Genomic DNA, 72089 nt, shown 5'->3' on the forward strand with positions numbered 1-72089 from the left:
ATTGTTCAACGTTTGGCTTAAATCGCTAAAAAAGTGAAACGCTTGCATTTGTTTTGTAACATTTGTAAACGTTTGGCTTAAATCGCTAAAAATGTAAAACGTTTGGATTTGTTTCATAACGTGTGTAAACGTTTGGCTTAAATCGCTAAAAAGGTGAAACGTTTAGATTTGTTGCGTAACGTCTGTAAACGTTTGGCTTGAATTGCTAAAAAGGTTAAACGTTTGGTTTTTTTTCATAACGTTTGTAAACGTTTGGCTTAAATCGCTAAAAAGGTGAAATGTTTTGATTTTCTTCGTTTAGTTTGTAAACGTTTATTTTAATTGCTAAAAAGGTGAAACGTTTAGTTTGTTTTGTAACGTTTGTAAACGTTCAGCTTAAATCGCTAAAAAGGCAAAACGTTTGGATTTGTTTCGTAACATTTGTAAACGTTTTGCTCAAATTGCTAAAAAGGTGAAATGCTTGGATTTGTTTCGTAAGGTTTGTAAACGTTTGGCTTGTATTGCTAAAAAGGTGAAACACTTGGATTTGTTTCATATCGTTTTGAAACGTTTTGTTTTGTTTCGTAACGTTTGGATTTGTTTCATTACGTTTGTAAACGTTTGGCTTAAATCGCTAAAAAAGTGAAACGTTTGGATTTGCTTCGCAACGTTTGGAAACGTTTGTATTAAATCTCTAAAAAGGTGAAACATTTGGAATTGTTTCATAACTTTTGTAAACATTTGGCTTAAATTGCTAAAACGTGTTTCGTAACTTTTAAACATTTGGATTGGTTTCGTAACGTTTGGAAACGTTTGGCTTAAATCGCTAAAAAAGTGAACTTCGTAACGTTTGTAAAAGTTTGGCTTAAATCGCTAAAAAGGTGAATCGTTTGGATTCGATTCGTAACGCTTGTAAACGTTTGGCTTAAATCGCTAAAAAGGTAAAACGTTTGGATTTGTTTCGTAACGTTTGTAAACGTTTGGCTTCAATCGCTAAAAAGGTGAAATGTTTGGATTCGTTTCGTTGCGTTTCTAAACGTTTGGCATAAATCGCTAAAAAAGCGAAACGTTCGGATTGGTTTCGTAACATTTTTAAACGTTTGGCTTAAATCGCTAAAATGAGGAAACATTTGGATTTGTTTCGTAACGTTTGTAAATGTTTGGCTTAAATCGCTAAAAAGGTGAAACATTTGGCTTAAATCGCTAAAAAGGGGAAACATTTGGATTTGTTTCGTAACATTAGTAAACGTTTGGCTTAAATCGCTAAAATGGTGAAACGTTTGAATTTGTTTCGTAACGCTTGTAAACGTTTGGCTTAAATCGCTAAAAAAGGGAAACATTTGCATTTGTTTTGTAATGTTTGTAAACGTTTGGCTTAAATCGCTAAAAAGGTGAAACACTTGGATTTGTTTCGTAACGTTTGTAAACCTTTGGCTTAAATTGCTAAAAAGGTGAAACGTTTGGATTTGTTTTGTAAAGTTTGTAAAAGTTTGACTTAAATTGCTAAAAAGGTGGAACACTTGGATTTGTTTCGTAACGTTTGTAAACGTTTGGCTTAAATTATTAAAAAGGTGAAACGCTTGAATTTATCTCTAAACGTTTGTAAACATTTGGTTTAAATTGCTAATAAAGGCGAAATGCTTGGATTTCTTTCGTAACGTTTATAAACGTTTGGCTTAAATTGCTAAAAAGGTGAAACGCTTGATTTTGTTTCATAGCGTTTGTAAAGGTTTGCCTTAAATCGCTAAAAATGTGAAACGTTTGGATTTGTTTCGTAACATTTTGAACATTTGGTTTTGTTTCGTAACGTTTGTAAACTTTTGGCTTAAATTGCTAAAAAGATGAAACGTTTGGATTTGTTTCGTAACGTTTGTAAACATTTGGCTTAAATTGCTAATAAGGCAAAACGTTTAGATTTGTTTCGAAATGTTTGTAAACGTTTGGCTTTAATCTCTAAAAAGGTGGAATGTTTGGATTTGTTTCGTAACATTTGTCAACGTTTGGCTTTAATCGCTAAAAAGGCGAAACATTTTCATTTGTTTCGTAACGTTTGTAAACGTTTGGCTTAAATTGCTAAAAAGGTGAAACATTTGGATTTGCTTCGTAACGTTTATCAACGTTTGGCCAAAATCTCTAAAAAGTTGAAACGTTTGCATTTGTTTCGTAACGTTTTTAAACGTTTGGCTTACATTGCTAAAAAGGTGAAACGCTTGGATTTGTTTCGTAACATTTGTAAATGTTTGGCTTAAATTGCTAAAAAGGGGAAACGTTTGGATTTGTTTCGTAACGTTTGTCAATGTTTGGCTTAAATCGCTAAAAAGGGTAAACGTTTAGATTTGTTCCATAACGTTTATAAACGTTTGGCTTAAATTGGGAAAAAGGTGAAACGCTTGGTTTTGTTTCGTAACGTTTGTAGACGTTTGGCTTAAATCGCTAAAAACGTGAAATGTTTGGAGTTATTTCGTAAGGTTTTAAACGTTTGGTTTTGTTTCGTAATGTTTGTAAACGTTTGGCTTAAATTTCCAGAAAGGTGAAATGTTTGGATTAGCTTTGGTAACATTTTCAAACGTTTAGCTTAAGTCGCTAAAAATCTGAAACTTTTGGATTTGCTTCGTAACGCTTGTAAATGTTTGGCCTAAATCGCTAAAAAGGGGAAACGTTTGGATTTGTTTCATAACGTTTGTAAACGTTTGGCTTAAATCGCGAAAAAGTGAAACGTTTGAATTTGTTTCGTAACGTTTGTAAACGTTTGGCTTAAATTGCTAAAAAGGCAAAACGTTTGTAAACGTTTGGCTTAAATCGCTGAAAAGGTGAAACGATAGTATTTGTTTCGTAACATTTGTAAAAGTTTGGCTTAAATCGCTAAAAAGGTGACACATTTGGATTTGCTTCGTAACGTTTGTCAAAGTTTGGCTTCAACCGCTAAAAATGTGAAACGTTTGCATTTGTTTCGTAACGTTTGTAAACGTTTGGCTTAAATTGCTAAAAAGGTCAAACACTTGGATTTGTTTCGTAACGTTTGTAAACGTGTGGCTTAAATTGCTAAAAAGGTGAAACGTTTGTATTTGTTTTGTAACTTTTGTAAATATTTTGCTTAAATTGCTAAAAAGCTGAAACTCTTGGATTTGTTTCGTAACGTTTGTAAACGTCTGGCTTAAATTGCTAAAAAGGTGAAACGCTTGCATTTGTTTCGTACATTTTTATACGTTTGGTTTTGTTTCGTAACTTTTGGATTTGTTTTGTAACGTTTGTAAACGTTTTGCTTAAATTGCTAAAAAGGTAAAACGTTTGGATTTGTTTCGTAACTTTGGCTTAAATCGGGAAAAAGGTGAAACGTTTGGATTTGTTTCATAACGTCTGTAAACATTTGCGTTAAATCGCTAAATAGATAAAAGGTTTTGTTTAAATTGCTAAAAATGTGAAACACTTGGATTTGTTTTGTAGCATTTTAAACGTGTGGTTTTGTTTCGTAATGTTTGTAAACGTTTGGCCTACATCGCAAAAAAGGTGAAACTTCCCGTTTTCTTTCGAACGTTTGTAAACGTTTGGCTTAAATCGCTAAAAAGGTGAAATGTTTGGACTTGTTTCGTAACATTTGTAAACGTTTGCCTTAAATCGATAAAAAGTTGAAATGTTTGGATTTGTTACATAACGTTTGTAAACGTTTGGCTTTATTCGCCAAAAAGATAAAAAATTTCGATTTGTTTCGCAACGTTTATAAACCGTTTGGCTTAAATTGCTAAAAAGGTGAAACACTTGGATCTGTTTCGTAACGTTTTAAACGTTTGGTATGGTTTCATAATGTTTGTAAATGTTTAGCTTAAATCGCGAAAAAGGGTAAACGTCCTGTTTTGTTTCGCAACGTTTGTAAACGTTTGGCTTAAATCGCTAAAAAGGCGAAACGTTTGGATTTGTTTCGTAACATTTTTCAACGTTTGGCTTAAATCGCTAAAAAAGTGAAACGCTTGCATTTGTTTTGTAACATTTTTAAACGTTTGGCTTCAATCGCTAAAAATGTAAAACGTTTGGATTTGTTTCGTAACGTGTGTAAACGTTTGGCTTAAATCGCTAAAATGGTGAAACATTTGGATTTGTTTCGTAACGTCTATAAACGTTTGGCTTGAATTGCTAAAAAGGTTAAACGTTTGATTTTGTTTCATAACGTTTGTAAACGTTTGGCTTAAATCTCTAAAAAGGTGAAACGTTTTGATTTTCTTCGTTTAGTTTGTAAACATTTATTTTAATTGCTAAAAAGGTGAAACATTTAGTTTGTTTTGTAACTTTTGTAAACGTTCAGCTTAAATCGCTAAAAAGGCAAAACGTTTGGATTTGTTTCGTAACATTTGTAAACGTTTTGCTTAAATTGCTAAAAAGGTGAAATGTTTGGATTTGTTTCGTAACGTTTGTAAACGTTTGGCTTGTATTGCTAAAAAGGTGAAACACTTGGATTTGTTTCATATCGTTTTGAAACGTTTTGTTTTGTTTCGTAACGTTTGGATTTGTTTCATTACGTTTGTAAACGTTTGGCTTAAATCGCTAAAAAAGTGAAACGTTTGGATTTGCTTCGTAACGTTTGGAAACGTTTGTTTTAAATCTCTAAAAAGGTGAAACATTTGGATTTGTTTCATAACGTTTGTAAACGTTTGGCTTAAATTGCTAAAACGTGTTTCGTAACTTTTAAACGTTTGGATTAGTTTCGTAACGTTTGGAAACGTTTGGCTTAAATCGCTAAAAAAGTGAACTTCGTAACGTTTGTAAAAGTTTGGCTTAAATCGCTAAAAAGGTGAATCGTTTGGATTCGATTCGTAACGTTTGTAAACGTTTGGCTTAAATCGCTAAAAAGGTAAAACGTTTGGATTTGTTTCTTAACGTTTGTAAACGTTTGGTTCAATCGCTAAAAAGATGAAATGTTTGGATTCGTTTCGTTGCGTTTCTAAACGTTTGGCATAAATCGCTAAAAAGGCGAAATGTTCGGATTGGTTTCGTAACATTTTAAACGTTTGGCTTAAATCGCTAAAATGAGGAAACATTTGGATTTGTTTCGTAACGTTTGTAAATGTTTGGCTTAAATCGCTAAAAAGCTGAAACGTTTGGCTTAAATCGCTAAAAAGGGGAAACCTTTGGATTTGTTTCGTAACATTTGTAAACGTTTGGCTTAAATCGCTAAAAGGGTGAAACTTTGAATTTGTTTCGTAACGCTTGTAAACGTTTGGCTTAAATCGCTAAAAAAGGGAAACATTTGCATTTGTTTTGTAATGTTTGTAAACGTTTGGCTTAAATCGCTAAAAAGGTGAAACGCTTGGATTTGTTTCGTAACGTTTGTAAACCTTTGGCTTAAATTGCTAAAAAGGTGAAACGTTTGGATTTGTTTTGTAAAGTTTGTAAACGTTTGGCTTAAATTTCTAAAATGGTGAAACACTTGGATTTGTTTCGTAACGTTTGTTAACGTTTGGCTTAAATTATTAAAAAGGTGATACGCTTGAATTTATTTCTAAACGTTTGTAAACATTTTGTTTAAATTGCTAAAAAAGGCGAAATGCTTGGATTTCTTTCGTAACGTTTGTAAACGTTTGGCTTAAATTGCTAAAAAGGTGAAACGCTTGATTTTATTTCATAACGTTTGTAAAGGTTTGCCTTAAATCGCTAAAAATGTGAAATGTTTGGATTTGTTTCGTAACATTTTAAACATTTGGTTTTGTTTCGTAACGTTTGTAAACTTTTGGCTTATATTGCTAAAAAGGTGAAACGTTTGGATTTGTTTCGTAACGTTTGTAAACATTTGGCTTAAATTGCTAAAAAGGCAAAACGTTTAGATTTGTTTCGAAATGTTTGTAAACGTTTGGCTTTAATCTCTAAAAAGGTGGAATGTTTGGATTTGTTTCGTAACGTTTGTCACTGTAATCGCTAAAAAGGCGAAACATTTTCATTTGTTTCGTAACGTTTGTACACGTTTGGCTTAAATTGCTTAAAAGGTGAAACACTTGGATTTGCTTCGTAACGTTTGTCAACGTTTGGCCAAAATCTCTAAAAAGGTGAAACATTTGCATTTGTTTCGTAACGTTTTTAAACGTTTGGCTTACATTGCTAAAAAGGTGAAACGCTTGGATTAGTTTCGTAACATTTGTAAATGTTTGGCTTAAATTGCTAAAAAGGGGAAACATTTGGATTTGTTTCGTAACGTTTGTCAATGTTTGGCTTAAATCGCTAAAAAGGGTAAACGTTTAGATTTGTTCCATAATGTTTATAAACGTTTGGCTTAAATTGCGAAAAAGGTGAAACACTTGGTTTTGTTTCGTAACGTTTGTAGACGTTTGGCTTAAATCGCTAAAAACGTGAAATGTTTAGATTTATTTCGTAAGGTTTTAAACGTTTGGTTTTGTTTCGTAATGTTTGTAAACGTTTGGCTTAAATTTCCATAAAGGTGAAATGTTTGGATTAGTTTTGGTAACATTTTCAAACGTTTAGCTTAAGTCGCTAAAAAGCTGAAACTTTTGGATTTGCTTCGTAACGCTTGTAAACGTTTGGCCTAAATCGCTAAAAAGGTGAAACGCTTGGATTTGTTTCATAACGTTTGTAAACGTTTGGCTTAAATCGCGAAAAAGTGAAACGTTTGAATTTGTTTCGTAACGTTTGTAAACGTTTGGCTTAAATTGCTAAAAAGGCAAAATGTTTGTAAATGTTTGGCTTAAATCGCTGAAAAGGTGAAACGATAGTATTTGTTTCGTAACATTTGTAAAAGTTTGGCTTAAATCGCTAAAAAGGTGACACATTTGGATTTGCTTCGTAACGTTTGTCAAAGTTTGGCTTCAACCGCTAAAAATGTGAAATGTTTGAATTTGTTTCGTAACGTTTGTAAACGTTTGGCTTAAATTGCTAAAAAGGTCAAACACTTTGTTTTGTTTCGTAACGTTTGTAAAAGTTTGGCTTAAATTGCTAAAAAGGTGAAACGTTTGTATTTGTTTTGTAACTTTTGTAAATATTTTGCTTAAATTACTAAAAAGCTGAAACTCTTGGATTTGTTTCGTAACGTTTGTAAACGTCTGGCTTAAATTGCTAAAAAGGTGAAACGCTTGCATTTGTTTCGTACATTTGTATACGTTTGGTTTTGTTTCGTAACTTTTGGATTTGTTTTGTAACGTTTGTAAACGTTTTGCTTAAATTGCTAAAAATGTAAAACGTTTCGATTTGTTTCGTAACTTTGGCTTAAATCGGGAAAAATGTGAAACGTTAGGATTTGTTTCATAACGTCTGTAAACATTTGGGTTAAATCGCTTAATAGATAAAAGGTTTTGTTTAAATTGCTAAAAATGTGAAACACTTGGATTTGTTTTGTGGCATTTGAAACGTGTGGTTTTGTTTCGTAATGTTTGTAAACGTTTGGCCTACATCGCAAAAAAGGTGAAACTTCCCGTTTTCTTTCGAACGTTTGTAAACGTTTGGCTTAAATCGCTAAAAAGGTGAAATGTTTGGACTTGTTTCGTAACATTTGTAAACGTTTGCCTTAAATCGATAAACAGTTGAAACGTTTGCATTTGTTACATTAACGTTTGTAAACGTTTGGCTTTATTCGCCAAAAAGATAAAACATTTCAATTTGTTTCGCAACGTTTATAAACCGTTTGGCTTAAATTGCTAAAAAGGTGAAACACTTGGATTTGTTTCGTAACGTTTTAAACGTTTGGTATGGTTTCATAATGTTTGTAAATGTTTAGCTTAAATCGCGAAAAAGGGTAAACGTCCTGTTTTGTTTCGCAACGTTTGTAAACGTTTGGCTTAAATCGCTAAAAAGGTGAAACGTTTGGATTTGTTTCGTAACATTTTTCAACGTTTGGCTTAAATCGCTAAAAAAGTGAAACGCTTGCATTTGTTTTGTAACATTTGTAAACGTTTGGCTTAAATCGCTAAAAATGTAAAACGTTTGGATTTGTTTCGTAACGTGTGTAAACGTTTGGCTTAAATTGCTAAAATGGTGAAACATTTGGATTTGTTGCGTAACGTCTGTAAACGTTTGGGTTGAATTGCTAAAAAGGTTAAACGTTTGGTTTTGTTTCATAACGTTTGTAAACGTTTGGCTTAAATCGCTAAAAAGGTGAAACGTTTTGATTTTCTTCGTTTAGTTTGTAAACGTTTATTTTAATTGCTAAAAAGGTGAAACATTTAGTTTGTTTTGTAACGTTTGTAAACGTTCAGCTTAAATCGCTAAAAAGGCAAAACGTTTGGATTTGTTTCGTAACATTTGTAAACGTTTTGCTTAAATTGCTAAAAAGGTGAAATGCTTGGATTTGTTTCGTAACGTTTGTAAACGTTTGGCTTGTATTGCTAAAAAGGTGAAACACTTGGATTTGTTTCATATCGTTTTGAAACGTTTTGTTTTGTTTCGTAACGTTTGGATTTGTTTCATTACGTTTGTAAACGTTTGGCTTAAATCTCTAAAAAAGTGAAACGTTTGGATTTGCTTCGTAACGTTTGGAAACGTTTGTTTTAAATCTCTAAAAAGGTGAAACATTTGGATTTGTTTCTTAACGTTTGTAAACGTTTGGCTTAAATTGCTAAAATGTGTTTCGTAATTTTTAAACGTTTGGATTAGTTTCGTAACGTTTGGAAACGTTTGGCTTAAATCGCTAAAAAAGTGAACTTCGTAACGTTTGTAAAAGTTTGGCTTAAATCGCTAAAAAGGTGAATCGTTTGGATTTGATTCGTAACGTTTGTAAACGTTTGGCTTAAATCGCTAAAAAGGTAAAACGTTTGGATTTGTTTCGTAACGTTTGTAAACGTTTGGTTCAATCGCTAAAAAGCTGAAATGTTTGGATTCGTTTCGTTGCATTTCTAAACGTTTGGCATAAATCGCTAAAAAGGCGAAACGTTCGGATTGGTTTCGTAACATTTTAAACGTTTGGCTTAAATCGCTAAAATGAGAAAACATTTGGATTTGTTTCGTAATGTTTGTAAATGTTTGGTTTAAATCGCTAAAAAGGTGAAACGTTTGGCTTAAATCGCTAAAAAGGGGAAACATTTGGATTTGTTTCGTAACATTTGTAAACGTTTGGCTTAAATCGCTAAATGGGTGAAACGTTTGAATTTGTTTCGTAACGCTTGTAAACGTTTGGCTTAAATCACTAAAAAAGGGAAATATTTGCATTTGTTTTGTAATGTTTGTAAACATTTGGCTTAAATCGCTAAAAAGGTGAAACGCTTGGATTTGTTTCGTAACATTTGTAAACCTTTGGCTTAAATTGCTAAAAAGGTGAAATGTTTGGATTTGTTTTGTAAAGTTTGTAAACGTTTGACTTAAATTGCTAAAAAAGTGAAACACTTGGATTTGTTTCGTAACGTTTGTAAACGTTTGGCTTAAATTATTAAAAAGGTGAAACGCTTGAATTTATTTCTAAACGTTTGTAAACAGTTGGCTTAAATTGTCAAAAAAGGCGAAATGCTTGGATTTCTTTCGTAACGTTTGTAAACGTTTGGCTTAAATTGCTAAAAAGGTGAAACGCTTGATTTTGTTTCATAACGTTTGCAGAGGTTTGCCTTAAATCGCTAAAAATGTGAAACGTTTGGATTTGTTTCGTAACAATTTGATCATTTGGTTTTGTTTCGTAACGTTTGTAAACTTTTGGCTTAAATTGCTAAAAAGGTGAAACGTTTGGATTTGTTTCGTAACGTTTGTAAACATTTGGCTTAAATTGCTAAAAAGGCAAAACGTTTAGATTTGTTTCGAAATGTTTGTAAACGTTTGGCTTTAATCTCTAAAAAGGTGGAATGTTTGGATTTGTTTCGTAATGTTTGTCAAGGTTTGGCTTTAATCGCTAAAAAGGCGAAACATTTTCATTTGTTTCGTAACGTTTGTAAACGTTTGGCTTAAATTGCTTAAAAGGTGAAACACTTGGATTTGCTTCGTAACGTTTGTCAACGTTTGGCCAAAATCTCTAAAAAGGGGAAACGTTTGCATTTGTTTCGTAACGTTTTTAAAAGTTTGGCTTACATTGCTAAAAAGGTGAAACGCTTGGATTTGTTTCGTAACATTTGTAAATGTTTGGCTTAAATTACTAAAAAGGGGAAACGTTTGGATTTGTTTCGTAACGTTTGTCAATGTTTGGCTTAAATCGCTAAAAAGGGTAAACGTTTAGATTTGTTCCATAACGTTTATAAACGTTTGGGTTAAATTGTGAAAAAGGTGAAACGCTTGGTTTTGTTTTGTAATGTTTGTAGACGTTTGGCTTAAATCGCTAAAAACGTGAAATGTTTGGATTTATTTCGTAAGGTTTTAAACGTTGGGTTTTGTTTCGTAGTGTTTGTAAACGTTTGGCTTAAATTTCCATAAAGGTGAAATGTTTGGATTAGTTTTGGTAACATTTTCAAACGTTTAGCTTAAGTCGCTAAAAAGCTGAAACTTTTGGATTTTCTTCGTAACGCTTGTAAACGTTTGGCCTAAATTGCTAAAAAGGCGAAACGTTTGGATTTGTTTCATAATGTTTGTAAACGTTTGGCTTAAATCGCGAAAAAGTGAAACGTTTGAATTTGTTTCGTAACGTTTGTAAACGTTTGGCTTAAATTGCTAAAAAGGCAAAACGTTTGTAAATGTTTGGCTTAAATCGCTGAAAAGGTGAAACGATAGTATTTGTTTCGTAACATTTGTAAAAGTTTGGCTTAAATCGCTAAAAAGGTGACACATTTGGATTTGCTTCGTAACGTTTGTCAAAGTTTGGCTTCAACCGCTAAAAATGTGAAACGTTTGCATTTGTTTCGTAACGTTTGTAAACGTTTGGCTTAAATTGCTAAAAAGGTCAAACACTTGGATTTGTTTCGTAACGTTTGTAAATGTTTGGCTTAAATTGCTAAAAAGGTGAAACGTTTGTATTTGTTTTGTAACTTTTGTAAATATTTTGCTTAAATTGCTAAAAAGCTGAAACTCTTGGATTTGTTTCGTACATTTGTTTGTAAATGTTTAGCTTAAATCGCAAAAAAGGGTAAACGTCCTGTTTTGTTTCGCAACGTTTGTAAACGTTTGGCTTAAATCGCTAAAAAGGTGAAACGTTTGGATTTGTTTCGTAACATTTTTCAACGTTTGGCTTAAATCGCTAAAAAAGTGAAACGCTTGCATTTGTTTTGTAACATTTGTAAACGTTTGGCTTAAATCGCTAAAAATGTAAAACGTTTGGATTTGTTTCATAACGTGTGTAAACGTTTGGCTTAAATCGCTAAAAAGGTGAAACGTTTAGATTTGTTGCGTAACGTCTGTAAACGTTTGGCTTGAATTGCTAAAAAGGTTAAACGTTTGGTTTTTTTTCATAATGTTTGTAAACGTTTGGCTTAAATCGCTAAAAAGGTGAAATGTTTTGATTTTCTTCGTTTAGTTTGTAAACGTTTATTTTAATTGCTAAAAAGGTGAAACGTTTAGTTTGTTTTGTAACGTTTGTAAACGTTCAGCTTAAATCGCTAAAAAGGCAAAACGTTTGGATTTGTTTCGTAACATTTGTAAACGTTTTGCTCAAATTGCTAAAAAGGTGAAATGCTTGGATTTGTTTCGTAAGGTTTGTAAACGTTTGGCTTGTATTGCTAAAAAGGTGAAACACTTGGATTTGTTTCATATCGTTTTGAAACGTTTTGTTTTGTTTCGTAACGTTTGGATTTGTTTCATTACGTTTGTAAACGTTTGGCTTAAATCGCTAAAAAAGTGAAACGTTTGGATTTGCTTCGCAACGTTTGGAAACGTTTGTATTAAATCTCTAAAAAGGTGAAACATTTGGAATTGTTTCATAACTTTTGTAAACATTTGGCTTAAATTGCTAAAACGTGTTTCGTAACTTTTAAACATTTGGATTGGTTTCGTAACGTTTGGAAACGTTTGGCTTAAATCGCTAAAAAAGTGAACTTCGTAACGTTTGTAAAAGTTTGGCTTAAATCGCTAAAAAGGTGAATCGTTTGGATTCGATTCGTAACGCTTGTAAACGTTTGGCTTAAATCGCTAAAAAGGTAAAACGTTTGGATTTGTTTCGTAACGTTTGAAAACGTTTGTCTTCAATCGCTAAAAAGGTGAAATGTTTGGATTCGTTTCGTTGCGTTTCTAAACGTTTGGCATAAATCGCTAAAAAAGCGAAACGTTCGGATTGGTTTCGTAACATTTTTAAACGTTTGGCTTAAATCGCTAAAATGAGGAAACATTTGGATTTGTTTCGTAATGTTTGTAAATGTTTGGCTTAAATCGCTAAAAAGGTGAAACATTTGGCTTAAATCGCTAAAAAGGGGAAACATTTGGATTTGTTTCGTAACATTAGTAAACGTTTGGCTTAAATCGCTAAAAGGGTGAAACGTTTGAATTTGTTTCGTAACGCTTGTAAACGTTTGGCTTAAATCGCTAAAAAAGGGAAACATTTGCATTTGTTTTGTAATGTTTGTAAACGTTTGGCTTAAATCGCTAAAAAGGTGAAACACTTGGATTTGTTTCGTAACGTTTGTAAACCTTTGGCTTAAATTGCTAAAAAGGTGAAACGTTTGGATTTGTTTTGTAAAGTTTGTAAAAGTTTGACTTAAATTGCTAAAAAGGTGGAACACTTGGATTTGTTTCGTAACGTTTGTAAACGTTTGGCTTAAATTATTAAAAAGGTGAAACGCTTGAATTTATTTCTAAACGTTTGTAAACATTTGGTTTAAATTGCTAATAAAGGCGAAATGCTTGGATTTCTTTCGTAACGTTTATAAACGTTTGACTTAAATTGCTAAAAAGGTGAAACGCTTGATTTTGTTTCATAACGTTTGTAAAGGTTTGCCTTAAATCGCTAAAAATGTGAAACGTTTGGATTTGTTTCGTAACATTTTGAACATTTGGTTTTGTTTCGTAACGTTTGTAAACTTTTGGCTTAAATTGCTAAAAAGATGAAACGTTTGGATTTGTTTCGTAACGTTTGTAAACATTTGGCTTAAATTGCTAATAAGGCAAAACGTTTAGATTTGTTTCGAAATGTTTGTAAACGTTTGGCTTTAATCTCGAAAAAGGTGGAATGTTTGGATTTGTTTCGTAACATTTGTCAACATTTGGCTTTAATCGCTAAAAAGGCGAAACATTTTCATTTGTTTCGTAACGTTTGTAAACGTTTGGCTTAAATTGCTAAAAAGGTGAAACACTTGGATTTGCTTCGTAACGTTTGTCAACGTTTGGCCAAAATCTCTAAAAAGGTGAAACGTTTGCATTTGTTTCGTAACGTTTTTAAACGTTTGGCTTACATTGTTAAAAAGGTGAAACGCTTGGATTTGTTTCGTAACATTTGTAAATGTTTGGCTTAAATTGCTAAAAAGGGGAAACGTTTGGATTTGTTTCGTAACGTTTGTCAATGTTTGGCTTAAATCGCTGAAAAGGGTAAACGTTTAGATTTGTTCCATAACGTTTATAAACGTTTGGCTTAAATTGCGAAAAAGGTGAAACGCTTGGTTTTGTTTCGTAACGTTTGTAGACGTTTGGCTTAAATCGCTAAAAACGTGAAATGTTTGGATTTATTTCGTAAGGTTTTAAACGTTTGGTTTTGTTTCGTAATGTTTGTAAACGTTTGGCTTAAATTTCCAGAAAGGTGAAATGTTTGGATTAGTTTTGGTAACATTTTCAAACGTTTAGCTTAAGTCGCTAAAAAGCTGAAACTTTTGGATTTGCTTTGTAACGCTTGTAAACGTTTGGCCTAAATCGCTAAAAAGGTGAAACATTTGGATTTGTTTCATAACGTTTGTAAACGTTTGGCTTAAATCGCGAAAAAGTGAAACGTTTGAATTTGTTTCGTAACGTTTGTAAACGTTTGGCTTAAATTGCTAAAAAGGCAAAACGTTTGTAAACGTTTGGCTTAAATCGCTGAAAAGGTGAAACGATAGTATTTGTTTCGTAACATTTGTAAAAGTTTGGCTTAAATCGCTAAAAAGGTGACACATTTGGATTTGCTTCGTAACGTTTGTCAAAGTTTGGCTTCAACCGCTAAAAATGTGAAACGTTTGCATTTGTTTCGTAACGTTTGTAAACGTTTGGCTTAAATTTCTAAAAAGGTCAAACACTTGGATTTGTTTCGTAACGTTTGTAAACGTTTGGTTATAATTGCTAAAAAGGTGAAACGTTTGTATTTGTTTTGTAACTTTTGTAAATATTTTGCTTAAATTGCTAAAAAGCTGAAACTCTTGGATTTGTTTCGTAACGTTTGTAAACGTCAGGCTTAAATTGCTAAAAAGGTGAAACGCTTGCATTTGTTTCGTACATTTGTATACGTTTGGTTTTGTTTCGTAACTTTTGGATTTGTTTTGTAACGTTTGTAAACGTTTTGCTTAAATTGCTAAAAAGGTAAAACGTTTGGATTTGTTTCGTAACTTTGGCTTAAATCGGGAAAAAGGTGAAACGTTTGGATTTGTTTCATAACGTCTGTAAACATTTGGGTTAAATCGCTAAATAGATAAAAGGTTTTGTTTAAATTGATAAAAATGTGAAACACTTGGATTTGTTTTGTAGCATTTTAAACGTGTGGTTTTGTTTCGTAATGTTTGTAAACGTTTGGCCTACATCGCAAAAAAGGTGAAACTTCCCGTTTTCTTTCGAACGTTTGTAAACGTTTGGCTTAAATCGCTAAAAAGGTGAAATGTTTGGACTTGTTTCGTAACATTTGTAAACGTTTGCCTTAAATCGATAAAAAGTTGAAACGTTTGGATTTGTTACATAACGTTTGTAAACGTTTGGCTTTATTCGCCAAAAAGATAAAACATTTCGATTTGTTTCGCAACGTTTATAAACCGTTTGGCTTAAATTGCTAAAAAGGTGAAACACTTGGATTTGTTTCGTAACGTTTTAAACGTTTGGTATGGTTTCATAATGTTTGTAAATGTTTAGCTTAAATCGCGAAAAAGGGTAAACGTCCTGTTTTGTTTCGCAACGTTTGTAAACGTTTGGCTTAAATCGCTAAAAAGGTGAAACGTTTGGATTTGTTTCGTAACATTTTTCAACGTTTGGCTTAAATCGCTAAAAAAGTGAAACGCTTGCATTTGTTTTGTAACATTTGTAAACGTTTGGCTTAAATCGCTAAAAATGTAAAACGTTTGGATTTGTTTCGTAACGTGTGTAAACGTTTGGCTTAAATCGCTAAAATGGTGAAACGTTTGGATTTGTTGCGTAACGTCTGTAAACGTTTGGCTTGAATTGCTAAAAAGGTTAAACGTTTGGTTTTGTTTCATAACGTTTGTAAACGTTTGGCTTAAATCGCTAAAAAGGTGAAACGTTTTGATTTTCTTCGTTTAGTTTGTAAACGTTTATTTTAATTGCTAAAAAGGTGAAACATTTAGTTTGTTTTGTAACGTTTGTAAACGTTCAACTTAAATCGCTAAAAGGCAAAACGTTTGGATTTGTTTCATAACATTTGTAAACGTTTTGCTTAAATTGCTAAAAAGGTGAAATGCTTGGATTTGTTTCTTAACGTTTGTAAACGTTTGGCTTGTATTGCTAAAGAGGCGAAACACTTGGATTTGTTTCATATCGTTTTGAAACGTTTTGTTTTGTTTCGTAACGTTTGGATTTGTTTCATTACGTTTGTAAATGTTTGGCTTAAATCGCTAAAAAAGTGAAACGTTTGGATTTGCTTCTAACGTTTGGAAACGTTTGTTTTAAATCTCTAAAAAGGTGAAACATTTGGATTTGTTTCATAACGTTTGTAAACGTTTGGCTTAAATTGCTAAAACGTGTTTCGTAACTTGTAAACGTTTGGATTAGTTTCGTAACGTTTGGAAACGTTTGGTTTAAATCGCTAAAAAAGTGAACTTCGTAACGTTTGTAAAAGTTTGGCTTAAATCGCTAAAAAGGTGAATCGTTTGGATTCGATTCGTAACGTTTGTAAACGTTTTGCTTAAATCGCTAAAAAGGTAAAACGTTTGGATTTGTTTAGTAACGTTTGTAAACGTTTGGTTCAATCGCTAAAAAGGTGAAATGTTTGGATTCGTTTCGTTGCGTTTCTAAACGTTTGGCATAAATCGCTAAAAAGGCGAAATGTTCGGATTGGTTTCGTAACATTTTAAACGTTTGGCTTAAATCGCTAAAATGAGGAAACATTTGGATTTAAATCGCTAAAAAGCTGAAACGTGTGGCTTAAATCGCTAAAAAGGGGAAACCTTTGGATTTGTTTCGTAACATTTGTAAACGTTTGGCTTAAATCGCTAAAAGGGTGAAACGTTTGAATTTGTTTCGTAACGCTTGTAAACGTTTGGCTTAAATCGCTAAAAAAGGGATACATTTGCATTTGTTTTGTAATGTTTGTAAACGTTTGGCTTAAATCGCTAAAAAGGTGAAAAGCTTGGATTTGTTTCGTAACGTTTGTAAACCTTTGGTTTAAATTGCTAAAAAGGGGAAACGTTTGGATTTGTTTTGTAAAGTTTGTAAACGTTTGGCTTAAATATCTAAAAAGGTGAAACACTTGGATTTGTTTCGTAACGTTTGTAAACGTTTGGCTTAAATTATTAAAAAGGTGAAACGCTTGAATTTATTTCTAAACGTTTGTAAACATTTGGCTTAAATTGCTAAAAAAGGCGAATGCTTGGATTTCTTTCGTAACGTTTGTAAACGTTTGGCTTAAATTGCTAAAAAGGTGAAACGGTTGATTTTATTTCATAACGTTTGTAAAGGTTTGCCTTAAATCGCTAAAAATGTGAAACGTTTGGATTTGTTTCGTAACATTTTGAACATTTGGTTTTGTTTCGTAACGTTTGTAAACTTTTGGCTTATATTGCTAAAAAGATGAAACGTTTGGATTTGTTTCGTAACGTTTGTAAACATTTGGCTTAAATTGCTAAAAAGGCAAAACGTTTAGATTTGTTTCGAAATGTTTGTAAACGTTTGGCTTTAATCTCTAAAAAGATGGAATGTTTGGATTTGTTTCGTAACGTTTGTCAACGTTTGGCTTTAATCGCTAAAAAGGCGAAACATTTTCATTTGTTTCGTAACGTTTGTACACGTTTGGCTTAAATTGCTAAAAAGGTGAAACACTTGGATTTGCTTCATAACGTTTGTCAACGTTTGGCCAAAATCTCTAAAAAGGTGAAACATTTGCATTTGTTTCGTAATGTTTTTAAACGTTTGGCTTACATTGCTAAAAAGGTGAAACGCTTGGATTTGTTTCGTAACATTTGTAAATGTTTGGCTTAAATTGCTAAAAAGGGGAAACGTTTGGATTTGTTTCGTAACGTTTGTCAATGTTTGGCTTAAATCGCTAAAAAGGGTAAACGTTTAGATTTGTTCCATAACGTTTATAAACGTTTGGCTTAAATTGGGAAAAAGGTGAAACGCTTGGTTTTGTTTCGTAACGTTTGTAGACGTTTGGCTTAAATCGCTAAAAACGTGAAATGTTTGGAGTTATTTCGTAAGGTTTTAAACGTTTGGTTTTGTTTCGTAATGTTTGTAAACGTTTGGCTTAAATTTCCAGAAAGGTGAAATGTTTGGATTAGTTTTGGTAACATTTTCAAACGTTTAGCTTAAGTCGCTAAAAAGCTGAAACTTTTGGATTTGCTTTGTAACGCTTGTAAACGTTTGGCCTAAATCGCTAAAAAGGTGAAACGTTTGGATTTGTTTCATAACGTTTGTAAACGTTTGGCTTAAATCGCGAAAAATTGAAACGTTTGAATTTGTTTCGTAACGTTTGTAAACGTTTGGCTTAAATTGCTAAAAAGGCAAAACGTTTGTAAACGTTTGGCTTAAATCGCTGAAAAGGTGAAACGATACTATTTGTTTCGTAACATTTGTAAAAGTTTGGCTTAAATCTCTAAAGAGGTGACACATTTGGATTTGCTTCGTATCGTTTGTCAAAGTTTGGCTTCAACCGCTAAAAATGGGAAACGTTTGCATTTGTTTCGTAACGTTTGTAAACGTTTGGCTTAAATTGCTGAAAAGGTCAAACACTTGGATTTGTTTCGTAACGTTTGTAAACGTTTGGCTTAAATTGCTAAAAAGGTGAAACGTTTGTATTTGTTTTGTAACTTTTGTAAATATTTTGCTTAAATTGCTAAAAAGCTGAAACTCTTGGATTTGTTTCGTAACGTTTGTAAACGTCTGACTTAAATTGCTAAAAAGGTGAAACGCTTTTATTTGTTTCGTACATTTGTAAACGTTTGGTTTTGTTTCGTAACTTTTGGATTTGTTTTGTAACGTTTGTAAACGTTTTGCTTAAATTGCTAAAAAGGTAAAACGTTTGGATTTGTTTCGTAACGTTTGGCTTAAATCGGAAAAAAGGTGAAACGTTTGGATTTGTTGCATAACGTCTGTAAACATTTGGGTTAAATTGCTAAATAGATAAAAGGTTTTGTTTAAATTGCTAAAAATGTGAAACACTTGGATTTGTTTTGTAGCATTTTAAACGTGTGGTTTTGTTTCGTAATGTTTGTAAACATTTGGCCTACATCGCAAAAAAGGTGAAACTTCCCGTTTTCTTTCGAACGTTTGTAAACGTTTGGCTTAAATCGCCAAAAAGGTGAAATGTTTGAATTTGTTTCGTAACATTTGTAAACGTTTGCCATAAATCGATAAAAAGTTGAAACGTTTGGATTTGTTACATAACGTTTGTAAACGTTTGGCTTTATTCGGCAAAAAGATAAAACATTTCGATTTGTTTCGCAACGTTTATAAACCGTTTGGCTTAAATTGCTAAAAAGGTGAAACGCTTGGATTTGTTTCGTATCATTTTAAACGTTTTGTATGGTTTCATAATGTTTGTAAATGTTTAGCTTAAATAGCAAAAAAGGGTAAACGTCCTGTTTTGTTTCGCAACGTTTGGCTTAAATCGCTAAAAAGGTGAAACGTTTGGATTTGTTTCGTAACATTTTTCAACGTTTGGCTTAAATCGCTAAAAAAGTGAAACGCTTGCATTTGTATTGTAACATTTTTAAACGATTGGCTTAAATCGCTAAAAATGTAAAATGTTTGGATTTGTTTCGTAACGTGTGTAAACGTTTGGCTTAAATCGCTAAAAAGGTAAAACGTTTGGATTTGTTGCGTAACGTCTGTAAACGTTTGGCTTAAATTGCTAAAAAGGTTAAACGTTGGGTTTTGTTTCATAACGTTTGTAAACGTTTGGCTTAAATCGCTAAAAAGGTGAAACGTTTTGATTTTCTTCGTTTAGTTTGTAAACGTTTATTTTAATTGCTAAAAAGGTGAAACGTTTAGTTTGTTTTGTAACGTTGGTAAACGTTCAGCTTAAATCGCTAAAAAGGCAAAACGTTTGGATTTATTTCGTAACATTTGTAAACGTTTTGCTTAAATTACTAAAAAGGTGAAATGCTTGGATTTGTTTCGTAACGTTTGTAAACGTTTGGCTTGAATTGCTAAAAAGGTGAAACACTTGGATTTGTTTCATTACGTTTGTAAACGTTTGGCTTAAATCGCTAAAAAAGTGAAACGTTTGGATTTCCTTCATAACGTTTGGAAACGTTTGTTTTAAATCTCTAAAAAGGTGAAACATTTGGATTTGTTTCATAACGTTTGTAAACGTTTGGCTTAAATTGCTAAAACGTGTTTCGTAACTTTTAAACGTTTGGATTAGTTTCGTAACGTTTGGAAACGTTTGGCTTAAATCGCTAAAAAAGTGAACTTCGTAACGTTTGTAAAAGTTTGGCTTAAATCGCTAAAAAGGTGAATGGTTTGGATTCGATTCGTAGTGTTTGTAAACGTTTGGCTTAAATCGCTAAAAAGGTTAAACGTTTGGATTTGTTTCGTAACGTTTGTAAACGTTTGGCTTCAATCGCTAAAAAGGTGAAATGTTTGGATTCGTTTCGTTGCGTTTCTAAACGTTTGGCATAAATCGCTAAAAAGGCGAAACGTTCGGATTGGTTTCGTAACATTTTAAACGTTTGGCTTAAATCGCTAAAATGAGGAAACATTTGGATTTGTTTCGTAACGTTTGTAAATGTTTGGCTTAAATCTCTAAAAAGGTGAAACATTTGGCTTAAATCGCTAAAAGGGGAAACATTTGGATTTGTTTCGTAACATTTGTAAACGTTTGGCATAAATCGCTAAAAGGGTGAAACGTTTGAATTTTTTTCGTAATGCTTGTAAACGTTTGGCTTAAATCGCTAAAAAAGGGAAACATTTGCATTTATTTTGTAATGTTTGTAAACGTTTGGCTTAAATCGCTAAAAAGGTGAAACGCTTGGATTTGTTTCGTAACGTTTGTAAACCTTTGGCTCAAATTGCTAAAAAGGTGAAACGTTTGGATTTGTTTTGTAAAGTTTATAAACGTTTGGCTTAAATTGCTAAAAAGGTGAAACACTTGGATTTGTTTCGTAACGTTTGTAAACGTTTGGCTTAAATTATTAAAAAGGTGAAACGCTTGAATTTATTTCTAAACGTTTGTAAACATTTGGCTTAAATTGCTAAAAACGGCGAATGCTTGGATTTCTTTCATAACGTTTGTAAACGTTTGGCTTAAATTGCTAAAAAGGTGAAACGCTTGATTTTGTTTCGTAACGTTTGTAAAGGTTTGCCTTAAATCGCTAAAAATGTGAAACGATTGGATTTGTTTCGTAACATTTTGAACATTTGGTTTTGTTTCGTAACGTTTGTAAATTTTTGGCTTAAATTGCTAAAAAAGTGAAATGTTTGGATTTGTTTCGTAACGTTTGTAAACGTTTGGCCTAAATTGCTAAAAAGGCAAAACGTTTAGATTTTTTTCGAAATGTTTGTAAACGTTTGGCTTTAATCTTTAAAAAGGTGAAATGTTTGGATTTGTTTCGTGACGTTTGTCAACGTTTGGCTTTAATCGCTAAAAAGGCAAAACATTTTCATTTGTTTCGTAACGCTTGTAAACGTTTGGCTTAAATTGCTAAAAAGGTGAAACACTTGGATTTGCTTCGTAACGTTTGTCAACGTTTGGCCAAAATCTCTAAAAAGGTGAAACGTTTGCATTTGTTTCGTAACGTTTTTAAACGTTTGGCTTACATTGCTAAAAAAGTGAAACGCTTGGATTTGTTTCGTAACATTTGTAAATGTTTGGCCTAAATTGCTAAAAAGGGGAAACGTTTGGATTTGTTTCGTAACGTTTGTCAACATTTGGCTTAAATCGCTAAAAAGGGGAAACGTTTAGATTTGTTCCATAACGTTTATAAATGTTTGGCTTAAATTGCGAAAAAGGTGAAACGCTTGGTTTTGTTTCGTAACGTTTGTAGACGTTTGGCTTAAATCGCTAAAAACGTGAAATGTTTGGATTTATTTCGTATGGTTTTAAATGTTTGGTTTTGTTTCGTAATGTTTGTAAACGTTTGGCTTAAATTTCCAGAAAGGTGAAATGTTTGGATTAGTTTTGGTAACATTTTCAAACGTTTAGCTTAAGTCGCTAAAAAGCTGAAACTTTTGGATTTGCTTCGTAACGCTTGTAAATGTTTGGATTTGTTTCATAACGTTTGTAAACGTTTGGCTTAAATCGCGAAAAAAGTGAAACGTTTGAATTTGTTTCGTAACGTTTGTAAACGTTTGGCTTAAATTGCTAAAAAGGCAAAACGTTTGTAAAGGTTTGGCTTAAATCGCTGAAAAGGTGAAACGATAGTATTTGTTTCGTAGCATTTGTAAAAGTTTTGCTTAAATCGCTAAAAAGGTGAAACGTTTGGATTTGTTTTGTAAAGTTTGTAAACGTTTGGCTTAAATTGCTAAAAAGGTGAAACACTTGGATTTGTTTCGTAACGTTTGTAAACGTTTGTCTTAAATTTCTAAAAAGGTGAAACACTTGAATTTGTTTCTAAACGTTTGTAAACATTTGGCTTAAATTGCTAAAAAGGTGAAACGCTTGGATTTTTTCGTTGCGTTTGTAAACGTTTGGTTTAAATTGCTAAAAAGGTGAAACGCTTGGTTTTGTTTCGTAACGTTTGTAAACGTTTGGCTTAAATTGGTAAATAGGTGAAACGTGTGGATTTGTTTCGTAACGTTTGTAAACATTTGGCTTAAATCGCTAAAAATGTGAAACGTTTGGATTTGTTTCGTAACGTTTGTAAACGTTTGGCTTAAATCGCTAACAATGTAAAAGGTTTGGATTTGTTTCGTAATGTTTGTAAACGTTTGGCTTAAATCGCAAAAATGGTGAAACGTTTGGATTTGTTTTGTAATGTTTGTAAATGTTTTGCTTATATTGCTAAAAAGGTGAAACGTTTGAATTTGTTTCGTAACGTTTATAAACGTTTTGCTTAAATTAATAAAAAGGTCAAACTCTTGAATTTATTTTGTAACGTTGTAAACGGTTGGCTTAAATTGCTAAAAAGGTGAAACGCTTACATTTGTTTCGTAACGTTTGTAAACGTTTTGTTTTGTTTCATAACTTTTGAATTTGTTTCAAAATGTTTGTAAACGTTTGGCTTAAATCGATAAAAAGGTGAAACGTTTGGATTTTTTTCGCAACGTTTATAAATGTTTGGCTTAAATACCTAAAAAGGTGAAACACTTGGATTTGTTTCGTAATGTTTTAAAGGTTTGGTTTTGTTTCGTAATGTTTGTAAACGTGTTTGGCTTAAATCGCAAAAAAAAAAAGTGAAATGTCATGTTTTGTTTCGTAACGTTTGTGTACATTTATCTTAAATCGCTAAAAAAGTGAAACGATTAGATTTGTTTCGTAACATTTGTAAACGTTTGGCTTAAATCGCTAAAAAGGCAAAACATTGTGGATTTGTTTCGAAACGTTTGTAAACGTATCGGTTAAATCGCTAAAAAGTTGAAACATTTGGATTTGTTTCGTAACATTTGTAAACGTTTGGCTTAAATCGCTAAAAAGGTTAAACGCTTGGATTTGTTTCTTTACACTCGTAAACGTTTGGCTTAAATCGCTAAAAAGGTGAAAGATTGGATTTGTTTCGTAACGTTGGTAAACGTTTGGCTTAAATCACTAAAAAGGAGAAACGTTTGGATTTGTTTCGTAATGTTTGTCAACGTTTGGCTTAAATCGCTAAAAAGGTGAAACGCTTGGATTTGTTTTTTATCATACGTAGACGTTTGGCTTAAATTGCTAAAAAGGTGAAACACTTGTATTTGTTTCGTAGCGTTTGTAAAGGTTTGGCTTAAATAGCTAAAAAGGTGAAACATTTGAATTTGTTTCTTAACCTTTGTAAACGTTTGGCCTAAATCGCTAAAAAGGTGAAACGTTTGGATTTGGTTTTTATCATTAGTAAACGTTTGGCTTAAATTGCTAAAAAGGTGAAACGTTTGGATTTGTTTCGTTACATTTGTAAACGTTTGGTTTAAATTGCCATAAAGGTGAAACGCTTGGTCTTGTTTCTTAACGTTTGTAAACGTTTGGCTTAAATTGCTAAATATGTGAAACATTTGGATTTGTTTCGTAACGTTTGTAAACGTTTGGCTTCAATCGCTAAAAATGTGAAACGTTTGGATTTGTTCGTAAAGTTTGTAAAAGTTTGGCTGAAATTGCTACAAAGGTGAAACGTTTGGATTTGTTTCGTAAAGTTTTAAACATTTGGCTTAAATCGCTAAAATGAGGAAACGTTTGGATTTGTTTCATAACGTTTGTAAACGTTTGTCTTAAATCGCTAAAAAGGTGAAACATTTTGTTTTGTTTCGTAATGTTTGAATTTAATTCGTAACGTTTGTAAACGTTTTGCTTAAATTGCTAAAAAGGTGAAACACTTGAAATTTATTTCGTAACGTTTGTAAACGTTGCTGAAATTGTTAAAAAGGTGAAACGTTTTGATTTGTTTCGTAACGTTTGTAAACATTTGGATTTGTTTCGTAACGTTTTGATTTGTTTTGTAATGTTTGTAAACGTTTGGCTTAAATCGCTAAAAAGGGGAAACGTTTAGATTTGTTTCGCGACGTTTATAAACGTTTGGCTTAAATCGCTTAAAAGGTGAAACGCGTGGATTTGTTTCGTAATGTTTTATACATTTGGTTTTGTTTCGTAATTTTTGTAAACGTTTGTCTTAAATTGCAAAAAAGGTGAAACGTCCTGTTTTGTTCAGTAATGTTTGTAAACGTTTGGCTTAAATCCCTAAAAAGGTGAAACGTTTGGATTTGTTTCGTAACGTTTGTAAACGTTTGGCTTAAATCGCTAAAAAGGTGAAACGTTTGGTTTTGTTTCGTAACATTTTTAAACATTTGGCTTAAATCGCTAAAAAGATGAAACGCTTGGATTTGTTTCGTAACGTTTATATACGTTTGGCTTAAATCGCTAAAAAGGGGAAACGTTGGATTTGTTTCGTAATATTTGTAAACGTTTGGCTTAAATCGCTAAAAAGGAAAAACGTTTTGGATTTGTTTGTAACGTTCGTAAATGTTTTGCTTATATCGCGAAAAAGGTGAAACGATTGGATTTGTTTCGTAACGTTTTAAAACGTTTTGCTCAAATCGCTGAAAAGGTGAAACAATTGATTTGTTTCGTAACGTTTGTTAACGTTTGGCTTAAATCGCTAAAAAGGTAAAACGTTTGGATTTGTTTTGTAACGTTTTAAACATTTGGCTTAAATTGCTAAAAAGGTGAAAAGTTTGGATTTGTTTCGTAACATTTTTAAACGCTTGGCTTAAATTGTTAAAAAGGTGAAACGCTTGGATTTGCTTCGTAACGTTTGTCAACGTTTGGCCAAAATCTCTAAAAAGGTGAAACGTTTGCATTTGTTTCGTAACGTTTGTAAACGTTTGGCTTACATTGCTAAAAAGGTGAAACGCTTGGATTTGTTTCGTAACATTTGTAAATTTTTGGCTTAAATTGCTAAAAAGGGGAAACGTTTGGATTTGTTTCGTAACGTTTGTAAACGTTTGGTTTAAATCGCTAAAAAGGTGAAACGTTTTGTTTTGTTTCGTAGCGTTTGTAAAAGTTCGGCTTAAATGGCTAAAAAGGTGACACGTTTGGATTTCTTTCATAACGTTTGTAAACGTTTTGCTTAAATTGCTAAAAAGGTGAAAAGCTTAGATTTGTTTCATAACGTTTGTAAACGTTTGCTTAAATTGCTAAAAAGGTGAAACACTTGGATTTGTTTCGTAACGTTTGTAAACGTTTGGATTTGTTTCGTAATGTTTGTAAATGTTTTGCTTATATCCCTAAAAAGGTGAATCGTTTGGATTTGTTTCGTAACGTGTGTAAACATTTGGCTCAAATAGCTAAAAAGGTGAAACGTTTGGATTTGTTTCATAACGTTAAAGGTTAAACGTTTGGATTTGTTTCGTAACGTTTTAAAAGTTGAAATGCTTGGATTTGTTTCGTAACGTTTGTAAAAGTTCGTGTTAAATCGCTTAAAAGGTGAAACGTTTTGATTTGTTTTGTAACGTTTGTAAACGTTTGGCTTAAATCGCTAAAACGGTGAAACGTTTGGTTTTGATTCGTAACCTTAGTAAAAGTTCGACTTAAACCGCTAAAAAGGTGATACGGTTGGATATGTTTCGTAATGTTTTAAACATTTGGATTTGTTTCGAAACGTTTGGATTCGTTTCGTAACGTTTGTAAACGTTTGGTTTCAATCACTAAAAAGGTGAAACGTTTGGATTTGTTTCTAACGTTTACAAACGTTTTGTTTTGTTTCGTAACGTTTATAAACATTTCGCTTAAATTGCTAAAATAGAGAAACGTTTGGTGTTGTTTTGTAACATTTGGAAACATTTGGATTTGTTTCGTAACGTTTTTAATGTTTGGTTTTGTTTCGTAACGTTTGTAAACGTTTGGCTTAATTCGCTAAAAAGGTGAAACGTTTGGATTTCTTTCGTAACGTTTGTAAAAGTTTGGCTTCAATCGCTAAAAAGGGGAAATGTTTGGATTTGTTTCGTAACATTTGTAAACGTTTGGCATAAATCGCTAAAAAGGTGACACGTTTGGATTTGTTTCGTAACATTTTAAACGTTTGGCTTAAATCGCTAAAATGGGGAAACGTTTGGATTAGTTTCCTAACGTTTGTAAATGTTTGGCTTAAATTGCTAAAAAGGTGAAACGTTTGGTTTTGTTTCGCTAAAAAGGTGAAATGTTTGGATTTGTTTCGTAGCGATTGTAAACGTTTGGCTTGAATCGCTAAAAAGGTGAAACATTTGGATTTGTTTCGTAATGTTTGTAAATATTTGGCTTAAATTGCTAAAACGGTGAAACTCTTGGATTTGTTTTGTAATGTTTGTAAACATTTGGCTTAAGTTGCTAAAAAGGTGAAACACTTGGATTTGTTTCGTAACGTTTGTAAACGTTCGGCTTAAATTGCTTAAAAGGTGTGAAATCCCAAATGCTACCTTAGAGGGGGTGAATAAGATGTTTTTAAAATTAAGAAGAGATTAAGAGATAGAGATTGACATGAGGGATTTAGAGTGGTTCGGATCACAAGAAAATAAAAAATTGAGATTTTGATCATTCACTAATATGTGTTTAAAAGCTTAACACTAACTATTACAAAAGAAATTTTCTAAAGTTAATCTCAAACTTACAATGTGATTTTTCAAGACTAATCATTAACCCACAAACACTAAATGATATATCAATAAATGATAATCAACAACAAAGAAAAGGAATCAATTTAAATTGTATGTTTGGTGTTGTTCTTAGAGTGTCTAGCCACATTAATGTGGTGGTTGTGAGGTATTTATAACCCAACAACTCTTCTCTAAGTCTTCAAGGGCAAAAGCTGTCATTTTGCAAAAATCAGGAGTTTCACGCCCGTGACACCTGACTTGGACAGGTGGCCGAATGACGAAAGACCATGTGTCAAAGAGCCGTTGGGTAAGTCAGAAATAAGACCGTTGAAGTCCAACGTCTCTGTGTGTCACGCCCGCTATATCTTGCCCAAAATGAAGAGTAATGCTCAAGCTTGTGTCACGCCCGCTACGTTCAAAGTCACTCCCACGAGCTTTGTGTCACGCATGTGACATACCTATGTCACGGGCGCGAAAACCGTATCGGATCTCAAGATTCCGAAAATTTAAGTTTTCGTTAGAGGCTTCCGAACTGCCCCACGATGGTTTTGATAGGTTCCCATACACTAGTAAACAATATTAGAACCTTTAAATTGATTTTCAAAAGTAAAAATTGAAGAGATCAAAAGGACTTGGTCCTACAATCCCCCCCCCCCCCCCCTCTTTTAATTTTGACAATCAATTTACACAAATGGCTAAGTTTGTGGGAGTTCAAATGAATTTTGCCCCCCCCCCTCACTTTATGCACTAAAGATAAAAAGAATTTAATACTTAAAGCAATAAAAAATTTAAACACTTTGTCATTTGTTGAAATTTTGCAACATGAGAGAAGTTGAAAATATAAGGAAAAATACTTCTACCCCTTTGTCATAACCAAAAAGAATAGATGGGAAATAATAAGTAGATGACAAACAATACAAAGGAATACATAAGGTATAAGCACTAAAGGAGCATGATACATGTATTAATAGAAATAACCATATGGACAAATACAAGGCAAAGAAATAAACAAACTAAAAGGTAGGCAAACACATGTAATACTCGTATTGGGTACTTGCAAAATCCGATGGAGAATGTGGCATTGCGCCTTGAGCGTGACCAATTTCATGATGAATGGCCGTTTCTTCCTCACCATGAACTACCTCTTGTTCTAGCCTCACTCTTCTTTGCCTTTTACGGGCAAGTTGTTGAATTTCCGCTCTTCCCAAATTTTCACCAAATAGATAGACATAATGATCATTTACCTCCTTTATAGCGCCAACTTTTTCGGAAAAGAAGGCATAATTGAGAGGCGATCCATGGAATACGTACCCCTTGCATGTCTCTTAAGGCCGGAGAAAAAGCACTCGCCATCACCAACAACTTAGTTACAAAGGAGCCAACCCGAAGCTTGCCTTGCCGTTTAGTGAGATCCGTGAGATGATCAAGAAAATACCGTGTCCATGAGATATTGATGCCGTTTACAACGCAATATAAGATGGCCAAATCTTTAACGGACACCTTCTCATTTCCTTCATGCCGCGCATTAAGAGAGTAAATGATAATGTGATGCATGATGAAAAGAGATGGTGACTTAATGCTTTTGGCGATTGAAAGTTTGGGGTTGTGAGAGGTTTCCGTGCTAATAGATCTCCGAAAATCTTGGGGCGAAAAATCAAGAGCTCTTGCCGGATCCGTGCCATGCCCACTTTCAAACCCAAAAACCTCTTCAATTTCAGCAACGGTGAGTTTGAAGAGATTACCACTTATTTGAAAGGTGATTCCCGCAAAACCAAAAGTATTACCTTGGCGAGTGACGATGTGTAAAGTGGAGAGAAACTAAAATTGTGGCAAGTTCATAAGCCTCCTCACGATTTGTAAACAAGAAGGTGCGTCAACCCATAGTATCGACCATCTCTATAACCTTATTTTTCAACTCATTTCTAACGAATTCCGTAAAGATTGGAAAACGAGTTCCCTCAACTTTGCGCCCACGCAATGCATTCGCCCTTTTGGTGGCAAGTTCATGGAAGATTGGAGGCCAATTTTTATCAAGTTGAGGAGGAGGAGCGGTTCTTTAAGAAGATAGAGGCCTCTTGGTTCGTTGTCCTTGTTTTTCTCTTGATGCCATGAATTGATGAGTGAATGTATGAAATTAGAGTGTGTGCGTGTGTGTGTGTATGATTTTGGAAGAGAAATGAGGGTTTAAAAACACAAAAATTCCTTTAGAATGATAGAAAATAAGTTTAAGCAAGTGTAGAGTGAAAGAGGTACCTTATATGGGTATTTATAGGCTTAGAAAGGGTAAAAACGGTAATAAAACGGCTAGTTTTTTAAAAAGGCAACAAAATGACATGTGTCAAAATGGTCAGAATTTTAAAAAAATTCACAGTGTCACGCCCGTGATAAGGTTGTCACGCCTGTGACTTTTGAAAAAAGCCGTTATTTTGCAACGGTCGACTGTGTCACGCCCATGACAACAATGTCACGCCCGTGACACATGAAAAATCTGTTTTCTTGCAAGGGTCAAGAACATCACGCCCGTGACGTATATGTCACCCCCGTGACATTCAAAAAACATGCAATTTTGGAGAAATAAATACAAGAGTTATGCATTGCCAAGCCTTACATCCAACTTAAAGGAAAAATTAATGATCATAAAGACACCAAATAGTGTAAGTATCAAATAAAAAGATATATATCAATATTGGTCCATACAATAAACACAAATATTCAAGATAAAGTGCTCCCATCAAGCAAACCAAGCTCTCTAATGATAAAATACATACGATCCTCATTGACAGGTTTGGTAAAAATATCCGCAAATTGATTAGTTGTATCGATGAATTCGACTACAACGTCTCCTTTTTGCACATTATCACGTATAAAATGATGACAGATATCTATGTGTTTACTCCTAGAGTGTTGAATAGGGTTCTTGGACAAGTTGATAGCACTAGTGTTGTCACATTTGATGGGAATATGACTAAGTGTAACACCATAATCCAAAAGTTGTTGTTTAGTCCAAAGGATTTGAGCACAACAACAACCGGTCGCTACATATTCGGCTTCCGCGGTTGACAAAGCCATATATACTTGTTTCTTTCTACTCCATGAGATCAAACTATGACCCAAAAATTGGCAAGTCCCGGAGGTCCTTTTACGGTCTAAAAGACAACCCGCATAGTCGGCATCGGAGTAGTCAAGCAACCTAAGGTCCACATTTTTTGGGTACCAAATTCCTAGGTTCAAAGTGCCATGCAAATACTTGAAAATACGCCTAACGGCATGCAAATGGGATTCCTAAGGACAATCTTGAAAACAAGCACATAAGCATACACTAAACATAATATCGGGTCTACTAGGGGTAAGATAAAGAAGTGAACCGATCATACCTCTATACATTGTAATATCAATGCATTTACCCGATTCATCCTTGTCCAATTTTGTTGTGGTGCTCATAGGTGTTTTGCCACTTCATGAGGTCTCCATGCAAAATTTCTTGAGCATTTCTTTGGTGTACTTGGATTGATTGATGAAAGTTCCATCCGCATTTTGTTTGATTTGAAGTCCAAGGAAGAACTTGAGTTCCCCCATGAGACTCATTTCAAATTCCCTAGTCATACATGTAGAAAAATCTCCACAAAGAGACTCATTAATAGCACCGAATATGATATCATCAACATAGATTTGAACAAAAAGAATATCATGGTTATGAGTTTTTGTGAAAAGAGTTGTATCAACTTTTCCTTTCGAAAAACCATTTGAAAGCAAAAAGTTACTCAGCCTATCATACCAAGCTCTAGGAGCTTGCTTTAAACCATACAAAGCCTTGTTGAGTTCGAAAACATATTGTGTATGCCGAAAATCTTCAAAACAGGGAGGTTGTTTAATATAAACTTCCTCCTCTATAAAATCATTTAAAAAGGAACTTTTGACATCCATTTGAAAAAGTTTGAAATTCATGAATGATGCATATGCTAACAACATACGAATTGCTTCTAATCTAGCAACCGGAGCAAATGTCTCCTCATAATCAATGCCTTCCTTTTGGTTATAGCCTTGGGCAACCAATCGGGCCTTGTTCCGAATTATTGCTCCGCTTTCATCCAACTTATTCCGATAGACCCATTTTGTTCCAATAATGGTATGACCATTAAGGAGGAGGGGCTAACTCCCAAACAATAAAAATGCCTTTTTTCTAAACATCTCTCTGCTCCAATTTTCTATAAGTAAGGTATAGTTATATATGTCTGTTTCTCTTCATATCCAGCCATAAAAGGCATAAGGGTATGCTCTTCACTTGCCTCTCCTGAGGATCATGTGAATCAAAACCTTGTGTCATAAAAAGTGTTAATGCGATAAATTTCAACCGATACTAAGAGGATAGGCCGGTTGATAAAATGCTCATGGTGAGGTTGTGATCCTGGCTAGTCATACATGTAATCTGTTAAGGTTTATTGTATCGTCGTATCTTTTGTGAATTCATTGAGTTCATCTTGCATAGCAATCACCCAATGTTCATCAACTAAAGCTTCACTAACTTTAGTGGGCTCGAATTGAGATAGGAATGCAATATATGCAAAAGTACAGAACTGAGAGCGAGTACTTATTCCCCTTGAAGTCTCACCAATAATCAATTCTTGAGGATGGATTTTGTTGAAAGTCCAATCCTTAGGTAGATCATGGATGGGTTGAGCCGGAGGAGGAGATTCAGATTCCACCTTGGTCTCCTCTTGAGGTGTTTGAGGTTTTTCTCCACTTGACTTGTAGGAGCTTCTTGATTTTAAACCAAAGAGAGATCCTCAAAAGAACCTAAAAAATCATGAACAAACAAGTCCTTTTCCGCAACATCCTTGGAGGACTCATTAAATACCACATGCATAGACTCCTCAACAATTAAGGTAAGCCTGTTAAAGACTATAAAAGAATTGCTATTTGAGGTTCATCCGTTTTGGGATCAAATTTTCCAAGGTCATCCTTGGTATTCAATATGAAGCACTTGCATCCAAATACTCTAAAATAGGATATCTTAGGTTTTCTTCTTATCCAAAGCTCATAAGAAGTTTTGTTTAAAATTGGTCTTTTAAAAATACGGTTTGAAACATAGCAAGCGGTGCTAATAGCTTCGGCCCGCAAGTAATGAGGTAAATCATACTCATTGAGCATAGATCGAGCCATTTTAACCAAAGTGCGGTTTTTCCTTTCAACTACCCCATTTTGTTGAGGCGTTCTTGGAGACGAAAAATTATGAAAAATACCATTTTCTTCACAAAAAGATTTAAAAGATTCATTTTGAAATCCGGTTCCATGTCACTTCAAATACTTGAAATAGGTAAATCTTTTTCTTTTTGAACACGCTTTGCAAAACTTTAAAAACAGTTAAAAGCTTCATTCTTATGAGCCAAGAATATAACCCAAGTGAATATAGAGTAGTCATGAACTAACACAAATGCATAATGCATGCCACACAAACTAGAAACTCTCATAGGTCCACACAAGTCCTTGTGGATCAATTGTAATGGTCTAGTGGTAGAAACAATAGTTTTAGCTTTAACAGAAGACTTGTGTTGTTTTCCCATTTGAAAAGGTCCACACACTTTGTCTTTTGAAAAATTTAGCTTTGGCAAACCTTTGACAAGTTCATCCTTGCTAACCTCATTTAAGATGTCTAAGCTAGCATGACCAAGTCTACAGTGCCACAACCAAGGTTCATCGCTAAGTGATAGTAAACACTTGCCATCTCGGTTTTCAAGCATATCCAAGTCATTTATGTAAGTGTTTTGCCTTCGATTTCCTTTGAAGATAACGTGTTATCCATTGGTTGGATAGCATAGCAATCCTTGGATCGAAGTTGACATTATAGCCCTTATCACAAAATTGACTTACACTCAAAAGGTTATGTTTTAGACCATTAACAAGCCACACATTTGCTATAGAAGGAGAAGAACAGTTACCTATCCCCACAACTTGACCTTTGGCATCATCACCGAAAGTGACATTTCCCAACTGTTTACGTTCCAAATGGGTGAAGTTGGAGATGTGGCCCGTCATGTGCCTAGAAGAGTCGTTATAGACATACCATTTGGTTGTATTCAACACGGTTGCTTTTGGCACCTAGAACACACGAGCTCAAACTTTAGGTACCCAAATAACATTGGGTCCTTGGAAGTTAGCACTAGAATAATCCAAGGGAATTAACCTCAATTGGACCTTTCTAACATAGCAATCAACATTCTTATGACCATATCTCATGCAATAAACACATTGAAGTCTAGGGGACATGTGAGCATAAGATGGATAAGTCTTGGCTTTAGGAGCCTCATATGTGTGAGCATAGCGATGTGTACAAGAGTGATCATATGTGTATGCATGAGCATTGTTATGAGAATGAGCATAAGGATATGAATGAACATGATTCTTTTTCATACTTCTCTTCCCCAATTTGTGACTATATTGAGAAGCATGGGTATGTTTAGGGGGTCTTGTACTTAGACTTAGGAACAACTTTGCTCTTCACCTCCTTTGGTTTGACCAAAAAAGGAGGAACTTCTATAGAAGAAGTTTGAGGTGAAGAAGCTTTCCCAAAAGTTGGGTTTCTTTAGGAATCAAGAAGATTGTCCAAAGATTCCTTCCCTTTGTGAAATCTTGAGATAAAGCTATTTAGAGAAACAATTTCACTCTTTTGTGTTTCATTTTCCTTAAGCAAGACATTTATATCTTGCTTAGGGATAGATTCTAAAGAAGACTTGAAGTCTTGAATTTCTTTCTTCAAATTGAGCCTCTCAATTTTAGCCATAGGGGCTTCCCTTTTAAAAAGCTTTATTTTGACATGATAGTCACTATATTTGTTGGTTAACTCATTTATCATGTCATGGCATTCATCATCAATCTCATAAACCAAAGAGTCATCAACCAAAGCATTTGCAATATTGACAACATTTGTAGCAGTAGCAACATTTTTCATAACAAAAATACCACTAGTACTATTGTAATACCCCAATTATTTGAAGATAAATAAGTCATGCCACGTGTCGTAATTTCCGATAAGTTAAGTTAAGAAGAATTTAATTTAATTTTATCGGGAATTTAGAATAATGTTTAGAAAGCGGATTAGTGGGATTTAAGGAATTTAATATTGAAAATTTGGATGTGGAGGCATTTTGGGGCTAAATCGTAAATTTTGAAAAGTTTAGGGGCTAAAGTGCAAATTAGCCGATTAAGCCTCGAAAATAGGAATTTGAGGATTTTAACGGAAATAATATATTTTGAGATAGTATTATTTATTGGATATGAATAATACGTATATGATTTAATAGAAAGATTAATTGAATAAGTTTTGGATTAAATTGAAACATTTAAAAAGTTTCAAGGATCAAAGTGTACTTTAGCCGGATTGTATATATCTTCCAACCCCTTCTCTATGAATGTATCAGATCATCATTACCATTTCATTTCTTTCTCTCGCTCGCCGTTTCAATTACGTTCCGTCGCTCGATCGTCGTTTCTCGTCCGTTTCTGACGTTTCTTAACTCGAATTGATCGTATTCCAGTGGTGTATCACGGTAAGCTTGACGTTTTATCGTTTGGACGGATATATTTTGAGTTATATCGATTCAAAGTTTTAGGCCACGAAACGATTTTATCGTTTTATCGATTATAGGATCGTTTTTGGATGTTTAGATGTTAGAATACGCGTTTTGGTTGAGTTTGGAGCGTTTTTACGTGTATAGCATGTCGGAAACCCCGGAAATCGATTCCGGAGGATCGTGTACTTGTTGTACACGAACGTGTACCATCAAGGTACACGAACGTGTATCTCCCTACACGCTCGTGCAAACTCTCGACCCTCGCATCCCCAATTTTTCGTACTCCTATTGAGTTATGTTTGTCTGTTTCTTAGGTCCGGCAAGGCAACCAGCTACCGGACAAGGAACTTGACGGAGGTCGCGTAATAAAGTTTTTGGGGAAAAAACAAGCAGTGAGTTTATATGTGTTTACTTTTGATGTATTGAAAATGCATTGCTTTTAAACGTAAAATGATTTATATGAATTGCATATCACCATTTGTTATCGAAAATGCTTTGTATGAAATACATGCATCATTATCTTGAAACCAGTATAGATCCGATGAAACATGCTTTCCTATTGGGCGGCAATAGGAACTACGTGATCACTAGTTAAGTTCAAGCTGTATACTCCTTCGGTTGTGTTTGAAAATGTTTTGTTTGTTTGAATATGAAATTCATATCGATCGATCGTTGGACTTTAAGATGGACAGTCACCTTGGTTGAACTATCCCGGGACTGTACCAAATGGTATTGGTTGATCTGGTTGAACTATCCCGCAACCTACCAGCAAGATTAAGATATATCGTTTTGTTTGAAAGAAAGAATTTGGTTTTGATAATTCGATGAATCAAGGATTAGGGTTTCAATCGGAAGTTATATTTGGATGCATATGAATGAATGATTTATTGCATTGTTTTGTTTTATAGAATACTCAACTGTAAACTTATGAACTCACTCAGTTTCGACTGACCCCGTTGTTATAACCATTTTTCAGGTATATAGTCTTTTGACGTGACAGGCTTCTATTCTTGCTTCAGAAGTCTGCTTAGAAGTATGTATAGAAGAAGTAGGTATCAGTAGTGCTGCAGTAGACCAGTCCTAGATATGTATATAGTTTTGTCAAACGGTCTAATGTATATTTATACTCTGATGTCTGTAAACTTGAATGGTGTTACTGCGCTTTAAACCGTTTGTTTTTGATGTGCGAAACAGGGCAATGCTTGATGTGGCATCGCATTGTAAGACCCTAGTTTCTATTGATGGTTTTCAGAAAATGTACATAGATGTTTAATATCTTTCGTTAAAAAGCTTTTCTGAAAACGCTTGTTTGTTTTTATCGCAAAAAGTTTGTAATGGTTTTAGGCTTGCTACGGGTTTCGGAGCTACCACTCCCATTCCCTAGCGCCGGTCGCGGCTCGAGTTTCGAGGATGGAAATCGGGTCGTGACAATGTTGGTATCAGAGCAATGGTTTAGTTTCCTAGGCCATTGCCTTATGTTTTGTGTGTTATGTGATCCTAGGATTGACAATGCCTTTAGGTTAAGATAGGAACTACTGCAGCTATAGGATTCGAATTATGTCATTGAATTGTCTTCGTTTGTTTTCGCGCTTTCAACTCTTATCTATAGGATGTGAGTCTGTTATACGTGTGTGATCGATAGTATACGAGTGCATCCGTTTGCATATATGATTAGTTTTGCGCTTAGAAGTAAGAATATGTTTATCGTATGATTGCTGATCGGGGCGTTGTTTGCTTTGGTCAGGATGGCTGGCCAGAGACAAACTAGATCGCGTAGCGCTATGGCACGAGCAATAGCTGGAGAGGCTCAAGATGAGTCTTCTGTCCAGGGTGGACAGCAGGAACCGGCTGGAGCAGCTGGAGGAGGCAGAGGACAAGCTGCCAATGTGCAAGAACCAGTGCAGGCACCAGGAATGCCTCAACCAGTGAATTTTGGAGGATTTAATATGGAACAGTTTTTAGCTGGAATTGCGACTATGGCAACAACTCACGTGGAAAACCAGACTATGCAACGGGAGCAATTGCTGCAACAACAGCAACATCTAATCGGAAATGTGGATAGAGATATTACTTTGGCTTACATGCGTCTTAAGCCAACTGCATTCAACGGTACTGGAGATGCGTTGGATTTTCTGGACGAAGTGGAGCGTAACGCTAGACGTCTCCAAGCTAATGAAAGGCATTCTATTATGATGATAGAAATGTCGTTGAAAGGACCAGCCAAGGATTGGTTTCAACGTGTTATTCAACCGACTATGGATCGGATGACATGGGCTGAGTTTGTTAATCGCTTTAGAGAGTCCTATCTACCGTACTCAGTGACTGAGCTGCATCGTGATCAATTGCTAAATTTGGAAAAGGGAGATAGGTCGGTGCATGAGTATGTTACGGATTTTACAAGATTGAGCCGTTTTGCACCAGACCTGAATGTGGATCCGGTTAGAGTGAATACGAGGTTTGTAAAGGGATTAGGACCCGAGTTCGTGAGCTTGATGTCGAGTGTGACCAGAGATTTGGTTCAGCTGATTGACAGTGCTCAACAAATTGAGTCTACCCTGATTAGATACGGGAGACTTCCAGATCCCTCTGGTCAAGTACTGACTAGAAATGAGAATGTGCATGTGGTGCAGAGTGCTCCAGTGCAGTCTCATGATGGAAACTTCCCTAGACCTCAGCGTAATCGAGAACGTAAAAGAGCAAGATATGATTCACAAGCTAATACGTTTGGAGAAGGATATAGTGCAAGGACAACAAGTGATGCAGGAGTTGAACCTCCTATTTGTGAGACCTGTAACAAGAGGCATTACGGAGTGTGTCATCTTGTCTCAGGAGCGTGCTTTAATTGTGGCCAGTATGGTCACTTTGCTAGACATTGTCCGAGACAGATACCTCAAGGCTCAATGACCACGGTGGTGCAACCTTCCTACAACCAACAGAGGACTGCATATCAGGCAGCATCTGGATATGGTCAGACAGGAAGTACTTTTACCGGCCAGAGAGGCCGTGGCTATGGAAATCGTGGAGGAAGGAATGGTGGAGGTCGTGGTGCTGGTCAGACTTCACAGGCTGGTGGGGGTCAAGCCAGAGTTTTTGCTTTGAATCCGCAAGAGGCACAAGAGTTTGACGATAATGCTCAAGGTATCTTTTATAACTCTTATGGACGTGTTAGTTTCTTTCGATAAGTATGTGGTTAAGATTTAAATTCGAGGACGAATTTATTATAAGGTGGGGTGAATGTAATACCCCAATTATTTGAAGATAAATAAGTCATGCCACGTGTCGTAATTTCCGATAAGTTAAGTTAAGAAGAATTTAATTTAATTTTATCGGGAATTTAGAATAATGTTTAGAAAGCGGATTAGTGGGATTTAAGGAATTTAATATTGAAAATTTGGATGTGGAGGCATTTTGGGGCTAAATCGTAAATTTTGAAAAGTTTAGGGGCTAAAGTGCAAATTAGCCGATTAAGCCTTGAAAATAGGAATTTGAGGATTTTAACGGAAATAATATATTTTGAGATAGTATTATTTATTGGATATGAATAATACGTATATGATTTAATAGAAAGATTAATTGAATAAGTTTTGGATTAAATTGAAACATTTAAAAAGTTTCAAGGATCAAAGTGTACTTTAGCCGGATTGTATATATCTTCCAACTCCTTCTCTATGAAGGTATCAGATCATCATTACCATTTCATTTCTTTCTCTCGCTCGCCGTTTCAATTACGTTCCGTCGCTCGATCGTCGTTTCTCGTCCGTTTCTGACGTTTCTTAACTCGAATTGATCGTATTCCAGTGGTGTATCACGGTAAGCTTGACGTTTTATCGTTTGGACGGATATATTTTGAGTTATATCGATTCAAAGTTTTAGGCCACGAAACGATTTTATCGTTTTATCGATTATAGGATCGTTTTTGGATGTTTAGATGTTAGAATACGCGTTTTGGTTGAGTTTGGAGCGTTTTTACGTGTATAGCATGTCGGAAACCCCGGAAATCGATTCCGGAGGATCGTGTACTTGTGGTACACGAACGTGTACCATCAAGGTACACGAACGTGTATCTCCCTACACGCTCGTGCAACCCCCTCGACCCTCGCATCCCCAATTTTTCGTACTCCTATTGAGTTATGTTTGTCTGTTTCTTAGGTCCGGCAAGGCAACCAGCTACCGGACAAGGAACTTGACGGAGGTCGCGTAATAAAGTTTTTGGGGAAAAAACAAGCAGTGAGTTTATATGTGTTTACTTTTGATGTATTGAAAATGCATTGCTTTTAAACGTAAAATGATTTATATGAATTGCATATCACCATTTGTTATCGAAAATGCTTTGTATGAAATACATGCATCATTATCTTGAAACCAGTATAGATCCGATGAAACATGCTTTCCTATTGGGCGGCAATAGGAACTACGTGATCACTAGTTAAGTTCAAGCTGTATACTCCTTCGGTTGTGTTTGAAAATGTTTTGTTTGTTTGAATATGAAATTCATATCGATCGATCGTTGGACTTTAAGATGGACAGTCACCTTGGTTGAACTATCCCGGGACTGTACCAAATGGTATTGGTTGATCTGGTTGAACTATCCCGCAACCTACCAGCAAGATTAAGATATATCGTTTTGTTTGAAAGAAAGAATTTGGTTTTGATAATTCGATGAATCAAGGATTAGGGTTTCAATCGGAAGTTATATTTGGATGCATATGAATGAATGATTTATTGCATTGTTTTGTTTTATAGAATACTCAACTGTAAACTTATGAACTCACTCAGTTTCGACTGACCCCGTTGTTATAACCATTTTTCAGGTATATAGTCTTTTGATGTGACAGGCTTCTATTCTTGCTTCAGAAGTCTGCTTAGAAGTATGTATAGAAGAAGTAGGTATCAGTAGTGCTGCAGTAGACCAGTCCTAGATATGTATATAGTTTTGTCAAACGGTCTAATGTATATTTATACTCTGATGTCTGTAAACTTGAATGGTGTTACTGCGCTTTAAACCGTTTGTTTTTGATGTGCGAAACAGGGCAATGCTTGATGTGGCATCGCATTGTAAGACCCTAGTTTCTATTGATGGTTTTCAGAAAATGTACATAGATGTTTAATATCTTTCGTTAAAAAGCTTTTCTGAAAACGCTTGTTTGTTTTTATCGCAAAAAGTTTGTAATGGTTTTAGGCTTGCTACGGGTTTCGGAGCTACCACTCCCATTCCCTAGCGCCGGTCGCGGCTCGAGTTTCGAGGATGGAAATCGGGTCGTGACAACTATCATGAGATTCTATACCTATGCCATACCAAGAGACAAAGGGTTGAGTACTTACCTCAGATAGAGACTCATCATCTAAAGCCATGAAGCAAAGATTTGCTCTTGCCTCTTCTTGGTAATCTTCATCGGATTGATAATCACTTTCATCATCCCAATTGGTGATGAATCCCTTCTTATCCTTTTGAAATGATTTCCTTTGCCCTTGTCGATATTCCGGTCTAATATGACCCGGTTTGCCACAACCATGGCAAGTAACATCTCTTCTAGGAGTAGGAGACTCTTGTTTGGAGTTGGATAATCTCTTGAAGTTTGAGGACTCACCCTTTTGCTCATATTTTTGAACTTGAGACTTCTTCCTTGTTCTCTATTCCCTTACTTTCTTAGACAGTAACACCATCTCTTCATCATCTTCTTCATCACTTGCATTAAGCTCCTCTTTGTTGGCGCAACGGGAGGCGCGGGTCCGGATCGTATATTTCAATTTAAAATCGAAATTCTAACAATCCGGATCCGAAAGTTGATCAGATCAACAACAAATGGATCGTCGTATCATTTAGTAATTAAAGCACGCATCTAGGAATCGTAAGAAGAATACCTATGTCGATTCTCCAACGATTCTTGTAGTCCCGAAAGTACGGCGACCTCAAGCTTGTCCACACGAGTATGCGTCCGATTGAATCCTCGCCTTGAAGTAATCCTGCAAGAGTTCCTCTTGTCGAGCAGCCCTAAGCTCAAACTCTCGCCGCGATCACTACCTTGCTCGGATGTATGAAAAACGTCGCCAAGTTTTTCCCATGATTGATGACTACTTGAACTCCTTCAAGTGCTTTCTCTCTCTACAACTTTGTAGTGAGATGTGTGTTGTGTGGTGTTACGAAATGAGCAAGGACAAGCTCTATTTATAGGCTAGAGCATGTCTTAAGAATGCAACACCTTGCATGCTAGGTGTCACACACCAAGCAAAGGTGTTGCCACCACATGACACCTTTCATGTGGTAACATCACATAGGTGACATCATATAGGTGATGTCATCATATGACATCACATATATGACATAAGCTTATCTCATTACATAATCACCATGACATCATCATTCCATTAGCTTATGATTAGTGATTTAAGTATCATTAATTACACTAATTAATTACTTAAGCCTTTTAATCATAAAACTTGGTAAAAATATAATTTGATTCCTACTAATTTATAACTCTTATAAATTAGTCCCTAATTAACATGGACATAATACAATTAGGTTTCTACTAATTTATAACTCTTACAAATTAGTCCCTAATTTGTACTTGTTTTTCATCTTAGATCAATTTCCGAGATATGCTAGTTTCTATATGAAATCAATCATTCATAAACTCAATCGGTTGCACACTATATTGTGTGTGACAAACTAGGTTCACATCTATATGGCAACGAGAGTCATAAGAAATGCCTTTCTTATATTAAATAATTAAATCCCATTTAATTATTAATTCTCATAGATCGAGAGTGACGTCTAGCAACATATCACGACCCCCACATAGAGATGAATGTTTTGATGTATTCTTTATGAACCAATGTTCATAATTACCGTACACTCAAAATTCTCTTAATCAAAGATTCCAATCTCGACTAGTTGTCACGGTTAAGTCAAACACTGTTTGTCCTGATTATATGACCTCATCTCTCAGTTCTAATTCTTGATAAATATGACTTCCACTAGAAACAACTTTCTATGTAACTCCTGCGCAGGTTTTATCATCCATCAAGAACAATTTGAGATAGCATAGAATCTTCTCTCCGTTCATCCATAGTGATGAATCCTTTCTAGGTTAAACCCCTATCTCCATATACAACTAATTAGAGCCAACACATCCCGCGGCCCTAGCTCATGAAAGATCTAGGGTTAAGGAGTATCAAACTCTAATCACCTATATACAAGGTAGTGTCACCGCAAGTCAAAGGACATATGTACAATTATGAACTAGATGACATTAAATTGACTTTAATGAATTACCATGTATAAGTCATCTAGCGTCACTTGTTCGACTCACTCAACACCTTGAGTGTCCAAATGTTTATTCTGATCCCCATCAAGTAGTATGAGACTCACTACTTCCTATAATTAGTAACTCTTTACTAATCAGGAGAATAAACAGAGGTGACGATCTTTCCGGGATAATGCGATGCCCTTATTCGTAGGACCCCATCGATCGTGAACGGTTATTTAGATCACTTGTATAATAGAATCTTTCACTCATATTGTTAACACCTTAAGAATAGATTCTATCACAATGTGATAAGGACAATATGTAATAAATAAACACTTAGTTGATGAGACACTTAGTTCAAATAAAACATATATATCATTGCCAATGGGATTTGTTTTTACAAGAATGAATACAAAATGGCCCTAGGGCACATACTACTAACAATCTCCGACTTGCACTAGTGCCATTGGCTACTATATCTAAGCCCCATATTCTCAAGATGTAAATCTAATTGACTCTGGGTCATGGGCTTTGTCAGTGGGTCAGCCGTGTTATCGGCTGATGTTATCCTTTGGAGAGACACTTCTCCTTTTCCAACAATTTTTCGGATAATAGGATATCGCCTTTCTATGTGTTTGGATTTTTGGTGAGACCGGAGTTCCTTTGCCTGGGCTATTGCACCATTGTTGTCGTAGAAAAGAGGAACTGCGGACTCAATGGTAGGAACCACACCAAGTTCAGAAACAAACTTCTTAATCCAAACAGCTTCTTTTGCAGCATCTCATGCCGCAATATACTCGGCTTCTGTAGTGGAATCTGCAGTGGTTTCTTTTTTGGAACTCTTCCAACTCACTGCTCCTCCATTACACGTGAATACGAATCCAGATATAGACTTACGATCGTCTATATCTGATTGAAAATCAGAATCTGTAAAGCCGTCTATTTTAAAATCACCTCCTCCATATGTTAAAATCATATCTTTAGTTCTTCTCAAGTACTTAAAGATATTCTTAACCGTCATCCAGTGTTCTGAACCTGGATTGGATTGATATCGATTAGTCAAACTAACTGCATAGGCAATATCTGGCCCTGTACACAACATAGCGTACATAAGACTACCAATTGCCGAAGCATATGGTATCTTTGCCATTTCATCTCTTTCTTCGGAAGTCTTTGGAGACATTTCCTTCGAAAGGTGAATTCCATGCCTAACATGAATCAATTCTCTCTTAGAATTTTCCATATTGAACTTTTTCAATATCTTTTCTAAGTAGAGCCTTTGGGAGAGACCAATCATTCTCTTAGATCTATCTCTATAGAGTCTAATACCGAGGATGTAAGTCGCTTCTCCGAGGTCTTTCATGGAGAAAGTTTTGGACAACCAAAGCTTTACAGAGGTTAACATACCGACATCATTTCCTATTAGTAAAATATCATCTACGTACAAGACTAGGAAAGTAATTGCACTCCGACTAACCTTCTTGTAAACACATGGTTCATCTTCATTTTTGAGAAACTCGTAACTTTTTACAGCTTCATCAAAACGACGATTCCAACTTCTCGAAGCTTGCTTCAATCCATATATGGATCGTTTTAGCTTACACACCTTGGAACCTTCTTCGGATTCAAAACCCTTATGTTGTTCCATATAGATTTCCTCCTCAATATATCCATTAAGGAATGCGGTCTTGACATCCATTTGCCAAACCTCATAATCTAAATGTGCAGCTATGGCAAGAAGAATCTGGATGGACTTAAGCATGGCTACCGGCGAGAAAGTCTCTTCATAATCGACTCCTTGCCTCTGGCGAAACCCTTTCGCAACAAGCCTAGCTTTAAAAGTTTCCACTTTTCCATCAGCACTAATTTTACGCTTGAAGATCCATTTGTTCCCTATTGGTATAATACCTTCGGGTGGATCAACTAGCTCCCAAAAATGGTTACTGTACATGGAATCCATTTCGGATTTTATAGCTTCAAGCCATCTTGAAGAATCTATATCACATATAGCTTCCTCATAAGTAGAGGGATCAACAATTTGATCATTTTCTCCATGAATTAACAACTCTTGTATATCATGAAGAAAACCATATCTCTCTTGTGAATGAGATACTCTACTTGATTTTCGAGTTGTTTCTGTAGATTTTACTAATTCTGGTTCACTATGGGTTTGATCAATCTCCATTGTATCATTTTGTTGGGTATTAGATGATTCCTCATCTAATTCTATATTCCTTCCTTTTCCACCTTCTTGAATAAACTCCTTTTCAAGAAATTTGGCATCCCGACTAAGCTTAATTGTTTGTTCGGACGAAATATAGAAATAATATCCTAAATCCATGTGTTTCACCTTTTTAGTAATTGAAGCCAAACGTTTACAAACGTTACAAAACAAAACCAAACGTTTACAAACGTTACGAAACAAATCAGAGCGTTTTTACCTTTTTAGCAATTCAAGCCAAACGTTTACAAACGTTACGAAACAAATCCAAACTTGTCACCTTTTTAGCGATGTAAGCCAAACATTTACAAATGTTATGAAACAAAACCAAATGTTTCACCTTTTTAGTGATTTGAGCGAAATGTTTACAAAGGTTACAAAACAAATCCAAACTTTTCACCTTTTAAGCAAATTAAGCCAAACATTTACAAACGTTACGAAACAAATCGAAATGTTTAACCTTTTTAGCAATTTAAGCCAGACATTTACAAACGTTACGAAACATATACAAACGTTTCACATTTTAGCGATTTAAGCCGTACTTTTACAACCGTTACGAAACAAAACCAAACGTTTAAAATGTTACGAAACAAATCAAAACGTTTCCCCTATTTAGCAATTTAAGCTAATCGTTTACAAACGTTACGAAACAAATCCAAGCGTTTCACATTTTTAGCAATTTAAGCCAAATGTTTACAAATGTTATGAAACAAATCCAAGCGTTTCACCTTTTTTAACGATTTTAGCCAAACGTTAACAAAAGTTACGAAACAAATCCAAATGTTTTGCCTTTTTAGCAATTTAAGCCAAACGTTTACAAACGTTACGAAACAAATCCATACGTTTCCCCTTTTTAGCGATTTAAGCCAAACGTTTACAAACGTTACGAAAAATAATCAAAATGTTTCACCTTTTTAGCGATTTAAGCCAAACGTTTACAAACGTTACAAAACAAATCCAAGCGTTTCACCTTTTTAGCAATTTCAGCCAAACATTTACAAACATTACGAAACAAACCCAAACGTTTCGCCTTTTTAGCGATTTAAGCCAAACGTTTATAAAATGTCACGAAACAAATCCAAAGGTTTCGCCTTTTTAGCAATTTAAGCCAAACGTTTACAAATGTTACGAAAAAAATCCAAACGTTTCCCATTTTTAGCGATTTAAGCCAAACCATTACAAATGTTACGAAACAAAACCAAACGTTTTGCCTTTTTAGCAATTTAAGCCAAACGTTACAAAACAAATCCAAGCATTTCACCTTTTTTGCAATTTAAGCCAAACGTTTACAAACGTTATAAAACAAATCCACGCGTTTCATCTTTTTAGCAATATAAGTCAAACATTTACAAATGTTACGAAATAAATCCAAGCCTTTCTTCTTTTTAGCAGTATAAGCCAAACGTTGACAAACGTTACGAAGCAAATCTAAACGTTTCACCTTTTTAGCGATATAAGCCGAACATTTACAAACGTTACGAAACAAAACCAAACGTTTCACCTTTTTAGCGATTTACGCCAAACGTTTCAAAAAAAATCCAAACGTTTCCCCTTTTTAGCGATTGAAGCCAAACTTTTACAAACGTTACGAAACAAATCCAAACATTTCCCATTTTTAGCAATTTAAGCTAAACGTTTACAAACGTTACGAAACAAATCCAAACGTTTTCCCATTTTAGCAATTTAAGCCAAATGTTTAAAATGTTACGAAACAAATCCAAACGTTTCACCTTTTTAGCGATTTATGCCAAACGTTACAAAACAAATCCAAACGTTTCCCCTTTTTAGCGATTGAAGCCAAACTTTTACAAACGTTACGAAACAAATCAAAACGTTTCACATTTTTTGCAATTTAAGTCAAACGTTTACAAACGTTACGAAACAAAAACCAAGCGTTTCACCTTTTTAGCAATTTAAGCCAAACGTTTACAAACGTAATGAAACAAATCCAAGCGTTTCACCCTTTTAGCAATTTAAGAGAAATGTTTCGAAACAAATCCAAGCGTTTCACCTTTTTAGCAATTTAAGCCAAACGTTTACAAACATTACGAAACAAATCCAAACATTTCACCTTTTTAGCGATATAAGACAAATATTTACAAACGGTACGAAACAAATCAAAACGTTTCACCTTTTTTGCGATTTAAGCCAAATGTTTACAAACGTTACTAAACAAATCAAAGCGTTTCACCATTTAACGATTTAAGCAAAATGTTTAAAACGTTACGAAACAAATCCAAGCGTTTCACCTTTTTAGCAATTTTAACCAAACGTTTAGAAACATTACGAAACAAATCCAAACATTTCACCTTTTTAGCGATTTAAGCCAAACGTTTCCAACCGGTATAAAACAAATCCAAACATTGCACCTTTTTAGAGATTTGAGCCAAACGTTTACAAACGTTACGAAACAAATCAAAATGTTTCACCATTTTAGCGATTTATGCCAAATGTTTAAAACGTTACGAAACAAATCCAAACGTTTCAACTTTTTAGCGATTTATGCAAAATGTTACGAAACAAATCCAAATGTTTCACATTTTTAGTGATTTAAGCCAAACTATTGCAAATTTACGAAACAAAACCAAACGTTTAACCTTTTTAGCAATTTAAGCCGAACGTTTACAAACGTTACGAAACAAAACCAAACGTTTCCCCTTTTTAGCGATTTAAGCCAATCGTTTACAAATGTTACGAAACTAAACCAAACGTTTCACCATTTTAGCGATTTAAGCCAAATGTTTACAAACATTACGAAAAAAATCCAAGCGTTTCACGTTTTTAAACGTTTGGTTTAAATGTTTAATTAAATGTGAAACGTTTGGTTTTGTTTCCTAAAGTTTGTAAACGTTTGACTTAAATTGCTAAAAAGGTGAAACGCTTAGATTTTTTTGGTAAAATTTGTAAACGTTTGGCTTTATTCGCTAAAATAGGGAAACATTTGGATTTGTTTCGTAAATGTTTATAAACTGAGCGATTTAAGCCAAACGTTTAAAACGTTACGAAACAAATCCAAGCATTACGAAAAAAATCCAAGCGTTTCCCCATTTTAGCGATTTAAGCCAAACATTTAAAACGTTACGAAACAAATCCAAATGTTTCACCATTTTAGCGATTTAAGCCGATTTTTTACAAAGGCTATGAAACAAAACCAAACGTTTCACCTTTTTAGCGATTTAAGCCAAACGTCTAGAAACATTAAGAAACAAATCCGAACATTTAAAGCGTTATGAAAAAAAACAAAACGTTTCACCTTTTTAGCGATTTAAGCCAAACGTTTACAAACGTTACAAAACAAAGCCTAACATTTACAAATGTTACGAAACAAATCCAAGCGTTTAAACATTTTAGCAACTTGGACAAAACGTTTATAAACGTTATGAAAAAATTCAAACGTTTCACCTTTTTAGTGATTTAAGCCAAACATTTACAAAGGTTATGAAACAAAACGAAACGTTTTACATTTTTAGCGATTTAAGCCGAACGTTTACAAACGTTACGAAACAAAACCAAACGTTTCATCTTTTTAGCGATTTAAGCCAAACATTTATAAACGTTACGAAACAAATCAAAGTGTTTCCCCTTTTAGTTATTTAAGCTAAATGTTTACAAACGTTACGAAACAAATCCAAACGTTTCACCGTTTTAGCGATATAAGCCAAAAGTTTACAAATGTTACAAAACAAATCCAAACGTTTCACCTTATAAGCGATTTAAGCCAAACGTTCACAAATGTTAAGAAACAAATCCAAACGTTTCCCCATTTTAGCAATTGAAGCCAAACGTTTATAAACGTAACGAAAGAAATTCAAGCCAAACGTTTAAAAACGTTACGATACAAAACAAAACGTTTCACCTTTTTAGTGATTGAAGCCGAACGTTTACAAATGTTACGAAACAAAACCATTTGTTTCACCTTTTTAGCGATTTAAGCCAATTTGTTTACAATCGTTACGAAACAAATCAAAATATTCACTGTTTTAGTGATTGAAGCCAAATGTTTGTAAACGTTACGAAAAAAATCCAAATGTTTCCCCTTTATAGTGATTGAAGCAAAACGTTTACAAACGTTACGAAGTAAATCGAAATGTTTCACCTTTTTAGCAATTTAAACCAAACGTTTACAAACGTTACGAAACAAATCAAAACATTTCCCTATTTTAGCGATTTAAGCCTAACGTTGAAAATGTTACGAAACAAATCCAAACGATTTAAGCCAAACGTTTACAAACGTTATGAAACAAAAAGGTGAAACGTTTGGTTTTGTTTCGTAACCTTTATAAACGTTTGGCTTAAATCACTAAAAAGGTGAAACGCTTGGATTTGTTTCGTAACGTCTGTAAATGTTTGACTTAAATTACTAAAAAGGCGAAACGCATGGATTTGTTTCATAACTTTTCTAAACGTTTGGCTTTATTTCGTAACATTTGTAAACGTTTGGCTTAAATCGCTAAAAATGTGAAACATTTGGATTTGTTTAAACGTTTGTAAAATGTTTGGCTTAAATCGCTAAAATGCGGAAAGCTAAACGTTTACAAACGTTACGACACAAAACCAAACATTTCACCTTTTTAGCAATTTGAGCCAAGCGTTTACAAACATTACGAAACAAATCCAAACTTTGTAACTTTGTAAACGTTTGGATTTGTTTTGTAACTTTGTAAGTGTTTGGCTTAAATCGTTTGGATTTGCTTCGTAACGCTTTAAACATTTGGCTTAAATCGCTAAAATGGGGAAACATTTAGATTTGTTTCGTAACGTTTATAAACGTTTGGATTAAAGGTGAAACGCTTGGATTTGTTTCGTAGAATTTGTAAACTTTTGGCTTTGTTTCGTAACGTTTGTAAACGTTTGCCTTAAATCGCTAAAAATGTGAAACGTTTGGATTTGTTTCGTAATATTTGTAAACGTTTGGATTTAATCATTAAAAAGGTGAATCGTTCGGATTCGTTTCGCAACGTTTGTAAACGTTTGGCTTAAATTGCAAAAAAGGTGAAACGCTTGGATTTGTTTTGCAACGTTTGTAAACGTTTGGTTTTGTTTCATAACGTTTGTTAACATTTGGCTTCAATTGCTAAAAAGGTGAAATGTTTGGATTTGTTTCGCAACGTTTGTAAACGTTTCGCTTAAATTACTAAAAAGGTGAAACGATTGGATTTGTTTTGCAACCTTTGTGAACGTTTGGTTTTGTTTCGTAACGTTTGTAAACGTTTGGCTTCAATTGCTAAAAAGATGAAATGTTTGGATTTGTTTCTTAACATTTTGAAACGTTTGGTTTTGTTTCGTAACGTTTGTAAACGTTTGGTTTTATTTTGTAACGTTTGTAAACTTTTGGCTTAAATCGCCAAATAGGTGAAACTTTTGGATTTGTTTCGTAACGTTTAAAACGTTTGGTTTTGTTCTGTAACGTTTGTAAACGTTTGTCTTAAATTGCAAAGAATTTGAAACGTTTGTTTTTGTTCAGTAGTTTGTAAATGTTTGGCTGAAATCGCTAAAAAGGTGAAACGTTTGGTTTTGTTAACCTTTGTAAACGTTTGGTTTTGTTTCGTAACGTTTGGCTTAAATCGCTAAAAATGTGAAATGTTTGGATTTGTTTTGTAACGTTTATAAACATTTAGAAATGTTACGAAACAAAACCAACGTTTACAAACAAATCCAAATGTTTCACCAAAACGTTTAAAACGTTATGAAACAAATCCAAATGTTTCACCTTTATAGCGATTTAAGCCAAACGTTTACAAATCCAAGCGTTTCACCTTTATAACAATTTAAGCCAAACGTTTACAAACTTTACGGAACAAATCCAAACGTTTCACCTTTTTAGCGATTTAAGCCAAACATTTAAAATACGAAATAAATCCAAACGTTTACAAACGTTACGAAAAAAACCAAACGTTTCGAAACGTTACGAAAAAAATCCATGTGTTTCACCTTTTTAGTAATTGAAGCCAAACGTTTACAAACGTTACAAAACAAAACCAAACTTTTACAAACGTTACGAAACAAATCAGAGCGTTTTTACCTTTTTAGCAATTCAAGCCAAACGTTTACAAACGTTACGAAACAAATCCAAACTTGTCACCTTTTTAATGATTTAAGCTAAACTATAAAACGTTACGAAACAAATCCAAACGTTCAAAACATTACAAAACAAATCCAAATTCAAACGTATAAAACGTTACGAAATAAATCCAAACGTGAAAAGGTGAAACGATTCTGGGAAACATTTACAAACGTTACGAAACAAAACCAAATGTTTCCTATTTTTAGCGATTTAAGCAAAACGTTTTAAACGTTATGAACCAAAACCAAACTATTAAAAAGTTACAAAATAAATCCAAATTCAAACGTTTAAAACGTTACGAAACAAATCCAAACGTGAAAAGGTGAAACGATTTGGGGAAATGTTTACAAACATAACAAAACAAAACCAAACGTCTCCCATTTTTAGCGATATAAGCCACAGGTTTAAAACGTTATAAAACAAAACCAACTGTTTAAAACGTTACGAAGCAAATCCAAACGTTTTACCTTTTTAGCAATTTAAGCCAAACGTATACAGACTTTACGAAACAAATTCAAACATTTCCTCATTTTAGCGATCTAAGCCAAACGTTTAAAACGTTACGAAGCAAATCTAAACATTTCACCTTTTTGGCAATTTATGCCAAACGTTTACAATTGTTACGAAACAAATCCAAACGTTTCACCTTTTAGCGATTTATGCAAAACGTTTACAAAGGTTATGAAACGAATTCAAATGTTTCACCTTTTTAGCAATTTAAGCCAAATGTTTACAAACGTTAAGAAACAAATCCAAGCGTTTCACCTTTTTAGCACTTTAAAACAATCATTTACAAACGTTACGAAACAAATCCAAGTGTTTCACCTTTTTAGCAATATAAGCCAAACGTTTAAAAACCTTACGAAACCAATCCAAGAGTTGCAACTTTTTAGCAGTTTAAGTCTAACATTTACAAACGTAACGAAATAAATCCAGGAGTTTCATCTTTTTAGCAGTTTAAGCCTAACATTTACAAACGTTATGAAACAAATCCAAACGTTTCACCATGTTAGCGATTTTAGCCAAAGGTTTACAAACATTACGAAAAAAATTGAAACCTTTCCTCATTTTAGCGATCTAAGCCAAACGTTTAAAACATTACGAAACAAATACAAACGTTTCACCTTTTTAGCGATTTAAACCAAACGTTACGAAACAAATCCAAACGTTTCACCTTTTTAGCGATTAAAGCCAAACGTTTAAAAATGTTACGAAAGAAATCTAAACGTTTCACATTTTTTACAATTTAAGCCAAACGTTTACAAACGTTACGAAACAAATCCATGAGTTTCAACCTTTTTAGCAATTTAAGCCCAAACGTTACGAAACAAATTGAAACGTTTAACCTTTTTAGCGATTTAAGCCAAACATTTACAAATGGTACGAAACAAATCTAAACTTTTCACCTTTTTAGAGATCTAAGCCAAACGTTTATAAACACTACGAAACAAATCCAAACGTTTCACCTTTTTAGCAATTTAAGCCAAACGTTTACAAATGTTACGAAACAAATCCAAGCGTTTCTCCTTTTTAGCAATTTAAGCCAAACGTATAAAACGTTACGAAACAAATCAAAACGTTTCACCTTTTTAACAATTTAAGCCAAACGTTTACAAAGGTTATCAAACAAATCCAAACGTTTCCCCTTTTTAGCGATTTAAGCCAAACATTTACAAACGATTCGAAACAAATCCATACGTTTCACCTTTTTTGCGATTTAAGCCAAACGTTTACAAACATTGTGAAATAAATCCAAACGTTTACAAATGTTACGAACCAAATCTAAACATTTCACCTTTTTAGCGATTTAAGCCAAACGTTTACAAACGTACGAAACTAAACCAAACGTTTAAAACGTTATGAAATAAATCCAAACGTTTCACATTTTTAACGATTTAAGCCAATCGTTTACAAACATTACAAAACAAAACCAAGCGTTTCACCTTTTAAGCAATTTAAGCAAAACGTTTACAAACGTTACGAAACAAATCCAAGCGTTTCACCTTTTTAGCAGTTTAAGCCAAACATTGATAAACGTTACGAAATAAATCCAAGCGTTTCACCTTTTTAGCGATTTAAGCCAAACGTTTACAAACGTTACGAAACATTTCGCCTCTTTCGCGATTTAAGCCAAACGTTTACAAAGGTTAAGAAAAATATCCAAATTTTTCACCTTTTTAGCAATTTAAACTAAACGTTTAATACGTTACGAAACAAGTCCAAACGTTTCACATATTTAGCAATTTAAGCCAAACATTTACAAATGTTACGAGACAAATCGAAACGTTTCACCTTTTTAGCGATTTAAGCCAAACGTTTACAAACGTTATAAAACAAATCCAAACGTTTCACCTATTTAGCGATTTAAGCCAAATGTTTACAAAAGTTACGAAACAAAACCGAACGTTTAAAATGTTACGAAACAAATCCAAACGTTTCATATTTTTAGAGATTTAAGCCAAACCCTTACAAACATTACGAAATAAAACCAAGCGTTTCACCGTTTTAGCAATTTAAGCCAAACGTTTACAAACGTTAAGAAACAAATCCAAACGTTTCACCTTTTTAACGATTGAAGCCAAACGCTTACAAACGGTACGAAACAAATCCAAACGTTTCACCTTTTTAGCAATTTAATCGAAACGTTTACAAACGTTCTGAAACAAATTCAAGCGTTTCACCTTTTTAGTAATTGAAGCCAAACATTTACAAACGTTACGAAACAGATCCAAGCGTTTCACCTTTTTAGCAATTTAAGCCAAACGTTTACAAACGTTACGAAACAAATCCAAGCGTTTTACCTTTTTAGCAATTTAAGCCAAACGTTTACAAACGTTACGAAACAAATCCAAACGGTTCATCTGTTTAACAATATAAGCCGAACTTTTACAAACTTTACGAAACAAAACCAAACATTTCACCTTTTCATCAATTTAAGCCAAACGTTTACAAAAGTTACGATACAAATCCAAACGTTTCCCCATTTTAGCGATTTAAGCCAAACATTTAAAACGTTACGAAACAAATCCTAACATTTCAACTTTTTAGCAATTTATGCCAAACGTTTACAAACGTTACAAAACAAATCCAAACGTTTCATCTTTTTAGCGATTTAAGCCAAAAGTTTACAATTTTTACGAAACAAATCCAAACGTTGCATCTTTAAAGAGATTTAAGCCAAACTTTTACAAAAGTTAGGAAACAAATTCAATTGTTTCACCATTTTAGCAATTTAAGCCAAATGCTTACAAACGTTACGAAACCAATCCAAGTGTTTCACCTTTTTAGCAATTTAAGCCAAACGTTTACAAACATCACGAAACAAATCCAATTGTTTCATCTTTTTAGCGATTTAATCCAAACGTTTACAAACGTTACGAAACAAATTCAAACGTTTCTCATTTTTAACGTTTTAAGCCAAAAGTTTATAAATGTTACCAAACAAATCCAAACGTTTCCCCTTTTTAGCGATTTAAGCCAAACATTTACAAACGTAACGAAACAAATCCAAACATTTCACCTTTTTAGCGATTTAAGCCAAATGTTTATAAAATGTTACGAAACAAATCCAAACGTTACGCCTTTTTAGAAATTTAACCAAACTTTTACAAACGTTACGAAACAAAACCGAACGTTTAAAACGTTACGAAACAAATCCAAACGTTTCATATTTTTAGCAATTTAAGTCAAACCTTTACAAACGTTACGAAACAAAACCAAGTGTTTCACCTTTTTAGCAATTTAAGCCAAACGTTTACAAACGTTACGAAACAAATCCAAGCGTTTCACCTTTTTAGCAATTTGACCAAACGTTTACAAACGTTCCCAAACAAATCCAAGCATTTCACCTTTTTTGTAATTTAAACCAAACGTTTACAAATGTTACGAAACAAATCCAAGCGTTTCACCTTTTTAGCAATTTAAACCAAACGTTTAATACGTTACGAAACAAATCCAAACGTTTCCCATTTTTAGCAATTTAACCCAAATGTTACGAAACAAATCTAAACGTTTCACCTTTTTAGCGGTATAAGCCAAATGTTTACAAACTCTACAAAACAAATCCAAACGTTTCACCTTCTTAGCAATATAAGCTAAACCTTTACAAACATTACGAAATAAAACGAAACATTGCAAATGTTACGGAACAAATCCAAACGTTTCATCTTTTTAGCGATTTAAGCCAAACATTAACAAACGATATGAAACAAATCCAAACGTTTCACCTTTTAAGCAATTTATGCCAAACGTTTACAAACGTTAAGAAACAAATTCAAACGTTTCACCTTTTTAGCGATTTAAGCTAAACGTTTACAAAGGTTACGAAACAAATCCAAACTTGTCATCTTTTTAGCAATTTAAGGAAAACGTTTACAAACGTTTCGAATCAAATCCAAACGTATCACCTTTTTAGTGATTTAAGCCAAACGTTTACAAAGGTTATGAAACAAATCCAAGCGTTTCATCTTTTTTGCAATTAAAGCCAAACGTTTACAAACGTTACAAAATTTCAAACGTTTCACCTTTTAGTGAATTAAGCCAAACATTTACAAACGTTACCAAACAAATCCAAACGTTTCACCTTTATATTGATTTATGTCAAACGTTTACAAATGATAAGAAACAAATCCAAACGTATCACATGTTTAGCGGTTAAGCCAAACGTTTACAAACATTACGAAACAAATCCAAGCGTTTCACCTTTTTAGCAATTTAAGCCAAATGTTTACAAACGTTCCGAAACAAATCCAAAAGTTTCATCTTTTTAGCGATTTAAGCTGAACGTTTACAAACGTTACGAAACAAAACAAAACGTTTCACCTTTTAAGCAATTCAAGCCAAACGTTTACAAACCATACTAAACAAATCCAAACGTTTCACATGTTTAGCAGTTAAGCCGAACATGTACAAACGTTACGAAACAAATCTAAGCGTTTCAACTTTTTAGCAATCTAAGCTAAACGTTTATAAACGTTACAAAACAAATCCAAGCGTTTGAACTTCTTAGCAATCTAAACCAAACGTTTAAAACTTTACGAAAAGAATCCAAACGTTTGATATTTTGAGCAATTTAGGCCAAACGTTTACAAACGATACGAAAGAAATCTAAACGTTTTACCTTTTTGGCGATTTAAGCTAAACGTTTACAAACTTCCAAAACAAATCCAAACGTTTCCCTTTTTTAGCGATTTAAGCTGAACGTATACAAAAGTAACGAAACAAAATCAAACGTTTCACCTTTTTTGCGATTTAGGCCTAACATTTTCAAAAATTACGGAACAAATCCAAACGTTTCACGTTTTTAGCGATTTAAGCCAAACGTATACAACCATTATGAAACAAAACCAAACGTTTCACCATTTTAGCGATTTAAGCCAAACGTTTACAAACGTTACGAAACAAATCCAAACGTTTTACCTTTTTAGCGATTTAAACCAAACGCTTACAAACGTTAGCAAACAAATCCAAACGGTTTGCCTTTTTAGTAATTTAAGCCAAACATTTACAAACGAAACGAAACAAATCCAAAAGTTTGACCTTTTTAGCCATTTAAGACAAATGTTTACAAAATGTTACGAAACAAATCTAAACGTTTTGCCTTTTTAGCAATTTAAGCCAAACGTTAACAAACTTTACCAAATAAATCCAAACGTTTCACCTTTTTAGCCATTCAAGCCAAACGTTTACAAAGGTTATCAAACAAATCCAAACGTTTCACCTTTTTAGCGATTTAAGCCAAACATTTACAAACGATTCGAAATAAATCCATATGTTTCCCCTTTTTTGCGATTTAAGCCAAACGTTTACAAACATTGTGAAATAAATCCAAACGTTTACAAATGTTACGAAACAAATCTAAACATTTCACCTTTTTAGCGATTTAAGCCAAACGTTTACAAACGTACGAAACTAAACCAAACGTTTAAAACGTTATGAAATAAATCCAAACGTTTCACATTTTTAACTATTTAAGCCAATCGTTTACAAACATTACAAAACAAAACCAAGCGTTTCACCTTTTAAGCAATTTAAGCAAAACGTTTACAAACGTTACGAAACAAATCCAAGCGTTTCACCTTTTTAGCAGTTTAAGCCAAACGTTGATAAACGTTACGAAACAAATCCAAGCTTTTCACCTTTTTAGCGATCTAAGCCAAACGTTTACAAACGTTACGAAACATTTCGCCTCTTTAGCGATTTAAGCCAAACGTTTACAAAGGTTAAGAAAAATATCCAAATTTTTCACCTTTTTAGCAATTTAAACTAAACGTTTAATACGTTACAAAACAAGTCCAAACGTTTCACATTTTTAGCAATTTAAGCCAAACGTTTACAAACGTTACGAGACAAACCTAAACGTTTCACCTTTTTAGTGATTTAAGGCAAAGGTTTGCAAACGTTACGAAACAAATCCAAAAGTTTCACCTTTTTAGCGATTTACGCCAAACGTTTACAAACGTTACGAAACAAATCGAAACGTTTCACCTTTTTAGCGATTTAAGCCAAACGTTTACAAACGTTAAAAAACAAATCCAAACGTTTCACCTATTTAGCGATTTAAGCCAAACGTTTACAAAATTTACGAAACAAAACCGAACGTTTAAAATGTTACGAAACAAATCCATACGTTTCATATTTTTAGAGATTTAAGCCAAACCCTTACAAACATTACGAAACAAAACCAAGCGTTTCACCTTTTTAGCCATTTAAGCCAAACGTTTACAAACGTTACGAAACAAATCCAAACGTTTCACCTTTTTAACGATTGACGCCAAACGCTTACAAACGGTACGAAACAAATCCAAACGTTTCACCTTTTTAGCAATTTAATCAAAACAATTACAAACTTTCTGAAACAAATTCAAGCGTTTCACCTTTTTAGTAATTGAAGCCAACATTTACAAACGTTACGAAACAAATCCAAGCGTTTCACCTTTTTAGCAACTTAAGCCAAACGTTTACAAACGTTACGAAACAAATCCAAGCGTTTCACCTTTTTAGCAATTTAAGCCAAACGTTACGAAACAAATCCAAACGTTTCATCTTTTTAACAATTTAAGCCGAACTTTTACAAACTTTACGAAACAAAACCAAACATTTCACCTTTTCATCAATTTTAGCCAAACGTTTACAAAAGTAACGATACAAATCCAAACGTTTCCCCATTTTAGCGATTTAAGCCAAACATTTAAAACGTTATGAAACAAATCCTAACATTTCAACTTTTTAACAATTTATGCCAAACGTTTACAAATGTTACAAAACAAATCCAAACATTTCATCTTTTTAGCGATATAAGCCAAAAGTTTACAATTTTTACGAAACAAATCCAAACGTTTCATCTTTGAAGAGATTTAAGCCAAACTGCTACAAAAGTTAGGAAACAAATTCAATTGTTTCACCATTTTAGCAATTTAAGCCAAATGCTTAGAAACGTTACGAAACCAATCCAAGTGTTTCACCTTTTTAGCAATTTAAGCCAAACGTTTACAAACATCACGAAACAAATCCAATTGTTTCATCCTTTTAGCGATTTAAGCCAAACGTTTACAAACGTTACGAAACAAATCCAAATGTTTCTGATTTTTAACGTTTTAAGCTAAACGTTTACAAATGTTACCAAACAAATCCAAACGTTTCACCTTTTTAGCAATTTAAGCCAAACATTTACAAACGTAACGAAACAAATCCAAATATTTCACCTTTTTAGCGATTTAAGCCAAATGTTTATAAAATATTACGAAACAAATCCAAACGTTACGCCTTTTTAGCAATTTAAGCCAAACTTTTACAAACGTTACGAAACAAAATCGAAAATTTAAAACGTTACGAAACAAATCCAAACGTTTCACATTTTTAGCGATTTAAGCCAAACCTTTACAAACGTTACGAAACAAAACCAAGTGTTTCACCTTTTTAGCAATTTAAGCCAAACGTTTACAAACGTTACGAAAAAAATCCAAGCGTTTCACCTTTTTAGCAATTTGAGCCAAACGTTTACAAACGTTCCCAAACAAATCCAAGCATTTCACCTTTTTTTGTAATTTAAGTCAAACGTTTACAAACGTTACGAAACAAATCCAAGCGTTTCGCCTTTTTAGCAATTTAAACCAAACGTTTAATACGTTACGAAACAAATCCAAACGTTTCCCATTTTTAGCAATTTAACCCAAACGTTACGAAACAAATCTAAACGTTTCACATTTTTACCGGTTTAAGCCAAATGTTTACAAACTCTACAAAACAAATCCAAACGTTTCATCTTCTTAGCAATATAAGCTGTACCTTTACAAACATTACGAAACAAAACCAAACATTGCAAATGTTACGTAACAAATCCAAACATTTCATCTTTTTAGCGATTTAAGCCAAACATTAACAAACGATATGAAACAAATCCAAACGTTTCACCTTTTAAGCAATTTATGCCAAACGTTTACAAACGTTAAGAAACAAATTCAAACGTTTCACCTTTTTAGCGATTTAAGCTAAACGTTTACAAAGGTTACGAAACAAATCCAAACTTGTCATCTTTTTAGCAATTTAAGGAAAACGTTTACAAACGTTTCGAATCAAATCCAAACGTATCACCTTTTTAGTGATTTAAGCCAAACGTTTACAAAGGTTATGAAACAAATCCAAGCGTTTCATCTTTTTTGCAATTAAAGCCAAACGTTTACAAACGTTACAAAATTTCAAACGTTTCACCTTTTAGTGAATTAAGCCAAACATTTACAAACGTTACCAAACAAATCCAAACGTTTCACCTTTATATTGATTTATGTCAAACGTTTACAAATGATAAGAAACAAATCCAAACGTATCACATGTTTAGCGGTTAAGCCAAACGTTTACAAACATTACGAAACAAATCCAAGCGTTTCACCTTTTTAGCAATTTAAGCCAAATGTTTACAAACGTTCCGAAACAAATCCAAAAGTTTCATCTTTTTAGCGATTTAAGCTGAACGTTTACAAACGTTACGAAACAAAACAAAACGTTTCACCTTTTAAGCAATTCAAGCCAAACGTTTACAAACCATACTAAACAAATCCAAACGTTTCACATGTTTAGCAGTTAAGCCGAACATGTACAAACGTTACGAAACAAATCTAAGCGTTTCAACTTTTTAGCAATCTAAGCTAAACGTTTATAAACGTTACAAAACAAATCCAAGCGTTTGAACTTCTTAGCAATCTAAACCAAACGTTTAAAACTTTACGAAAAGAATCCAAACGTTTGATATTTTGAGCAATTTAGGCCAAACGTTTACAAACGATACGAAAGAAATCTAAACGTTTTACCTTTTTGGCGATTTAAGCTAAACGTTTACAAACTTCCAAAACAAATCCAAACGTTTCCCTTTTTTAGCGATTTAAGCTGAACGTATACAAAAGTAACGAAACAAAATCAAACGTTTCACCTTTTTTGCGATTTAGGCCTAACATTTTCAAAAATTACGGAACAAATCCAAACGTTTCACGTTTTTAGCGATTTAAGCCAAACGTATACAACCATTATGAAACAAAACCAAACGTTTCACCATTTTAGCGATTTAAGCCAAACGTTTACAAACGTTACGAAACAAATCCAAACGTTTTACCTTTTTAGCGATTTAAACCAAACGCTTACAAACGTTAGCAAACAAATCCAAACGGTTTGCCTTTTTAGTAATTTAAGCCAAACATTTACAAACGAAACGAAACAAATCCAAAAGTTTGACCTTTTTAGCCATTTAAGACAAATGTTTACAAAATGTTACGAAACAAATCTAAACGTTTTGCCTTTTTAGCAATTTAAGCCAAACGTTAACAAACTTTACCAAATAAATCCAAACGTTTCACCTTTTTAGCCATTCAAGCCAAACGTTTACAAAGGTTATCAAACAAATCCAAACGTTTCACCTTTTTAGCGATTTAAGCCAAACATTTACAAACGATTCGAAATAAATCCATATGTTTCCCCTTTTTTGCGATTTAAGCCAAACGTTTACAAACATTGTGAAATAAATCCAAACGTTTACAAATGTTACGAAACAAATCTAAACATTTCACCTTTTTAGCGATTTAAGCCAAACGTTTACAAACGTACGAAACTAAACCAAACGTTTAAAACGTTATGAAATAAATCCAAACGTTTCACATTTTTAACTATTTAAGCCAATCGTTTACAAACATTACAAAACAAAACCAAGCGTTTCACCTTTTAAGCAATTTAAGCAAAACGTTTACAAACGTTACGAAACAAATCCAAGCGTTTCACCTTTTTAGCAGTTTAAGCCAAACGTTGATAAACGTTACGAAACAAATCCAAGCTTTTCACCTTTTTAGCGATCTAAGCCAAACGTTTACAAACGTTACGAAACATTTCGCCTCTTTAGCGATTTAAGCCAAACGTTTACAAAGGTTAAGAAAAATATCCAAATTTTTCACCTTTTTAGCAATTTAAACTAAACGTTTAATACGTTACAAAACAAGTCCAAACGTTTCACATTTTTAGCAATTTAAGCCAAACGTTTACAAACGTTACGAGACAAACCTAAACGTTTCACCTTTTTAGTGATTTAAGGCAAAGGTTTGCAAACGTTACGAAACAAATCCAAAAGTTTCACCTTTTTAGCGATTTACGCCAAACGTTTACAAACGTTACGAAACAAATCGAAACGTTTCACCTTTTTAGCGATTTAAGCCAAACGTTTACAAACGTTAAAAAACAAATCCAAACGTTTCACCTATTTAGCGATTTAAGCCAAACGTTTACAAAATTTACGAAACAAAACCGAACGTTTAAAATGTTACGAAACAAATTCATACGTTTCATATTTTTAGAGATTTAAGCCAAACCCTTACAAACATTACGAAACAAAACCAAGCGTTTCACCTTTTTAGCCATTTAAGCCAAACGTTTACAAACGTTACGAAACAAATCCAAACGTTTCACCTTTTTAACGATTGACGCCAAACGCTTACAAACGGTACGAAACAAATCCAAACGTTTCACCTTTTTAGCAATTTAATCAAAACAATTACAAACTTTCTGAAACAAATTCAAGCGTTTCACCTTTTTAGTAATTGAAGCCAACATTTACAAACGTTACGAAACAAATCCAAGCGTTTCACCTTTTTAGCAACTTAAGCCAAACGTTTACAAACGTTACGAAACAAATCCAAGCGTTTCACCTTTTTAGCAATTTAAGCCAAACGTTACGAAACAAATCCAAACGTTTCATCTTTTTAACAATTTAAGCCGAACTTTTACAAACTTTACGAAACAAAACCAAACATTTCACCTTTTCATCAATTTTAGCCAAACGTTTACAAAAGTAACGATACAAATCCAAACGTTTCCCCATTTTAGCGATTTAAGCCAAACATTTAAAACGTTATGAAACAAATCCTAACATTTCAACTTTTTAACAATTTATGCCAAACGTTTACAAATGTTACAAAACAAATCCAAACATTTCATCTTTTTAGCGATATAAGCCAAAAGTTTACAATTTTTACGAAACAAATCCAAACGTTTCATCTTTGAAGAGATTTAAGCCAAACTGCTACAAAAGTTAGGAAACAAATTCAATTGTTTCACCATTTTAGCAATTTAAGCCAAATGCTTAGAAACGTTACGAAACCAATCCAAGTGTTTCACCTTTTTAGCAATTTAAGCCAAACGTTTACAAACATCACGAAACAAATCCAATTGTTTCATCCTTTTAGCGATTTAAGCCAAACGTTTACAAACGTTACGAAACAAATCCAAATGTTTCTGATTTTTAACGTTTTAAGCTAAACGTTTACAAATGTTACCAAACAAATCCAAACGTTTCACCTTTTTAGCAATTTAAGCCAAACATTTACAAACGTAACGAAACAAATCCAAATATTTCACCTTTTTAGCGATTTAAGCCAAATGTTTATAAAATATTACGAAACAAATCCAAACGTTACGCCTTTTTAGCAATTTAAGCCAAACTTTTACAAACGTTACGAAACAAAATCGAAAATTTAAAACGTTACGAAACAAATCCAAACGTTTCACATTTTTAGCGATTTAAGCCAAACCTTTACAAACGTTACGAAACAAAACCAAGTGTTTCACCTTTTTAGCAATTTAAGCCAAACGTTTACAAACGTTACGAAAAAAATCCAAGCGTTTCACCTTTTTAGCAATTTGAGCCAAACGTTTACAAACGTTCCCAAACAAATCCAAGCATTTCACCTTTTTTTGTAATTTAAGTCAAACGTTTACAAACGTTACGAAACAAATCCAAGCGTTTCGCCTTTTTAGCAATTTAAACCAAACGTTTAATACGTTACGAAACAAATCCAAACGTTTCCCATTTTTAGCAATTTAACCCAAACGTTACGAAACAAATCTAAACGTTTCACATTTTTACCGGTTTAAGCCAAATGTTTACAAACTCTACAAAACAAATCCAAACGTTTCATCTTCTTAGCAATATAAGCTGTACCTTTACAAACATTACGAAACAAAACCAAACATTGCAAATGTTACGTAACAAATCCAAACATTTCATCTTTTTAGCGATTTAAGCCAAACATTAACAAACGATATGAAACAAATCCAAACGTTTCACCTTTTAAGCGATTTATGCCAAACGTTTACAAACGTGAAGAAACAAATCCAAAGGTTTCACCTTTTTAGCGATTTAAGCCAAACGTTTACAAAGGTTACGAAACAAATCCAAACTTGTCACCTTTTTAGCAATTTAAGGAAAACGTTTACAAACGTTACGAATCAAATCCACACGTATCACCTTTTTAGTGATTTAAGCCAAACGTTTACAAAGGTTATGAAACAAATCCAAGTGTTTCATCTTGTGCGATCGCACACCCGCGGTGTGCGGACGCACACCTATGGTGGTGTGCGAACGCACGCCCGCGGTGTGCGGACGCACACCTTTGGTGGTGTGCGAACGCACACCAGTGCAATTAAAGCCAAACGTTTACAAACGTTACGAAATTTCAAACGTTTCACCTTTTTAGTGATTTAAGCAAAACATTTACAAACGTTAAGAAACAAATCCAAACGTTTCACCTTTATATCGATTTATGACAAACCTTTACAAATGATACAAAACAAATCCAAACGTATCACATGTTTAGCGGTTAAGCCAAACGTTTACAAACATTACGAAACAAATCCAAGCGTTTCACCTTTTTAGCAATTTAAGCCAAATGTTTACAAACGTTCCGAAACAAATCCAAAAGTTTCATCTTTTTAGCGATTTAAGCTGAACGTTTACAAACGTTACGAAACAAAACCAAACGTTTCATCTTTTTAGCAATTCAAGCCAAACGTTTACAAACTATTCTAAACAAATCCAAACGTTTCACATGTTTAGCAGTTAAGCCGAACATGTACAAACGTTACGAAACAAATCTAAGCGTTTCAACTTTTTAGCAATCTAAGCTAAACGTTTATAAACGTTACAAAACAAATCCAAGCGTTTGAACTTCTTAGCAATCTAAACCAAACGTTTAAAACTTTACGAAAAGAATCCAAGCGTTTGATATTTTGAGCAATTTAGGCCAAACGTTTACAAACGATACGAAAGAAATCTAAACGTTTTACCTTTTTGGCGATTTAAGGCAAACGTTTACAAACTTACAAAACAAATCCAAACGTTTCCCTTTTTTAGCGATTTAAGCTGAACATATACAAAAGTAACGAAACAAAACCAAGCGTTTCACCTTTTTTGCGATTTAGGCCTAACATTTTCAAACGTTACGGAACAAATCCAAACGTTTCACGTTTTTAGCTATTTAAGCCAAACGTATACAACCATTATGAAACAAAACCAAACGTTTCACCATTTTAGCGATTTAAGCCAAACGTTTACAAACGTTACGAAACAAATCCAAACGTTTCACCTTTTTAGCGATTTAAGCCAAACGCTTACAAACGTTAGCAAACAAATCCAAACAGTTTGCCTTTTTAGTAATTTAAGCCAAACATTTACAAACGAAACGAAACAAATCCAAAAATTTGACCTTTTTAGCGATTTAAGACAAATGTTTACAAAATGTTACGAAACAAATCTAAACGTTTTGCCTTTTTAGCAATTTAAGCCAAACGTTAACAAACTTTACCAAATAAATCCAAAAGTTTCACCTTTTTAGCCATTCAAGCCAAACGTTTACAAACCTTACGAAAAACACCAAATGTTTAACCCAAACGTTTCACCTTTTTAACAATTTAAGGCGAACGTTTACAAACGTTATGAAACAAAACAAAACGTTTCCCCTTTTTTGCGATTTAAGCCAAACGTTTTCAAACGTTACGGAACAAATCCAAACATTTCACCTTTTTAGCGATTTAAGCCAAACGTTTTCAAAAGTTATAAAACAAATCCAAACGTTTCCCCTTTTTAGCGATTTAAGCACAACGTTTACAAATGTTACGAAACAAATCCAAGCGTTTCACCTTTTTAGCGATTTACGCAGAATGTTTACAAACGTTACGAAAGAAATCCACACGTTTCACTTGTTTAGCGATTTAAGCCAAACGTTTACAAAGGTTACGAAACAAATCTAAACGTGTCACCGTGTTTTAGCAATTTAAGAAAAACGTTTACAAACGTTACGAAGCAAATCCAAATGTATCATCTTTTTAGCGATTAAAGCGAAACATTTATAAATGTTACGAAACAAATTTAAACGTTTCACCTTTTAGCGGTATAAATCAAATGTTTACAAAAGTTACGAAACAAATACAAACGTTTCACATTTTGTGCGATTTAAGCCGAACGTTTACAAACGTTACAAAATAAAACCAAACGTTTAAAACGTTATGAAACAAATCCAAACGTTTCACCTTTTTAGCAATATAAGCCAAACGTTTACAAACGTTACGAAACAAATCCAAGTGTTTCACTTTTTTAGCGATTAAAGGCAAACGTTTACAAACAAATCCAAACGTTTCACCTTTTTAGCGATTTAAGCCAAACATGTACAAATGTTACAAAACAAATCCAAATGCTTCACCTTTTTAGTGATTTAAGCCAAACATTAACAAACGTTAGGAATCAAATACAAGCGTTTCACCTATTTAGCAATTTAAGCCAAACATTTATAAACGTTACGAAACAAATCAAAGCGTTTCACCTTTTTAGCAATTTAAGTTAAATGTTTACAAACGTTGCGAAACAAATCCAAAAGTTTCACCTTTTTAGCGATTTAAGACGAACGTTTACAAACGTTACGAAACAAAACCAAACGTTTCACCTTTTTAGCAATTTAAGCCAAACGTTTAGAAACGTTACGAAACAAATCAAAACGTTTCACAGTTTTAGCGATTTAAGCCAAATGTTTACAAACGTTATGAAACAAATCCAAGCGTTTCAACTTTTTAGCAATATAAGCCAAACGTTTACAAATGTTACGACACAAATCCAAGCGTTTCAACTTTTTCTCAATTTAAACCGAACGTTTAAAACGTTACGAAACAAATCCAAACGTTTCACTCTTTTAGAAATTTAAACCAAACGTTTACAAAGGTTACGAAACAAAACCAAACATTTCACCTTTTTAGCGATTTAAGCGGAATATTTACAAACGTTACCAAACAAATCCAAATGTTTCACCTTTTTAGCGATTTAAGCCAAACGTTTACAAATGTTACCAAAAAAACCAAACGTTTCACCCTTTTTGCGAGTTAAGCCACACGATTTCAAACATTACGGAACAAATCCAAACGTTTTACCTTTTTAGCGATTTAAGCCAAACGTTTACACACGTTATGAAACAAATTCAAACGTTTCACCTTTTTAGAGATTTAAGTCAAACGTTTACAAACGTTACAAAATAAATCCAAACGTTTCACCTTTTTAGCGATTTAAGCCAAATGTTTACAAAGGAAACGAAACAAATCCAAATGTGTCACCTTTTTATTAGCAATTTAAGAAAAACGTTTACAAACGTTACGAAGCAAATCAAAACATATCACCTTTTTAGCGATTTAAGCGAAACGTTTATAAACGTTACGAAACAAATCCAAACGTTTCACCTTTTTAGCAATTTAAACCAAACGTTTACAAAGGTTACGAAACATATCCAAGAGTTTCACCTTTTTAGAAATATAAGCCAAACGTTTACAAACGCTACGAAACAAATCCAAACGTTTCACCTTTTTAGCTATTTAAACCAAACGTTTACAAACATTACAAAACCAATCCAAACGTTTCCCCATTTAAGCGATTTAAGCCAAACGTCTAAAACGTTACGAAACAAATCCAAATGTTTCACCATTTTAGCGATTTAAGTCAAACGTTTACAAACGTTACGAAACAAATCCAAACGTTACACCTTTTTAGCAATTTAAGCCAAACGTTTACAAATGTTACAAAACAAATCCAAACGTTTCACCTTTTTAGCGATTTAAGCCAAACGTTTACAAAGGTAATGAAACAAATCTAAACGTGTCACCTTTTTAGCAATTTAAGCAAAACGTTTACAAATTTTACGAAACAAATCTATACGTTTCACCTTTTTAGCGATTTAAGACAAACGTTTACAAACGCTACGAAACAAATCCAAATATTTCGCCTTTTTAGCGATTTAAGCCAAACGTTTACAAACGCTACGAAACAAATCCAAGCGTTTCACCATTTTAGCATCTTAGGCCAAACGTTTACAAACGTTCCGAAACTAATCCAAGCGTTTCACCTTTTTAGTAATTTAAGCCAAACGTTTACAAACGTTACGAAAAAAATCCATGCGTTTCACCTTTTTAGCAATTTAAACCAAACGTTTAAAACGTTACGAAACAAATCCAAACGTTTCACATTTTTAGCAATTTAAGCCAAACGTTTACAAATGTTACGAAACAAATCTTGACGTTTCACCTTTTTAGCGATTTAAGACAAATATTTACAAATGTTACAAAACAAATCCAAACGATTCACCTTTTTAGCAATTTAGGCCGAACGTTTACAAACATTACGAAACAAAACCAAACGTTTCACCTTTTTTGCGATATAAGCCAAATGTTTTCAAACGTTACGGAACAAAGCCAAACGTTTAACCTTTTTATCGATTTAAGCACAACGTTTACAAATGTTACGAAACAAATCCAAACGTTTCACCATTTAGCGATTTAAGCCAAACGTTTATAAAGGTTACGAAAAAATTCCAAACGTTTTACCTTTTTAGCAATTTAAGCCAAACGTTACGAAACAAAACCAAACGTTTAAAACATTACAAAACAAACCCAAACATTTCACATTTTTTGCGATTTAAGCCAAACCTTTACAAACATTACAAAACAAAACCAAGCGTTTCACCTTTTTAGCAATTTAAGCCAAATGTTTACAAACGTTACGAAACAAATCCAAGCATTTCACCTTTTTAGCAATTTAAGCCACACGTTTACAAACATTCTGAAACAAATTCAAGGGTTTCATCTTTTTAGCAATTTAAAATAAACGTTACGAAACAAATCCAAACGTTTCCCCTTTTAGCTATTTAAGCCGAACGTTTGCAAACGTTATGAAACAAATCAGAACGTTTCCCCTTTTAGCTATTTAAGCCGAAGGTTTACAAACTTTACGAAACAAAACCAAACGTTTCACCTTTTTAGAAATTTTAGCCAAACGTTTACAAACTTTACGAAACAAATCAGCACGTTTCCCCTTTTAGCTATTTAAGCTGAACGTTTACAAACGTTACGAAACAAAACCAAACATTTCACCTTTTTAGCAATTTAAGCCAAACGTTTACAAACGTTACGAAACAAATCCAAACATTTCACCTTTTTAGCGATTTAAGCCAAATGCTTACAAAAATTACGAAACAAATCCAAGCGTTTCAACTTTTTAGCAATTTAAGCCAAACGTTTACAAACATTACGAAACAAATCCAAGGGTTTCACCTTATTAGGAATTTAAACCAAACGTTTAAAACATTTTGAAACAAATCCAAACGTTTCCACTTTTCAGCAATTTAAGCCAAACGTTTACAAACGTTACGAAACAAATCTAAACGTTTTCCCTTTTTAGCAATTAAGCCAAACGTATACAAAGGTAACGAAAAAATCAAAACGTTTCACCTTTTTAGCTATTTAGGCCAAATGTTTACAAAATGTTACGAAACAAATCCAAACGTTTCAACTTTTTAGCAATTTAAGCCAAAATTTTACAAACGTTATGAAATAAATCCAAATGTTTCACCTTTTTAGCGATTTAAGCCAAATGTTACGAAACAAAACCAAACGTTTAAAGCGTTACGAAACAAATCCAAACGTTTCACATTTTTAGCGATTTAAGCCAAACCTTTACAAACGTTACGAAACAAAACAAAGTGTTTCACCTATTTAGCAATTTAAGCCAAACGTTTACAAATGTTACAAAACAAATGCAAGAGTTTCAACTTCATAGCAATTTAAGCCAAACGTTTACAAACGTTACGAAAAAAATCCAAGCGTTTCACCTTTTTAGCAATTTAAACCAAACGTTTACAAACATTACGAAACAAATCCGAACGTTTCACATTTTTTGCAATTTCAGCCAAACGTTTACAAACGTTACGAAACAAATCCAAACATTTACCCTTTTTAGCAATTTAAGCCAAACGTTTATAAATGTAACGAAACAAAACCAAACGCTTCCCCTTATTTGTAATTTAAGCTAAACGTTTACAAAAGTTACGAAATAAAACCAAACATTTCACCTTTTTTGTGATTTAAGCCGAACGTTTTCAAACGTTACGGAACAAATCCAACTGTTTCACCTTTTTAGCGATATAATCCAAACGTTATGAAACAAATCCAACTGTTTCACCTTTTTAGCGATTTATGCCAAACATTTACAAAGGTTACGAAACAAATCAAAATGTGTCACCTTTTTAGCGATTTAAAGCAAACATTTACAAACGTTACGAAACAAATCCAAATGTTTCACCTTTTTAGCAATTTAAGCAAAACGTTTGCAGACATTACGAAACAAATCCAAACGTTTCACCTTTTTAGCGATGTAAGCCAAACGTTTACAAAGATTATGAAACAAAACCAAACGTGTCACCTTTTTAGCGATTTAAGCCAAACGTTTACAAAGGTTACGAAACAAATCCAAACCTGTCACCATTTTAGCAATTTAAGCCAAATGTTTACAAATATTCCAAAACAAATCCAAACGTTTCACCTTTTTAGCGATTTAAGCCAAACGTTTACAAACGTTACGAAACAAATACAAACATTTCACATTTTTAGCGATTTAAGCCGTACGTTTACAAACGTTACAAAACAAAACTAAACGCTTAAAACGTTACGAAACAAATCCAAACATTTCACCTTTTTAGCAATATAAGCCAAATGTTTACAAATGTTACGAAACAAATCCAAGCGTTTCACCTTTTTAGCAATTTAAGTCAAACGTTTACGAACGTTATGAAATTTCAAAGTTTCACCCTTTTAGCTATTTAAGCCAAACGTTTAAAAACGCTACGAAACAAATCCAAATGTTTCGCCTTTTTAGCGATTTAAGCAAAACGTTTACAAACATTACGAAACAAATCTAAACGTTTCGCCTTCTTAGGAATTTATGCAAAACGTTTACAAACGTTACGTAACAAATCCAAACGTTTCCCTTTTTTAGCGATTTAAGACAAACGTTTAGAAACGTTCCGAAACAAAACCAAACGTTTAAAACGTTACGAAACAAATCCAAAAGTTTCACATTTTTAGAGATTCAAGACAAATCCTTACAAACGTTACGAAACAAAACCAAACGTTTCACCTTTTTAGCAATTTAAGCCAAATGTTTCTTTTTAGCAATTGAAGCCAACCGTTTAAAAATGTTGCAAAACAAATTCTTGCATTTTACCTTTTTAGTAATTTATGCCAAATGTTTACAAATGTTATGAAACAAATCCAAGCGTTTCACCTTTTTAGCAATTTAAGCCAACGTTTACAAACAATACGAAACAAATCCAAATGTTCCCCCATTTTAGCTATTTAAGCAAAACATTTAAAACGTTATGAAACAAATCCAAACATTTCACCTTTGTAGCGATTTATGCCAAATGTTGACAAATGTTAAGAAACAAATCCAAACATTTCACCTTTTTAGCGATATAAGCCAAACGTTTACAAACGTTATGAATCAAATCCAAACGTTTCATCTTTTTAGCGATTGAAGCCAAACGTTTACAAACGTTACAAAACAAACCCAAATGTTTCACCTTTTTAGCGATTTAAGCCAAACGTTTACAAAGGTTATGAAACAAAACCAAATATTTCACCTTTTTAGCAATTTAAGCCAAACATTTACAAACGTTACGAAATAAATCCAAGTGTTTCAACCTTTTAGCAATATTAGCCAACCGTCTACAAACTTTACGAAAGAAATCCAAACGTTTCCCTTTTTTAGCGATTTAAGCCAAACGTTTACAAACGTTACAAAACAAATCCAAGCGTTTCACCTTTTTAGCAATTTAAGCCAAACATTTACAAAACCTTTTTAGCGATTTAAGCCAAACGTTTATAAAATGTTACGAAACAAATCCAAACGTTTCGCCTTTTTAGCAATTTAAGCCAAACAATTACAAAAGTTACGATACAAATCCAAACGTTTCACCTTTTTAGCTATTTAAGCCAAACCTTTACAAACGTCACGAAACAAAACGAAACGTATAAAACGTTACGAAGCAAATCCAAACGTTTCCCATTTTTAGCGATTTAAGCCAAACCTTTACAAACGTTACCTAACAAAACCAAATGTTTCGCCTTTTAAGCAATTTAAGCCAAACGTTACAAAACAAATCCAAGCATTACACCTTTTTAGCAATTTAAGCCAAACGTTTACAAACGTTCCGAGACAAATCCAAGCGTTTCACTTTTTTAGCAATTTAAGCCAAACGTTTACAAACGTTACGAAACAAATCCAAGCGTTTCTTCTTTTTAGTAGTTTAAGCCAAACGTTGATAAACGTTACGAAACAAATCCAAATGTTTCACCTTTTTAGTGATATAAGCCGAACGTTAACAAAGTTTACGAAACAAAACCAAATGTTTCACCGTTTTAGCAATTTAACGTTTAAAAAAGTTTTTAAATAAATCCAAATGTTTCACCTTTTTAGCAATTTAAGCCAAATGTTTACAAACGTTATGAAACCAATCCAATTATTTCACCTCTTTAGCAATTTAAGCGAAACGTTTACAAACGTTACGAAAGAAATCTGAATATTTCACTTTTTTAGCGATTTAAGCCAAACGTTTACAAACGTTACGAAACAAATCCAACGTTTCGCCTTTTCAGCAATTTAAGGCAAACATTTACAAACGTAACGAAATAAATCCAAACGTTTGACCTTTTTAGCGATTTATGCCAGACGTTTACAAACGCTACGAAACAAATTCAAATGTTAGCACCTTTTGAGTAATTTAAGCCAAACGTTTACAAACGTTACGAAACAAATCCAAGCGTTTCACCTTTTTTGCAATTTAAACCAAACGTTTAAAACGTTACGAAACAAATCCAAGCGTTTCACTTTTTTAGCAATTTAAGCCAAACATTTACAAACGTTACCAAAAAATCCAAGTGTTTCACCTTTTTAGCAATTTATGCCAAACATTAACAAAGGTTAAGAAACAAATCCAAACGTTTCGCCTTTTTAGCTATTTAAGCCAAACCTTTACAAACGCTACGAAACAAAACCAAATGTTTAAAACATTAAAAAATAAATCCAAAAGTTTCACATTTTTAGCGATTTAAGTCAAACCTTTACATAGATTACGAAACAAAACCAAGTGTTTCACCGTTTTTGCAATTTAAGCAAAACGTTTACAAACGTTACGAAACATATCCAAGCGTTTCACCTTTTTAGCAATTTAGGCCAAACGTTTACAAACGTTCCGATACAAATCCAAGAGTTTCACCTATTTAGTAATTTAAGCCAAACGTTTACAAACGTTACGAAACAAATCCAAGCATTTAACCTTTTTAGCAATTTAAACCAAACATTTAAAACGTTACGAAACAAATCAAAGCGTTTCATTTTGTTAACAATTTAAGCCAAACATTTACAAACGTTACGAAACAAATCTAAACGTTTCACCTTTTTAGCGATTTAATCCAAATGTTTACAAATGTTACAAAACAAACCCAAACGTTTCAATTTTTTTCGTAATTTAAGCCGAACGTTTACAAACATTACGAAACAAAACCAAACGTTTCACCTTTTTTGCGATTTAAGCCAAACGTTTTCAAACGTTACGGAACAAATCCAAACGTTTCACCTTTTTAGCGATTTAATCCAAACGTTTACAAACATTATGAAACAAATCCAAACGTTCACCTTTTTAGCGATTTAAGTCGAACGTTTACAAACGTTATGAAACAAAACCAAACATTTCACCTTTTTAGCGATTTTAGCCAAACTTTTATAAAGATTACGAAACAAAATTAAAAATTTCCTCATTTTAGCGATCTAAGCCAAACGTTTAAAACGTACGAAATAAATACAAACGTTTCACCTTTTTAGCGATTTAAACCAAACGTTTACAAACGTTACGAAACAAATCGAAACGTTTCACCTTTTTAGCGATTAAAGCCAAACGTTTAAAAACGTTACGAAAGAAATCCAAACGTTTCACATTTTTAACAATTAAAGCCAAGCGTTTACAAACGTTACG

The sequence above is a fragment of the Mercurialis annua genome, linkage group LG4 (assembly GCF_937616625.2).
Source record: "Mercurialis annua linkage group LG4, ddMerAnnu1.2, whole genome shotgun sequence".
Classification (NCBI taxonomy): Eukaryota; Viridiplantae; Streptophyta; class Magnoliopsida; order Malpighiales; family Euphorbiaceae; genus Mercurialis; species Mercurialis annua.